General features: G+C 39.4%; 1 protein-coding gene across 1 annotated transcript; it reads right to left on the bottom strand.

The window, feature by feature from the left end:
* Positions 1-22922: 22922 nt before the first annotated feature.
* Positions 22923-68372, bottom strand: LOC138741927 (claspin). The gene is made up of 26 exons (XM_069896144.1): positions 68225-68372; positions 64795-64906; positions 57655-58103; positions 57352-57516; positions 56317-56391; positions 52775-52859; positions 50827-50935; positions 48966-49579; positions 47965-48156; positions 44283-44452; positions 42817-42895; positions 42078-42177; positions 40946-41016; positions 40067-40284; positions 39568-39719; positions 39113-39330; positions 38213-38330; positions 38019-38085; positions 37782-37867; positions 37286-37444; positions 34533-34654; positions 29085-29212; positions 27734-27824; positions 26375-26451; positions 24928-25092; positions 22923-23161 (listed from the first exon to the last, which is right to left on the bottom strand). The coding sequence occupies exons 1-26, from the start codon at positions 68237-68239 to the stop codon at positions 23048-23050; spliced, it is 3951 nt and encodes a 1316-aa protein (XP_069752245.1). The 5' UTR covers positions 68240-68372; the 3' UTR covers positions 22923-23047.
* Positions 68373-72089: the final 3717 nt, after the last annotated feature.

The raw sequence follows: 72089 nt of genomic DNA, 5'->3' as shown, positions 1-72089 counted from the left end.
AAAATCAATTTAAAATAAATAAAATTTATTGTCTGAGAAGAGCCACATAATTATTAAAGCAAAGATAGGCCATTTTGCTGTAAAACCAATAATTTCCAAATAATCGTGCATATATTGTGAAATGTGCTGAATATTTCACAATGCAGTTGGGGAAGAAATAACATCTCCCCAGTCTATAAAAGTTCAGAGGGCAAAGCTATCATGAACCACTACCCATACCAATAGTGTGGATCTCCCAGTGGCCACCCACTTCAAGTCCCCAAACCATTCCCTTGTTGACATGTTTGTCCATCGTCTTATGCACTGCCAGACTGAGACCATTAGCAAATTGAAGGAACAATATCTCATCTTCTAACTGAGCACCCTCCAACCGGATGGCATTAATATCGACTTCTCTGGCTTTCATTAAATGACCTCCTCCCTCCTCTTCTTCTGCCAGCTCCGTCTCTCCCCTTTTCCGTCTTCTTTTTCTCACTCCTCAGATCATATCCAATTAACATTTTGTTTATCTGGACTCCTCCCCCAGCCAGCACTGTCTCTATTCTGAGATTTCATGTTTTTTGCTTATTCCTTGAAGAAGGGCTCAGGCCCGAAACATCAGCTACATATCTTTATCTCCCATGGATGCTGCCAGATCAGCTGAGTTCCTCCAGCATTTCAGTATGTTTTTTTACTACCGGTAATATCACATCTGCAGAATTTTGGAATTCACACTGGCACTTTAACCCAGTAATTAATTGCCAATCCTACTGGTTATTATGCCAACATGAATGCTCGCAAACCAGCACACAGTCATCAGATCACCCTGGGGATTAGCTGCCTAGGGAGGGTGTATCCTCGCTGATTCTTTTTGAAAGGGACAGGGGATACGCAGGATATCACCACTGGAGGATAGACATCCCTTTGCTCTGGGATGCTGGATGGTGAGTGTGAAAGGGCACAGAGAACTGGTTAACATTGGTCCAGTGTGAACGGCAAAAAACTCTATTTTGAACCGGTTCGTTGCACTGCCAATTTACCATTTAGCCAATGTGAAAAGGCCTACTCATTTTCCCTCCAATATTCAATGTATCTTTTGAATATGGCAATGTGAAAATTGGTGTCACATTTGAGGTTGTGTATCAAAATGAATATATAATCCTCGTGTTCAATATCTCTTTCAGTCTACTCCGTGTTCTATACCAATTAATTTTTTTTAAAAAAGGAATTAAATAGAGTAATTTGGTTGTTTTTATGGAAGAGTAAATTGTTGAGAGTTTCCCTGCAGAAGTTGACATAGAGGTATGATTTAGGTGGACTTCAATTACCACATTTTCAGAATTATTAGGTTGCAGTACAATTAAAATTTATCAATAGGATGTTTGATATTGATCAACCCCCAATATGGATGAAGGTGGAGCTGGTTCAGATATCTGAGAATAGTGTGCACAATTTTATATATAAATGGAATTCTTCTCTTTTGCAAAAGTATAAATTGCCAGTATTAAGACATTTACTGGATATTTGGTACAAATGGAACCAAATTATATGAACTAAAAGGTAAAATTTTAGTTAAGACACCATTACATCAGAATAAAATAATTACTTTTTCCTCTTAATAATCCCGATTTTAAAGATTGGGAAATTAAAGATGTGAAGTTGCTGGAGGATTGTTTTGAAGCAGGTATATTTCTTTCTTTTATAAGACTTAAAGAATTCGACGATATCCCAAATTTCACTCTATTTGCTTATTATCAAGTTCGAGATTTATTGTTAGAAAACTTTGGACGAGATTTGGTGTTACCTGGTCAAACTAAATTTGAGGTATTAATTGCTGATAAAGGAAAGAAAGGGTTTATTTCTGAAATGTATCCATTACTACAAGATGACTAAGGTTGATGTGTATAAAATGAAGGACAAATGGGTGAAGAATTTATCTATTACATTATCCTTGGAGGAATGGTCAAATATGTGTGTTGACAGTGTTATGAAATTAATTAATGTGAGATATAGTTTGGTTAATTATAACTTTTTACATCAGTTGTATTTAACTCCTGAGAAGTTGAAAAAATATGGTTTTACTTCTTCGGATTTGTGCTTTCAATGTGGAGAACAGACAGGTACTTTCTTACATTCAGTATGGGCATGTACAAAAGTTAGACCTTTTTGGGCAAAAATTATTAAGTTTTTGGAAGATTTATTTAAGATGGATATGCAACTTGATCCGTTAGTGTGCTTGATGGGTTATACTAATACATTAACAACAGGTCTGCAATTGAATAAATCTCAAATTGCATTTATACGTTTAGGGCTGGCGGTGGCTAAAAAATGTATAGCTGTTACGTAGAAGAATGATGTTGAATTGAATATACAATGATAGCACAATTAATTATAATCGTGCCTTTATTTAGAGAAGATAACTCACAATTTGTGAAATAATTATCCTTTTTTTGTTAAAATGTGGACATTATATTTGAAGTGTATGGGTTTGGATATAAACATTTTTTTTGGGATGTAAATGGTTGGCACACCAAGCAGGAACACTTAACTACCCAGTAGAAGTTTTTTTTGCTCCGACAAGGGGGTGGTTTGTAGGGGGTGGTTTGTAGGGGGTGGTTTGTAGGGGGTGGTTTGTAGGGGGTGGTTTGTAGGGGGTGGTTTGTAGGGGGTGGTTTGTCGGGGGTGGGGAGGATGTAGGGATTTAGTTTTTGTTTCGTTTTCTCTAATTTGCAAAACAAATAAAATTTGCAAAAAAAAAGGTTGCGGCTTGAGCGAGTCCTTGTGGCACATTAGTAACTGTAGCCAGTACATGAGAGTTGACCACTGTTGCCAGTTTGGTGAGGCCTTGGATTTGGACTCCCGGCCATAATGTCCCTTCTTGGCACATTTATAACAAGTATCCTCGTGTGCTGGACAGTTATCCTGTGAATGGTAAAAGAAACCACAGAAGAAAAATTTCTATTTTGTATAAAGTGGCAGCCACAGCTGTTTTCTCAAGAGCAACTGGAAGGTTATCAGGCAGCCCTGCTAAAGAATCCTTCTCACATACCTGCGGTACCTGTTATGGTTCAGGGTTCACTACTGCTGTTGTATGGGCTGTCAGGGTAGCATATGCATCATTATTGCATTGAGTCACATCTAACACAGAAGCTTGGTTATAAGCAGTCTCAGTCCAGTATTTTGTTTTACAAGAGATGATGGCATATTATAGGTGAGGCAATGCCAATGATGAATGTGTCACACATTGCCTCGTTACCACACTGCTCCACATTATGATCTTGAAAATTAGTTTGTTTTTAATTTTTCCAACTCGCTGAGGAAATTATCTAATGATTCTCCTGGCTTCTGCAGTCTGGTAGTCTTTACATGTCTGGCAAAAACCTCATTGGGAGTCTTCACATACTTCTATGTATTCAAAAATATTGCAGCTCACACAGCTTCATAGTGTTTTTTTTTGTTATCTTGTCCCTATAGTTATCAATATAGTTCATGAAAATCGTACGTTAGTGTTGCCACTCCTTGGCAGCTGTTGGTGAGCTGGGATTGATGTCCAAGTACTTGGGCCTCCAGACCAGCTCCATGCTTGATAACTAAATTGAGTAAATTGTTGTGAGAATGAATAACTTGGTGGCTGCTTTCCAAGTTTTTTTCAACTTAATTGTATAGCTACAGTCTAAAAATGAGAAATAAAAACTGCTAGGTCATACAACACATTCCACATAAGTGGATTTGAACTAATTCATCTATGCCATATACAATCCAAACAGTATGAAAATAAAGTTAATAGTACAGCAGCTGGTTGAATTTAAAGAGACGAGGCAGTAGTAGCTATAGTCTGATTGGAGGAAGAAGCTGATTGGAGCAAGAGAGGTCAGATGTCCTGTGGAGTGGGATCTGCCAGGATCAACTAAATAAGAAACACAACCAGGATCAATTAACAGTTAAAGAATAACTTTGTAATATTAGTGGCTTGGTTTGGCATTGCACAAGACCATGGTCAGACATGTCGTCTTGGGAGTAGGGTGTAGAATTGAAATAGCTGGCCACTGAGATATCCCTGCTATTGCAGTGGACAGAGAGAAGGTACAATGGTAACATTTAAAAGAAATTTAAATTGACAGGAAAGGTTTATAGTGTTATAAGCTAAACAAGAGACAACTTGGCCACCATGAACAAATGAAGCCAAAGGGCCTGTTTCTGTGCTGAAATATTCAGCGACTCTGCATTTTCTTTATTTCACTTTATTCTCTTCTCTTCTTTGGCTTGGCTTCGCGGACGAAGATTTATGGAGGGGGTAAAATGTCCACGTCAGCTGCAGGCTCGTTGGTGGCTGACTAGTCCGATGCGGGACAGGCAGACACGGTTGCAGCGGCTGCAGGGGAAAATTGGTGGGTTGGGGTTGGGTGTTGGGTTTTTCCTCCTTTGCCTTTTGTCAGTGAGGTGGGCTCTGCAGTCTTCTTCAAAGGAGGTTGCTGCCCGCCAAACTGTGAGGCGCCAAGATGCACGGTTTGAGGCGAGATCAGCCCACTGGCGGTGGTCAATGTGGCAGGCACCAAGAGATTTCTTTAGGCAGTCCTTGTACCTTTTCTTTGGTGCACCTCTGTCACGGTGGCCAGTGGAGAGCTCACCATATAACACAATCTTGGGAAGGCGATGATCCTCCATTCTGGAGACGTGACCCACCCAGCGCAGCTGGATCTTCAGCAGCGTGGACTCGATGCTGTCGACCTCTGCCATCTCGAGTACTTCGACGTTAGGGATGAAAGCGCTCCAATGAATGTTGAGGATGGAGCGGAGACAACGCTGGTGGAAGCGTTCTAGGAGCCGTAGGTGATGCCGGTAGAGGACCCATGATTCGGAGCCGAACAGGAGTGTAGGTATGACAACGGCTCTGTATACGCTTATCTTTGTGAGGTTTTTCAGTTGGTTGTTTTTCCAGTAAACAGTAAACTGTAAAACTATTAATAGGTTAAAACATGAATATATATTCTGAATTAATTTCAAAATAATATCTTAATTGTCTAATTTAACTGCACTTAAGTGTCAGCATTTCAATATATTCAAAAAGTTAAAGTACCTTATACTATAACTGTCAAAAACCATCAAGGCATTGCAGGGGATGGAGCCTCTGCTTGACATAGTATAATGAACTAACAACCTTTTTAATTTTGTTTGGGATGAAAAGGACTTTGTTAGCACTGGAATAGAATGGAAAATTCTAGAATGGTAAACTCAAAATAATAGTTTTATTAAACTATTAATAACATAACATTTCTTACTTATCTCTAAACTTAACTGTAAATTTATGCACAAATGCAAATGTGTGTGTGTAATTAATGTTCCACTCTGAAAAGTCAATTTTAAAACTTCAGCATCATTTTAGTCTTGCTTGAAGGTTTAAATTTTCAGTTCAGAAAAAATTATAAAGTACTCTTAAACATCAGGCCTCTTTAAACTCAATTCTTTCGATGAGTTGTCCTTGATAGATATTCTTCAAGCAGAAGTGACCATCTTCTGGGCCACAAATGCATCTCCTATGAAATGAATAATACAACTCCCATCTTTCCAGAAGGTCAAATCTTCTTTTGAATGAAGACTTTGGGATCTATTTTCAAAATGATGAAACTGTCCTCTTTATCTTAAAGAGAGTCAGAAGTAGGCTTCTCTTGAAATCTACTTATTCTGTGTCCTCCATTTCTTACAAGTAACACATAACAGCACCTATTCTGGTTACTGTAATTCAACCCTGTCTTCCACTAGGTTTCAACTCCTGTGTGTGTCACAGGGTCTTGAATTCTGTAAACTGATTCAAAAATGCCTGAATTTGATAATATATTTCTCCAAAATCATGTGACATGACATAATCAATGAGATCAGTCCTAATTCTTGGAAATCACATGACCACACACTGGAATCCTTAACCGTTTTAGTTTAATTTCTGCAAAACTTCTTGTCTTTTCCAAAACCACTCCATATCCATAACTTCTGACCACATCTCTGTTTCAAGATGCTTTGGTGGTTTTTTTTATGACATTGAGGTCTAATGACCATAAGTCAACACCTGTGTTTATTTACACAGATGACCTCCCCCAGCAGTTTTGCTTGAGTACTTTCATACTTACATTTTTAATAAAGCAAACATTTCTTTGTTCTTGAATCAACTTCACTTCCATTAGCTCAGTCTTACTAGATGCTGTGACTCCGAGAATGAACTCTCTTCTCTGAGTAAAATTTTTCTCTGTAAATGTACTGTGACCTGTGTGTGTAACCCTGTAACCAACCCACAACTAATCTAAGACATGTTTAAAGAAATATAGCTCAACATTAACCCAAATATTAATATTAACACAGATCCATTACACTAGATATTTACAGCATCCTCTGTCTGGCCAAAGGGCCACAGGGTGTGGGGTTCTTATGCAAAGCCTCCTGTGATTGTGGATGAGAGCAGTTGCGGGATGCAGGTCAGACTCAGTGCCATGAAGTCCAATACATCGCTGCAACTTTACATTATTCTGTTTTAACTGGTTGAATTTTACAGCTGAAACATCCTGTTCTGTTTGAGAAAATATGCTAATCCCCTTCATAACCTTTTCCTCCATTCCACGTAGAGGCAGACTGCATAAGAATGTCAAACAAAAGTAAAAAGTTTTTGAAGGAGCTGACTTGTACCTTTTTACACATCTCCAGGCTATAAGCTCACATCAACATATTTGTACTTGTGACCTCTGGTTGTGAGATCACAGATAAAGTTAATGATATATTTACATCTACTTTACTTAATGCCTCTCAGCATTAAATAGAAACCTTGATAATTCCTACTCTCAATCTTTCTAGGATAAATATAGCCAAGAAATTATTGTTACCTGATTTAGCAGACAATGTTTAATATGTTTGCCATTTTAGCTGGGATATTAATCCATTTAAGAAAGCTCTCAATCCTAACAAAGTATATTCTTGGATGCAATAAACGATAATCTTACCAACAGTAACTATGATTTAATACTTTTAGATTGTCTCTTTGTAACGTAGTTTAAATCAGTCCCACTTCTGTAAATCCTTTAAAAATGGAGTAGAACTTTCAGTAGGAACCTCTCATGAAAATTTTAGTGAAGGACTGCCGTAAAAACTAGAATTATATAAACAGTCACCAATTCCATTGCCTCAAAAATCGTAGAGCTGCTTCGAATTTTACAGTATGCAAACTGACATGCAATGGAATTAAATAAAGTCTGCAGACGGTGTGTTTATAGCACAATACACAAAAGTGCTGAAGAAACTCCAAGGGTCACACATGGCAGCCCTAATGTGTCAATGCTGATGCTTTCACTCAACTCAAGCCTGACCCTACCTTACTTTATCTCAACTCCAACTCCTACCTTCCCATTAACATCACTTCCAATTCATTCCTCCTTCATCTGTGGCTGATGTATGGAAGAATTGGTTCTCAAAGCTTGCAGCAGCATCTAGACCAGCTGGAAAATTGTGCTGCAAAATGGAGCATTAAATGAGAATTTACTGGTTCAAAGTTTGATGATTATTATTTGAGTGATGGAAGTGGTGAGATAATATGAGATCCCATTTGCGCATGTGCAGTCAATCTTTGAATCTCGAAAAAGATGACCACTGGTATAATTCTGTCAAAAGAGCATTTTATTGTGAGGCACACAAGCAACACTAGAAACTACTTTAACAACATTACGGGAGGGCAAGGAAGACCTGGTAAGTTCTCGTTTAATGCTCCATTATTTTTTGTAATGCTCGTTGGTTCGCTAACATGAGATTTCAAAGCTCAGTGGTCTCTTTTTTGCAAGGCCCGAAAGACCATAGGGTAGATCAATAGACCTTCCGAATGTGGCACAATTCATTCGGCAGCCTGCAAAATTGCTGCAGTGAAATTTTGCCCCTCTGTCCTCAGAGGTTTATTGTAAAACCTGCTAAACGCTCTTTCATTTGAGCATCCTGCCTGACTTTCACTCTACTAACAGTAGACGTAGCTGCTGCTCTGGCTGAGTGAGCCCAAAACCGAGTAGTATCCACTCCAGCCAATGTCATGGTCCTCTTTAGCCATCTGGCCTAGTTCTGAGAGGATTCCCACTAATGCGGTTTCCTGTAACATACAAACAAGAATCTCTCTTCCTCTCTAATATCGCAAGTACATTCAATACTCAGATACACACCACACATAATTTTTCATCCTTTTGATAAGCATACAATTTAAACTTTCTTCCCACACTACCAGGTTTATTATGTTTCAACAAGTCATGAACATGAAATTCAACAAAATCATTTTCCCAAATGATGTAGTCCAAGTGTAAACAAGTTAAGGTCTGTATTCTTTTGGCTGAAGTCAAGGCCACAAACATGAACAATTTCCATAATAAAAGTCCAAAGTGTATGCTGGGGACAAATGTTGCAACAAATCCAACACAACTTGGGGCGTGATAACCTGGCGTAGACGGACGAAAGTGAAAGACTCCCCTCATGAATCTTGAAATCAGGGGATGATTCCCAACAGAGTGTTCACTGTCTCATAGTCGGCCAAAGCACTCTTGGCCATATCGATAGCACTATAACTGGCTACGTGAACCTAAAATAAATCATTGAGGAAATGCAAAACATCTGAAACTTAACATTTAAACTCTCATTTAAACAAAACAGTTGCCATTTGTTAACAAAGTGGCATATTGCTTCTGAGTTGACTTTTTCCATGAAGCACAAAAAATGTCCACCCTTTTCAGCTGCAATCCTTTTACGCTGAACTTTTCATGCTATTCCTACAACATAAGAGATTGAGATGAGTGAGAGGATAGTTGAACTAGCAGTTCCTTGCTCATTCATAATGGTAAAGGTTGTTCTAGTAGCATCCAATTCAGCATTGGGAACTAGGACTGGGAAGGCCAATTTGGCATCACCAGGAATCCAGTGGCCCCATCCTCCTGAACTTTGTACAGGCATTTAGCTACTAACGAGAAAGGGGGGAAAAGCATAGAAATTCAGTCTGCCCAATCAATCGTAAAAGCATCTATGGCGTCTGCCTGGGGGTCTGGCAACCAGGGTACACATCTCGGTACTTGGGTATTTAAATGAGATGCAAACAAATCGATCTATGGCAACCCAAAATTCTGTACTATCAGATTAAAACTCTATTCCCCCAACATCCATTCCGTTCTATCATTGAACTTTCTAGTAATCTGAGGGTGATTGCACCCATACGTGGCTACAATCCATATATTTCTTTCGATACACCAACTCCATGTCTGTATTGCGAGCCAGTTACACGATGGGGATTTCAAACCTCCAATTTTATTCAGGTATGCTACTACTGAGATGTTGCTTACCTCATCAACTCGTGTATACCCTTTTTCTCTGCACAGAAGGACTTCAGTGCCAACTGAGCTGCCAACCATTTCTAGAAAGTTAATGCCAGATGCTAATGCCAGACTAATCTTTTGAATAGTCCATCTGTCACTGGAAGAGATAGTTAAGTCTGTGACGCCCCATCCTTCACCACTAGCATCTGATCGGATTTCGATATCAAACTTGCTAATCTCTATCATGGCATAAGCCTGAGATACATTTGTCATCCACCATGTAAGTTCTGCTCTAGCATCTTGCGATAAGCTCATAGGGTCTATCAAAATTACCCCTGGTGGTCTTTAAGTCTTGTACTTTACTTCTTTCCAGGAATCTATATTTTAGCGGATGATACTGAACGGCTGGGAAAGCAGCCACCAATTTCCCAATCACTTTTGCTACTTTCCGTACAGATGGACGTGATTCTGCAATCAAAGCACGACAAGCCTGTGGAATTTCCACCTTTTTATTTTCTGTCAGGGTTATTTTCATAGATTCTATATTTAAGAGGAACCTGAGGAATTTAATTTCTCTGGTTGGGCTGAGAACTGATTTTACTGGGTGTATAATAAATCCCAGCTCCTGCAGCAGTGCCGTAGTGGTGTTCACTGCTCCCTGTGTTTTGCCCAAGGACCTGCCAATCATGATGGTGTAATCCAAGTAACCCATCACCATTATGTCCTTCCTTTCTGAACCAGGAGAAAACCGGTTTCAGCAATTTGGTAAATATTCTAGGCACAGAACTAAGTCCATTAGGTAGTGCCTTATATTGCCACAATTTCCCTTCCAAATAAACTTCAGGTACTCTCTAGAGAGCGGATGTGTAGTGTTACGAGCCCAAAGGACCCCAAAACCCAGCAGCAATAGACATTCACCAAGACAAGTAGTTATTTAAACAAAAATTGTTTTTAATCAACTTTAAACATGAAAACAGAATCAAACTTTAACTTATCTCTATACTTAACTAACCCAAAATAACCCCCTTCTAATTCTAAGCGCACATGTATGATGTGTGTATAAATTTAAGAAAAGTTCTATGGTTCATTGTTTAATCTCACTTCTACTTCTTCCAAGATCTCTGGATGCAGGCTATTCTTATACTGTGCATAGATCGTGCTCGAAAGGTAAATGTTCACTGTTCAGGAAGGTTCTTGTAGGGTTTGCAGAGAGAGAGATTTGTTGTTCCAGGATTTCCACAACTGAGGTACCACCATTAGTCACCTCAAAGTCTCGCTGATGAAACTTGCCCCATCAGGGCTCTCCAAATGGTAACCTCTTTCTTTCAGACCACCACAGAGCTCCTTTCTGTTCTACTTATTCCAAGAGAAACATCAGACAGATAGCACTTCCAGCCATCTGCCTCTGTGGAGCTTTCTGTTTCCAACCAGCTTTTCCTGGCTTGTTTCAGCCGTGACTCTTCAGTCTCTTTCAGTGTTTCACACACACTAGCTGAGAGAGCTTATTGAACTTGTCTTCTCTCTCTCTCTCCCCAAGTGCCAGAAAGCCCATGTGACTCTCTCACTTGCAAAAACCCACACCTTCTTCAACAAACCACAGGAGTTCTCCTCTCTTGGTCAAGCTGTTGTCTTAAGGCACTTTCAGGTGGCCAATTGCCCCGCTTGTAAAGCCGCATATTTTGGCAAAATGCAGCTGTGGGAAGGCCACATGAATGTGCAGGAGGCGCCTGCAAGCCGACCTTGGTAACCCTCCTCCAAAAGGGATAATCCCCGGAGCACAGTGGCGGCTTTTAGGCGGCTGCATTCAGATGACAGTCAGCTGCCCAGCGCCTGACAGCTCCTCTCGCAGTCCCCATAATGTCGGGCAGCTGGCGTGGGCTGTAAGCGCGGGGCATCCCCACACTAATCCCGCTGCCCCGCTCTCTCCCCACTCACGAAATCAGTCCTCACACTGTCAGGTGGCCGGCGTGGGCTGTCCCCACACTGTGGAGACTGATTCCGGGAGTGGGGAGAAGGGGGCTGGAGCGGCTGGTGGGAGAGGAGGCTGGAGCAGCCGGCAGGTGAGAAGGGGGCTGGCCAAAACAATGGCGGTACCTGACTCAAGCACCTCCTTCTCCCCCGCAGGCCACTCCAGCCCCCATACTCACCCGCTGGTGCTCCAGCCTCCTTCTCCCCCACCGGCCGCTCCAGCCCCCGTACACCCCCCAAACCCACCCCCGCCGGCTGATCCAGCTTCCTCCCCTGCCAGCCACTCCAGCCCCGTGAGTGGGGAGAGAGTGGGCCAATGGGATCAGTGTGGGGACATGCCCGTGTTGACCGCCCCACAGTGTGGGGACAGCCCGCACCAGCTGACCAACAGTGTGGGGACAGCCCGCACCAGCTGACCAACAGTGTGGGGACTGATTTCGTGAGTGGGGAGAGAGCGGGGCAGTGGGATTAATGTGGGGACATGCCCACGCTGGCTGTCCCAGCTGACAGTCAACCATCCTGACTTGACAGTTCAAGGGATAGGAGCCGGAAGGCGCTCAGGTGTGCATCCCGGCGCAGCTGTCCTTTCAGGTGGCCAGTGCTGTGCTTTCAACGCTGCCATCTGAACAGCAATTTAAAGGTCCGCTTCTGTTTCTTCAGGCGCATTCTTAGTGGAAAAAGGCTTTAGGTAAACCAAACCCAGGAGTGACCTTTATGTGAGCACCCTGTAGGTACTTGCAAACAGCCAGTTTGTCTCCTCCAAAACAATGGCTATTCATTTCATGATGTCATTTCAATTAGCACCTACTTGTGAAATGTGCATAAAATTCTCCAGAATTTCTGCAATGTTACTGAACATGAATTCTTCAATATTTCAAATAAGATCGATTTTAAAAGGTGTGTATGTATGTAACCTACTCTAATTTTACCAAAATTGATGGATGCCATAAAATAGTCCTTATGTAATAATGAATCATGTCCATTTTAAAATGTTGGTATAAGATGTACTCGTTTAGGTCAGATAAATCTAAGATAACTCTCGTTCCCCAGCTTCTCTTAGGTTTCGTGAATATGTAAGAGACAAACTCATTCTCTTCCCAGCAGCAGTGTTCTATTACGTTTTTGCATTCTAAAGCCATAACCTCTTTCTGTGCAGCTTCCTTGAGCTAGGGGGCTGCATAAATAATTGTACAAACCCTTTCTCCAAACCAGAGGGAATTTCTGTGAGTCAAACTCAATTTGATACCCAGACACTGTATACCATACATAAGCATCAGTAGTAATATACCATTGGCTAAAGAACATTGTTAATCGACTGCCCACAATCTTATCTTAATAATTAGAAAATGCATTCAGCTGTCGCGTTTGGCCGGCGCGGCTGTGCAATCTGGCTCGACTTCTGCGAAGAGCTTTGGGCAGGAAAATTCTGCTGCCGCTGTCTCCACAGAGGGTGTTGCCCTAAAAAATGCCTTGCAAGGTGGTGCCGTTTGAGAGGGATATCCTCTCAAAGTCCCCCGCGTACCTGCAATAGGGATGAAACATAGCAATTACTCTTGTCTGAACTCTCGAGCCTCTAACCACTCCAGCCACTGCCTTCTGCTGCTCATTCAGGTCCTTCACCTGTTAACCCCCTCTCCCCCCTCTTAACCCTCTTCTCTGGAAAAGAACAAATGTCCCACACAACTGACAAGGACAGGCAAATCTGGGAAATTTAGTGACAGGATTAGTGGGTTTACATAAATGAGCATACCGAACATTTAGATCAGGCTTTATCAGCTACTTCCAGAAGGCATTAAGTTAATAATTGGCATGGGAGAGCAAACCCAGCGCATCTTGTTGCGTCTGTTATATCTGACAACAGTGTCTGGCCAAATGCTGTGATACCTTTAACCAGAGAGCCCTGTAATCTTTGTCATTTCATGTCCTTGGCTCTCGTGGGGACATTCAAATTGTCCCAAGTTGCAGGGTTTACTAATGGCACATCCAGCAATTGGCTGGGCAGGGGTATTTTTAAATCGAGTTCTCTAGTACCATCTCTTCGAACACATTAGATACAAGATATGATATGGACTCCACAATTTCTTCATCGAGGGGTTGCCCAATACCCCTTGGTACTGCAAATTTTGCTGCGATTGTTGGAATTTTTCTCTCATCTCAATCAACGGGGGTAGAGTATTGGGGGTTAGGGGACTCGATTTCCACATTTGGCCCATCGGGCTCTCCCTCGTCCCATTCATATTGGAAATAAGAACCTTCCCCTTGCTTAGAAGGAGTTTGTGGTTTACTCACGATTGCTGATATCATGCCTTCCAACTTGTCCAGTCTTAGCAAGATCTCCTCATTGGTTGTGGACTCTGCACTCCGGCAGGCTTTTGTGATGGACCCCGATCGAGTGGGTGCCCGTGGATCAGAGACACTTACGTTGTCTTTCCTCAGGCTTTTTGTGTGGCTGGTGGTCATCCTCATCCATCAAGCGAGCAGATTAACTACGCCCGATGAGCAGGTCATAGGGTGGCCAGGCCTTGTCTTACTAAGTGAAGGCACCTCCTCTTCACTGCCGCTAGAACTGAAGAGACATGCCCTCATTGAGCTCGCCTCCTGTGGCGGCATTTCTGTATCACTGCCAGACACATCGGACCCCAATTTCAGCGAAGCTAGGTCAGTGCAGCCAGACTTGGGCCCCACCCTCAACGAGGGTAGGCTGCTGTCACTTGATCCCACCCCCAACAGAGGTAGGTCAGCATTGCTGCTTCTCAGTAGGTTGACTGTTCCCCGGCAGTCCCGCTGGTTCTTCTGTGCTTTGATCGCACTGTAGGAGCTCTGTGAGTGAGAGGTATTTTTGCTGCGCTCCTCCCCCACCTCAGGGTCTGGGAACCACCCACCGGCTGACCTGGATCACTTTTTGCTCACCTCCTTTGAGGGAGAGCCTTCAAGGGGTTTGCGCTCAGCCTCCGTACATTGGTTGGATCACCTTAAGCACGATTTACCAACTTTTTTCAAACTTTTGTTAGCGCTCAAAATGGTGCCCGAGCTGCAAGTCAAAGAGATGAATTGGCTGCACATGCACAGATGGGATTTCATATCAGCGAACCAACGAGCATTACAAAAAATAATGGCAGATGGAATTAATGCAGACACATGTGAGGTGTTGCAGTTTGGGAGGACAAACCACAGCCGGATTTGCACGATAAATGGGAGGGCTCTCCTGGTTGTGATAGAATAGAGGGGTCTGGGAATACAGATGCATAAATCCTTGAATGTGGTTTCGCAGAAAGATAGGGTCAAAGGGAGCTTTTGGCACATTGGCCTTCATAAATCAGAGTAATGAGTACAGGAGTTGGGATGTTATGTGGACGCTGGATAATTTAGCTGAATCAGGTAAACCAATGCTGGCTGAGGATGGAGCCAGCAGTGTAACTAAAACAAGGGTAGATTAATTGATACATTCAGCGTATATATGGCCAATTATATCTTGGCACCTTTTGGATGATGCAAACATTTGATGGAAAAAAAACAGCTGATCCATGCAAACACAACCACGACAGAAAGGGCCCAGTTGAATTTTGAGGATGGGATGATTCACTTTGGAAAACTATGTGACTATATTCCACTGCAGGAGCATCAATTGTCATATAGAGCAGTGTGACTGAACTTCTAAACAAACAAGGCAGATTGCCAAGAAGTAAAATCAACACGAGTTGAAACAAATTAATTGGAAACAAAATGAGAGTCAGAATCTAAAAACAGAAAATGTTGGAAATATTCAAAAACTGAATCAACTGAAAGAAACTAAAATAATATTTGGTTAAAGGTATCACAGCGTTTGACCCTTTAAATCCTACACGGGGCAAGTTAAAAGGGATCTCTGTGGAAAAGTATAAAAGTTCATAAACCAGCTGGAAAAAATTGTTTACAGCACTTTAATAACTGCTTGAGAAAATAATGAAATCAATTGTTGTGACTCAAATTCAGGATTATCACCACAATATACTGTAACAATGGCAAGAAATTGATGCGTCCGTCTAATTTAACTACATTTAAATGAGATGCCTCTTCTGATCGAAGGAGCCAAGAAGGTTCCTTCATGATTGCTAGTTGGCGTAGGCATTGAGCCTTCAGTGACTATCCTTCCATACAAAAGTACTGAAGAAGTTCTAATTGTGGGATTAAAATACTTGAGATAGTGGCAGGAATCAAAAAGGGATACAAAAAGAGGTGGTTTTTTTAAAAAAAAGGCCAACATCACAAAATACAAGAGTTATGATGTCGCAGATTTAACAGTGAACAATGCTTTGATGTAATGAGTGAAGACACCATAGGGTGGTCTGGAAATGAGAGGGTTGACAAGTTATAAGGGGTTAGAAAATATCATTAAAGCAATTCGTTCCTTTCACTTTCAGTCTAAGCTTGCAGTGGTGAAGATAATTTTGCAGTTACTGCTTTTTACGAAGGATATTGTGCTATTGCCTTTGACGTGTGGAAATCGTTGACTGAACAAATCTCTAATTTCATGTTGTCCCGCCTGCATTATTAAGTACTGTAAACCTTCAAATCAAACTGTGCAATCAACAGCTCCTTCCCTAGGGCACCCCTCAGACCCTAACTGATTGTTGGCCCAGATTAAACGTGGTAATTGGAGTTAAGATGGAGTGCTGCAGATTGCAGGGACCTTGCCCTGGGCTCTGGGATGTTACTGCTGTAAAATGTGCAGAGGCTACTTGCAGTTTTTCCCTGAACTTGAGCACCAAAATAGAGTACACAGACTGAACTGCAATACAACCAGTCACATTTAATAACTCTTCTCTCGGATCCCGAGCCCGCAGCTAACATGGTGATTTCTCAGAAACCTAATCTCTGATCTTTAAAAAATATAATTATCCCAACAATACTAAAAAAAAAATCAATGGTGAAACCAGTTTTCTTCATTTCCGACGCACATTTTATAATTTGCTGCATCAGTCTGTTAAATTCTCCAAAATCAGTTCTCAATTTATTTGTGCTTGAAATGAGGAACTCATAATCCTAATTTCTCATCTGGATTTATTCAGCAGGCTACAATATTTCTCAGAAAAACAACGGTGGTGGATTTAGAATTAAAAATTACAAGGAACGTGAATTGAAACAAAGAAAATGACTTCAGGCAACAATGCACTCCTGAGGAAAACTAATAAAATAGCTAAAAAGATTGCCATAGAAAATTTGCAAAAGGTTAATAAAGATTCAACTCAAGTGCGAAGGTTATTCGCAGGCATATCTACTTAAGTGTGGGTATGGATGGTAGATTGTTGTACTAAATTCCAACTGATTTGTGACTTCCTGAAACAGGTGAATACATAGTGCCCAACATTAAACTTATTGGAGACATGGTAAAATTAATTACTTTGAGGTCACATAATGCATGCCGAGATCTTGACTCACATTCCATTGGGATGACCTTCTGCAGACTTTCATTGAGACGACTGCCTCTTTCTTCTCTCCAGCAGAAAAATCAGCACTTTTGGCCCATTGTGTCTGTTGCAGCCATGTAGGTGCCACTCCATATTAGTTCCATTCCCCAGCTCTCAGCCTTCAATGGTTCTTGGCAGTTGCGGGTTCAAATCTGGCTCTGGCTGCAATGAGTTTATACGTTCACTCCGTGACCTCCATGGATTTTCTCCTGGTGCTCCGAATACCTCCCATCTTTCAAAAATGTAGGTTGGTTGGGTGTAATCAGGAGGCACAGGTTTCAAATATTCAGAATTGGCTTCTGAGTTGTAAATAAATTTGCGTGTTTTGATACCACATACCTTCACCGCACCCCCAATAAGTGCAGTCCACATTTTAAGGTGCTTCAAGTCCCCTCTCAATCTCCAACCCCTAACCATAAAACTAAGTACATTGGTCATAGAAATCTCTACCATTTTTCACCATCTCCCATTACTATATGCATAGAATTCTGTATAATTCTATCATGTCATCTTCACCTGCAATTTCCTCTGCACGATATTAAGCCATCTTATTTCTCCTCGTAACTGAAATACTCCATCCCACAAAACTTTTTGCTCTGCAGATGAAAGTTATGAAGGAATCACATAACCATAAAGTCCTCACAAAAGTTAGTTAAAATTAATGGCATATCAAAAAGCAGCAACAACTGAGTGTAGCTCTGAGCAGCACATCCGACCACGGTGCTTACAAGCCAAACAAATGCCTGCATTTCTGGAATGTATCAGGACCCAAATTTTGAAATTTATCTTGGAGGGACTAATTTCTAAATTTGGCTTGAAAAAAATATATTGTAGAATATAACTTGTGTCATTCAAGGATAGGAAAACAACCACATTTAAGAGTGTGGAGAATTAAAATTTGTTATCGTCACTTCATCAATCTTTGCTTTTTTTTCCTTGTTTTGATCTCAAAAAATTAAAAGCACCAGAGGCTTAACGAACAGCAGGTGATACCTTTATTCTAGGAAAACCTACCAGGGTTGTAGGTTAATTGGGTAGCACAGGTTTAAGGGCCGAAAAGGCCTGTTCCAGTGCTGTATTTAAATCTAGTCATTCTTTTCGTCGTCTTCTCAGCAATCATTGAAATGGCAACATGGCTTTTATGGCATCTTAGCCTCTTCCCTAACTCCACCCCCTTCTCGCATGTATCTAATCCTTTTCCAGCCATCCAGCTCTTGAAATCCATTTCTACCTCCAACCTCATTCTAGGTTTCTCCTCGATCTCACTTATCTGTGAGGATCCTCAATTATATTGATTCTTGGTTATTTCCATTTATGCCTCCCTTTTCTTGATTTCATCCCTCCCTGCAAACTTTCCATTGCTGGTTTCTGATGGCCCTTTTAACTTTGCCTGTTCTAATGCGCTCTTTGTTTTCCTGGTCCTATCAAGATCATTCCAAACATTTCCCCGTATGCCTCATGAACCATGATCCCACCTCATTCCAATCGCATCCTGGATTTGGTAATCTCCTCTGGGTAAGGAGAGCTGCTCATCCACCATTTAATTTGATAACACTCTGAAGCCATTCCAAGTGATTATTCTTCTCTGTGGGAAATTTTCGAAATATATATAATAAAATAACATTTAATGTCACTGTTTTATAGATTTCTAGATTAACCATTTTCATACCATCTACTTTCATCTATGCTGCTATAAGATCACTCTTTAGATGGCTCGTTTCAACGCTACAAGTCCAATCCTCTTGTCGTTCCTCAACATTTTTGATGTTTTTGGTGGGGCCTGAGCAAGATGGAATCTGAGAGACAAGGAGAATGCGTGATAAATCAAGATAAAATTGAACGTCAGAACCATTCATCAAAGCATTGATCTGGAATAGGTCAGTTAAAGACAATGTAAAATTTCTGAGATCTCAGATGTCAAAAACAATGAATACAGCAAGCACTAAAGATTCGTACTGGACTCATGAGACTGAAGAGCAAGATTTTGTTCTTTAGTCTCAAACAAATGAGATGATTTTAAAAATTACCCCCTTCTCCCAAACTGAAGCATAGTCTCAACTCAGTATAAACCATCACATTGAAATATTGTTAAAATTCAGGCCAGGAAAAAATGTAACACAAGTCAGTATTCTTTTAACAGACACAGCAAGTGGGCATTACCTATTAATATTAGTGCTGCGTACACAGAGCGAGTCTAACGAGTTGTCTTAATCTGCCCCGATTTAATGATGTGCTCAGCATTTAAAACACAGTTAAATTCAGTTTAATGAATCTTCTTGCTAACAAGCAGCAGGTATATTTGATGACATCTTTCAGCCCATTAATCGCATTAATAACCACCTTTTTACTGTGTCCATTAGCATACTTCTAGTCATAATTCCATCACTGTTGGAATAATAATTTTCTTCAGACTGCTGCACAGAAAATAATCTGACATTTCACTTAATGAGGAAAAGTGTAATTGATCCAAATTACTTCTTCCAGTCTAATGTAATGCATATCAAAATTTACCATGGATGTTATTATTTATTTTTGGTTGTAATCAGGGAGAAAAATTTATTTTTCACATAATCTTGCCAAGTACAAACTTCTCGGCATCTGTAAAATTACACAAGGTTTCCCTCTAGTGTTCAAATCTACTAATTTGCCTGTTTCAACTTCACTTAAGGGAACATTAAACATGTTCAGTTTAGCCTCCTGCCATAACAGCTGGTAAAACAAAGCTGAACAGTGGCACATGCCAACTTGTGAATGTTGGCTATGAAAAAAATATTAGGGGACAACTTCCAGTGAACATTACTCTTCAATATAATTGGGACTGGTCACGGAGAGAAATAATTGAATCTCTTGCTGAAAACATGTCTACTTTTATCAGGCCTGTCAACATCTTACTCTGAAGATTAATGTGACTGAACAAACATATCTATTCCATCTAATTTTTAAAAATTAAGCCCACACTTTCATTTAACAATCTTCCAATTGTTTTCAATGAAGCACCAGGATCCACACAGGCAGCACAAATCAGTCAGGAGACCCACGTGGCAATATGGACACTGGCTCGTGGGATTCAAGAGTGCTGAAGGCAAGCAGTGTTCCTGAAGGGCCTAGGGCGCTGAAGGCCTCCTGATCATGTTGGGGGTTTGGAACTGGGACTCAAACTGCTGATAAATCGAACTGAACTCTGTGCAGCTGCGGGAGGACTGGAGGAGAATCCACAGACGCTCTGTCTTCTTTTTGATTCTTTTTCTCTCATAAGGGGCGCCAGGCAACACTAATGGCGACTTTTTTTCTGTCCTCCAGCAGGGAATAGTTAAAGTACATCATGTATGTTACAAGTTTAATGTATAATTACACAACAATAAAAGGAACTTTGAATGTGCATTATATATTTTTTTTAAAACTCCAGTTTTCATAAGTTCCCAGGTGAAATGTTAATCTCACAATCCAATGAGGTACTCTTCTCTTTGGCTTGGCTTCGCGGACGAAGATTTATGGAGGGGGTAAAAGTCCACGTCAGCTGCAGGCTCGTTTGTGGCTGACAAGTCCGATGCGGGACAGGCAGACACGGTTGCAGCGGCTGCAGGGGAAAATTGGTTGGTTGTTGGGTTTTTCCTCCTTTGCCTTTTGTCAGTGAGGTGGGCTCTGCGGTCTTCTTCAAAGGAGGTTGCTGCCCGCCAAACTGTGAGGCGCCAAGATGCACGATTTGAGGCGATATCAGCCCACTGGCGGTGGTCAATGTGGCAGGCACCAAGAGATTTCTTTAGGCAGTCCTTGTACCTTTTTTTTGGTGCACCTCTGTCACGGTGGCCAGTGGAGAGCTCGCCATATAACACGATCTGTGGAGACGTGACCACCCATGAGGTACTACTCAAGGTTAAAAACAAATTGAGCCAAGTTAGATTTAAATAACTATCCTGGAAAAAAAATATTTTAACACCTTTTTATTTTCTATTGTGGTCAAATGGTTCCTCAGGATAGGAAGCAGGAAGCTGGGAATCATACAGATGCCAAAGAGGGAAGGACAAAAAAAGGGGGGGGATGTTAAGTGGAGGAAAACAAGTCCAACGGGATGAAGCTGGAGACAGTTGATGGAAGATGGTTTGGAAATTGTTGGGAATTTTGTTGGTAAAATGTGCGGAGAAAATGAAATCAGAAGAATTGGGATGAGAATGGGTGCAAAACTCGAGGGAGAGGGATGGGAAATAGGAAGAACTGCAGTGAATCAGGAGACAACACTTTTAATTTGTTGCTCCGACACCACAACCGATAGCTGTAAGTGTTTTAACCGGTTCTGCATATTCTAAAAGGAGAACGAAGACATGAGACTGCAGATGCTGGAATCTAGAGCAAAATATTTGTTGGAGGGGGTTGAGTATAGCAGGAGAAAGAATTGTTAATGTTTCAGGTCAAAATCCTTCAAGACTGGGAGTGCAATCAGAAAATTAAACATGCAGACCATCAGGCTGTCGACTACCAAGGCAGATCAACTGCTCGTCTCCCAACTCAATAGTTTCCCCTCTTCTATCATCCTTCACCTCTCCAGGACACTTGGTTGCACACACATAATACACAGCACATAACAATCACATATGTACATTAAGAAATAATTTTAAATATAAATTTTGGAATGATTTACAGCAGCCATTCTCAATGGAGGTTATACGTCACCCCCTCCCCCCACATCCCGGGGGTGGGAGCACATTTAAGGGAGAGGGTCATGGATTGAAATTAATTTTTTAATATAATCAGTAGAAGTATGGAAGAAACTAAACCTTGACTGTTTCACAGAGAAGGGGGCCCATAAACCTTTAGCAGAGTCATAAAGGAGCCATAGCCAAAAATGTTGAGAATGGCTAATTTAGATGGTTTGGATATACGGTTTGCATGTATTGGATTCATCATCATCATAGCTTTGTGGATGAAGATTTAGGAAGGATTGTAGACGAGAGCATGCCCTTTGAGCCTGCACAACGGATTTTTTTTTGGTGGAGTGCAGTGTGTTCAGTACACCCTTTACCCTTTACACCCAGGGTTTATCTGCCATGGCCAAGCAAGCCTGGATGGTGACAGCCAGGTCCTTGGGTCATCGGTGTTAGGTCGGGAGTGTACTTCTAGATGGATGGCCTGACAAGCCCCTCCTGCCTGGGTTTGAAATCAGTTTTCCTTCTCTGAGGCTGGCTGTCAACCAAGGCTATCGAGCTCAGCCTGCCCATCTAGTTATACCACTGGCAAGCCAGACAGCGGCCACGTGGTGATCACACCGTGAAAGAAGAGGCAAAGTATTAAGCGTGCACTTTCTTTGGGTGAGCAAGAAATCAGGCCCAGATTAAAGGTATTTATAATACATATACAGTGATTCCATTTGGTAGGAGAAAGGATGGTATACGTTCCTTGGTAATAAAAAAAAACCAAATGGAATAGAAATGCAAATTTTGAAACACAGATTGTGTGTTAACAAGATTCTTTGGAGGATTGGTTTTCTAAATTCATATCGATTCCTGGATAGTCCACATAATTTATACACTACTCAAATGATGATTTGCAACATTTTCCAAATTTCACATGAAGTTTGGAAATATTAAGCTTGATAACATCTCACCTCTGGAAGAGAAGACTTAAGAAATTTGATAGTCTTTGAGAGATTTCAATTAAGTACATGCGAAAAATTACCTTTTTATAAATTGTAAACATGCTATCTCCACCAGATTATCAGTAATTTTTAAATTTGGCAGGATCATACTTAATTCAGAGAAATTAAACTTGGAAGTCATTTAAAGAAAGGCTTGATTGAAGTGGGAAAATTTGAGGGATCAAGAAATTACCAAAGGGACCCAACATGTTCACCTATTCCCTGAAATTAGTACATACAGATCTGTCACTGGGTCCAGATAGGCCGGGGCGAGAGAGTGAGGCTGACGACCTGCGCAATTCCTCCTCACGTTAATCCAAGACAAGCGCAAGTCATGACTTCTATAAAGAACAAATTGGCTTCAGTTTTACAATTATGAATTGATAGAATTGAATCTATTCTGATTCTTCTACCTGCAGACGTGAAATTAATTTTTCATTGTTCCACTGAAAATCCGATATTTAGATGATACATTTAGATTACAATACAGAAGTACAAATACCTCTCTGGGAATGAGTACTGCAAGTATTTTTAAATCAAAAAACATCAAATATGTCATTTGGTGAATATGAAATCTCCATAGAATTATAAAAATGGTATTTATTTCTTTGATAAAACAATCTAGCAAGAGCATTTATAATCATGTACAAGCACAACACACCTAATTTACAAAAACAACACCAAGTGAAGCTATATTTTGATTACAATAATTATTTCTCTAAATATCGAAATATACTAGTATGAGTGCCGGTCACTGATGTCTGCTCAATTCGTGAACGCTTTGTTAATGAAGTGATTGGAGTAGCAGTTGTCTTTCTTTTTGTCTGCAAAACAAAACAGATATTTTCAGAATAAGAATTTATTGTCATGAACAAGTCAGAAAATTTGTTTTTCGGCTAGCATTACAGTGCAAATATTGCTACAAAATTTCATTTCAATAAATAAATCACTGCAAAATTAAGAGAAAGTGAGGTGGTGTATGTAGTCCATTATCTAATGGCAGAAGGGAAGAAGCTGTCCTTAGACCACTGGGTGTTTGTCTTCAGGCTCCTGTACCTCCTTCCCGATAGCAGCAGTGTGAAGAGATCATAGACGGTAGTGAGGGCTCTTGAGGATAGAAGTTGCTTTCTTAAGACACTGCCTCTTGTAGATGTCCTCAATGGAGTGGAGACTGGTGCCCATGATGGTAACTGGCAGAATTTATAACTCTGTAGGACTTTTTTCCTCGTCCTGTGCATTGGCACCTCCATACCAGATAGTGATGCAACCAGTCAGAATGCTCTTCACAGTACACTTGTAGAAATTTGCAAGAGCCTTCTCATATCTACTCACGAAGTGTAGCCACTGGTAGGCCTTCTTCATGATTGCATCGACGTGGAGGTCCTCAGAGATGTTGACACTGAAGAACTTGAAGTTCTTAATGCTTTTCACTTTCCATTCCCCATCATCACCTCCATCTTTTAAGTAGTTATGAATCTATATCTTTGCTATACTACATAAAGTACGCTGTGTGACCTGCTAAGTTTCTCCAGCATTGTGTTTTTACTCCAATCACTGCATGTGCAGACTTTATCACTTCCATCTAATATCCAGTGTTAGACAATTAGAAATTTACTCCAAGTTCCATTCTCTAGCTGACAATTTCATTCACTTGTCTGGTTGAGATCATGAGTCTCTTGAATTCTCTACTCTTAAAGGCCATTGAGGTTCCATAACTGAGAATATTCAAATAGAAATTGCTGAAATTATTAAATACAAGGGAATCAAAGGATTTGGACCAACCCAGGTAAGTGGCACTGACCCGAAAGACAAAGCAGAGCAGGCATGAGATGCCATATGGGCTTCTCCCGCTTCTTTTGTACCCATTTCTATTTACATCCTGGGATATTTTATTCAGATTCAGCAAGTTTAACCATTGTCAAAGATGCTACATCTATTAATGCCTCCTTTTATCATCTCATCTAGTATTTTAAGCTTCTTTGCTTTACATCAGCATCATTGAGTTCTTTTGTGAAAATAGAAAATATGAAGAATATCTCTCATATAGATTATCTTGATGGTCTCTTTAAAGTTATTATATTGCCCCTTTTGTGTTAACAAAACCATTTTACTCTTTCTTGCCAATATTCATAACCAGTTTGGTTTCATAATTTGCACTTCCTATATTCTTCAATACTTCTTTGGTGTTTGATACCAGCTTGACTGCATCTTGTCCAGGAGCATAGATTTGGCAATCTAACCTCTCACTTTGTGATATATGCTGATCACAAATCCATTGAAAGTTTTTGTTAAATGCCTCCAAGTGCTTTGACATTAACATCAAGAAGCTATTTCCAGGCTACTTTTGCTCAGTCACTTCTATCAAATAAAGATAGTGTTGGCCCAATTTACTCCTATTTTGTAATTATGTAAGACTTGGCAAATACAGTACTATTAGCTTAAACCCTCAATACTCCTTGCAACCGCTGAGCTTTCCCCAAGACTAAAATAATAATTGGGCTCTGCCTATTTGGAGATTTTCCTAAATGTTTGACATAGTTGCATCATTCTAATGGCATCTACTCTGTTCATCTCTCTTTTTTAGTCTTACCTGTGGTTTTAATTCTATTCTTTTCACATCATTCTTTTCTGGAGATAGTGTATGGAAGACAAAATTCCGGGAGTTAGCACGAGGAGCATTTAGATTCACGTCTGATATTGCCGCCAGCTTCTGTAGTACTTCTCGAGGTTGGTTTAGCAGGGATCCATTCTTCCTCTATTAAGAGATTTAAATAAAGAATAATAACTCGATGTAACTTCCCTAGCCTTTACCAGACATTTCATTCTCAAGATATGAACCAATTCAAAATACAAATGTGCCTTTGTACATGTACGCAATATTGTAATGGACCTGACAGGTGCTACATCTTGGAGTCATTGTTCGAAATGACTTAAAATGGCCTCTTATGACCAATTATATAACAAATAGGATGTGCATTTAAACATTTCCATAATTAAAAGTTCATGACTTAAAATTTGATAGAAATTGTTCAACCTTAAATTTATTGTGCTATTGGGACCAGTGAGTCGACTTGCTATCCAGAAAATAAAGATTTAATTGTAATCATAATTTTATTTGATTACATGACTCATCTATGTACAAAGCATACAATTAAGACTTTACTAAAAACCCAAAGACACAATTTAATGGGATAATTATACAAAGTTTTGCAAGAGTTAAGCAACTGAAGCAAGCCTTTTCCAATTCTCTGCTAAATTTATTATCACCTATCTATCCATTCCCAACAGTATCTTCCCCACTTTTCCTAACTCATCCCAGGGAATATCCATCCCTGTTGTCAATACATTTACCATTCCTTCAACTAAAATCCTGGAGATCTTGGGGAACTCGCTTTCAGTTGAAGTTCAAAAATATACTGTATGAATAATCTAGCACTATATATAGTAAAAACAAATTGGCACCATCTCCTCCATTTAATTGCTTCTTCAATGTGTCAGGTATGAAATTTAACAAAAACATTATAAAACGGGGGAAAAGATTCAGTTTAGATAAGGATATACAGCTACAATCCAATGGTGTTCAAGGATGGTCAAAAACACTTCGTCCTCATGCCCGAGGACGGTCGCAAAATAACATTTAAATCAAAGACAGACACTTGATTTAATTTACGATGCTCAAGCAGTTATCCAAAATCCTTGTTATCCAAAATTCAAACCAGCAAAAAAAATTGCAAAAAATAAATAGGTAAAAAATACAGAAGTTTAAAATTGACATTCTTCACTGTTAGTTTGTCAATCACACAACCTCAAGCAACTGGAAAATTCCCTTATCCAGCATCTACCCAGCCCCATAGGAGTTTTATTGTATATTCAAAAATCTTCATTCATCTAATCAAGACAAGTACAATAACAGCACTGTGAAGATGCCATAACATTTCAAAGTAAATATAAAGATTTTTTAAAAATAATTCACATTAACTTTATCTCTTTTCTGGAATTGCGATCTGGAACGTATTTAATTAAACTTGATTACATACGCAAAAAAATGATTTCAGAGGCTTGGATCCCATTGATTCCGGTTGTTTTTTTTCAGGAACCACTTCCACAGAACCACCTGCAAATCCAGATATGGTAAATATTAGTTTGAGCTACTTTTAAGAATTTTATTTCATACATCTTGGTGATTTATAGCTGAATACAATTTTTTTTCTTTAAAACAATCAAATCTTATTCAAAAACAATTTTCCAGCTGGTTTTCCCACTGTCATGTTTGATAAATCTATAATATTGCTGTTAAACTGAAAAACTATAAGAACTTCTCCACAATTTCCATCAGTACCGGACAGCATTGAGCTGTGCTTTTAGCCCCTGCTCTATCCACTTTACACCTATGATTGTTTGGCTTGTACGATAATAACACCATCTACAAATTTGCCGATGATACGACGGTAGCGGGCTGTATAAAGAAAGATGAGTCAGCACACAGGATGGAGATTGAAAACTTGGCACCAACAATAACCTTGCACTCAATGTCACCAAAATTAAGGAGCTGATTGTTGACTTCAGGAAAGGAAAGCAAGAGGTATACAATCCAGTGATCAGTGGGGGATCAGAGGTGGAGAGGGCGAGCAAATTTAAGTTCTTGGGAGTCACTATCTCAGAGATCTTTCCTGAAGAAAGCACGTCAGCGCCTTTACTTCCTCAGGAGTTTACAGACATTTGGTATGACATCAGAAACCTTGGCAAATTTCTGCAGATACGTGGTGTACTGACCGGCTGCATCATGGTCCGGTATGGAAACACCAATACCCTTGAGTGCAAAGCCCTCCAAAACAGCCTTTTGGAGGGCTTTGCACTCAAGGGTATTGGTGTTTCCATACCGGACCGTGATGCAGCAATCATCAAAGACCCACACCACCCAGCACACACACTGTTCTCGCTGCTGCCATCAGGAAAGAGGTATAGGTGCCATAAGACTCGCATCACCAGGTGCTACCCTTCCATCATCAGACTCCTCAATGACAAACTCAACCAGAGACTCAATTAAGGACTCTTGTTCACTTTATTGGTTTTCTTTTTGTTCTCTCTGTATTGTACCATCAGTTTGTTTACATTTGTTAACGGTTTATAGTGCTTTATTTACATATTTACGCTGTGTACAGTTTATTTTTTGCAATACTAAATTGTGATAATTCTGCTGTGTCCACAGGAAAAAGGAATCTCAGATTTATCGGTAATATTATTTATGTATTTTGACAATAAATTTTAAATCTGAAATATTCAAGAGGAGAACTAAAATTGGTTTAATTTATAATGTGTTATTTACATTCTACTCAATTTTTTTATTTTATATTTCTGAACAAGATATGAATATTGATTGGAACAGATGCACCTACTTTTATGTAAAGCTTTGATGGTAATTTTCTTCGCCAGTTTCATGAAATGGCTTTCATCACCAACATCTTCCTCGCTATCTGCTTCCTGTGACTGAAGGGAGACCACAAAGTACACATTTCTACCAAATGAAATCCACGAAATTTGACAAAAATCTATCAAGTTTTTATTTGCTCCCAAGTGTACAAAAGTTGAGCTTACAAAAACCTTCAACTTCAGAGCCTTTTACTACGACTTCTATCCAAGTGGATGCCAAAAGAAATATCCAGTAATACTTGAATTAAAATATCCTGCAGTAAGGTCCACACTTTTTAAATCTGATTTTCTCCCTCTTTATCCACATTATTGGGAAAAAAGACGAGCTTACTTTCTTATCATGCATAAGGAGGACCATCTTTTTATGCCATGGATGTTGCCATGGCAGCATTTGATTATCACTGATTCTTCTTGAATTAGATCACTGGACAGGCTTTTGCAGCTTCTTGGGATAGAACTCCTGCCTGGGAAACAAGTCCAGAGGCACTGAATATGGTCAGTGATATCAGTATACACAAGGAATACTTTAACTTGTTGTGTCAAATAGAGCAAATCCTACATTAGGAATCTAACACATCTTTTACAGACACTCCATAAGAGCACTGATGGTGACTGCTGTAATATTTGGTGGGTAAGGTAGCTTAAAAAAAAATTGGGGCGTTTTGGTTGATTTGATAAGATGCTTTTGAGTCTGCAGAATTGAATCAAGTACTCTCTTGGGACACTGCTAAGTACTCTCATGGGACACTGCTATGCATCTGATATATTTATATGAGAAAATAAAATTTGCACATTCTTTCCCTCTACCTCTCAACAAATTGATGTGAAATCTACAAGGCACACTGGTTATTAAATGACAACTTTAACTCGACCAAATATAGATGTCTCAGGAGACAAAATTTTAAAAATGTTCTTACAATGAGAAAACACAAATCTAGCCTTTAGCTTGCAATATTTGCACTGAACACAATGTCCATTTAAACTAAATCACTTCTGCCTGCACACTCCTGACAGCCTGCTCCAGGCATCTACCATGGTGTAAAAAAAACGTGCCCCACACATCTCCCTTGAACCTCTCCCCCATCTTAAAAGCATGCCCTCTAGTAATTGAGATTTTTATCCTGGGAGAAAGATTCTGGCCACCTATCCTTTCAATGTTCTCATAAATTTATAAAGGTTTATTCTGTTTCCCTTTGACTTCTGCCACTCCAGATAAAACAACCTAAGGGTCTAAACTCTCCCTGTAGCTCATACCCTCTAATCCAGGCAGCATCCTGCTAATTCTCTTCTGTAATAAAAACAATGAATAAAAAGCACCTTCTCCCGAAGCCACTGCTCTCGTTCAAACCGATCCCTTCTCCATTTTACTTCTGCTTCATCTGCTTCCTCTTCATTTGTTTCATCTTCTGAATCTCCATGAAACTGGTCAATATTTAAGGAATCATCTGAAACGATACATTTATAAATATTCAGACTGGAATTTAGATGTGATTGCTTTTCTGTCAAAATGGGTTGTAGCCAGTCATGTTCATGGAGATACAGCAGGCTTGCATGCTGAACAGATGCATAGCACATCTGGATGCAACAACATTAGAGACACAAAGTGACGGACAAGATAGAATTGTCTGAAACATTCATTTCCGAAACGGCTGTCGCATGCATCAGAAACATTTGTGTACTATAGGCGGGTTGTTGTCCATAACTCTCCATTGCAAAACTTTCTTCAAAGGCATCTGTCCTCAAGATTGCTTTTTGAGTAGTTCTCCTTGGTTTTAAAATCTGCTATTTAATTTGGATGCATCAAGTAGTTACATTTTCTTTTTTCAAATCTCAAAATTCCCTCAACACTTTTCAAGCCATCACCAAAGCCAAGCTCTGCTTAATACATTCCACTTAACTTTATTGATTGCTTTCCCAGCCTGAAAAATATATATTAATTGGATTGTAGTGATAATTCTGCACCAATCAATCAATCAATCTTTAATCTTATTCAAAAATGACAAACAAAAATTCAGATTGAAATAATAAAAAAAAACTAATGCTGCTGGGAGACCAAGTTAGGGAACTGGAGCTGGATGAACTCCAGATCATTCCAGAGGCAGAGACAGTGGTAGAGAGAAGCTTCAGGGAGATAGACACCCTCAAAAGTCAGGAGGCAGATAACTGAGAATAGGTAGACGGAGAAGCCATTCCACTCAGCAATAAGTATATCGATTTGGATACTGTTGGGGTGGGGGGGGGGGGGGGGGGATGATCTACCAGGGACAAGTTGTAGTGCTCATGCCTCTGTTGGAGAGACTGGCCCCTCAGCTCAGAAGGGAAGCTGGGAGAAGAGGAAAGCTACAGTGATTTGGGACTCGTTGGTTAGGCGAACAGATAGGAAGTCCTGTGATAAGAGCTCTCGTAAGGAAAGTTGCCTTCCAGGTTCCAGGGTCAGGGACATCTCTGTTGGAGTTTGCAGCATCCTGGAGTGGGAAGATGAGCAGCCAGATGTCATGTTCCACATGGGGACCAATGACGTAGACAGTAATAGGGATAAGGGTCTGAAGAAGGAATATAGGAAGTTAGGAAAGTTAAAAAGCAGATAATCTTTGGATTGCTGCCTGTGCCACACGCCAGAGGGTAGGAACAAGAAGTTGTGGCAGATGAAAGTGTGGCTGAAGAGTTGGAGTAGGGGGGTTCAGATTTGTGGATCATGGGATCTCTTCTGGTGAAGGTCTGACCTATACAAAAAGGATAGGCTGTAGAGCTGATACTCAATTCTTTACAATCTATTTGCTGGTGACCATGTTTAGTCGGAGAGTTTAGATTAGTATGGGCATTTTTTTCTCCTTTCTCTCTTTTCTTTTGCTCTTATTTTTGCTTTCTTTTTTACAACTAGTAGAGATTGGTCTATTTAGAAAATCACAATGTATAACTCATTTTTAAGGATTTTTCATTTTTGAGAATTACCGTATATTTTGGCCAATGTCAAGTCGTGAAACCCAAAAAATGGGGGCCAACTTGTATGCCGGATATACTTTTGAGATCTTAATTCAGCTCAATATCCTGGCAGGCAAGAGCTGTTGGGTAGGATTTAAGCTAGTTTGGCAGGGGTGAGGGTGTCTGTGTGTGATGGGAACCAGAATGTGAGTGCAGAGAAGAAAGCATGATGCTTCATGTTCTGAGTTTGTAAGGAAGGACAGGCAGAGGGACAAAACCTAAATGTACAGGTGCTCCCCTACTTACGATGATCTGACTTATGATTTTTTTGAAGTTACAATGGTTCGAATCTGAACTTTCAATTTCGATCTGTTCCCACACATGCGATATGAGGCACACAACTCTCTTACGACGCTGGGTGATGGCAGCATTGCGCAAGAGTAGTGTACAGCATACGCTCTCGTGATGCTGACTCAACCATGCTCATAGTCTGTCGGGATCACCCCTTTAAAAAGTGTCGATGACGCAGTGTTGTCCTCACTCATCAGTAGAAGAGAGTAAGATTGATGACCCTGTTGCTTTAGCATCCCTATCATCGAGCAATTAATTTTAGTTCAATGTTTCAAACATTCTTCATGCCCAATGGGCTTTTAGCTGTGTACATTAATGGTTTTTTCAGTACAAAATAAAGGTATTCAAAATTTAATTATTAAATAATGGTAGGTACAGTATTCTTTTTCGACTTAAATTTTTTTTGACTTATGATGGGGTTGCTGGAATGCAACCTTGTCATAAGTTGAGGAGCACCTGTAGTCATTTGGAGGATTTGAAATGTGTCTATTTCAACGTTAGGAGTATTAGGATTAACAGGATGAATTTAGAGCATGGATCAGTATGTGGAACTGCAATGTTGTGGTTGTTAGAGACTTGGCTGGAGGAAGGGCAGGAATGGCTGAGGCAGGTACCTGGGTTTAGCTGTTTTAAAAGGAATAGGATGGGAAGCAAGAGAGGGGAAGGGGAGTAGCATAATAGGTCAGAGCTGCTGAGGGAGTGTCTACTGAGACTGTTTTGGGAGGAAGTCAGATTTAAGAAGGGAGCAATCACTGTCTATTTGCCTCCAAATAGCCTTCATGACACCAAGGAGCAGATATTTGAAATGATGCAGGAAATACAGGATTGTTTTGGGAGACTTTAATTTCTCTAATATTGACTGGGACTTCTTGACTGCAAGAGGAATAGTTGGGAGTGAATTTGTCAGGTGTGGTCAAGAAGGATTCCTGATACAATATGTGGACCAACTGATGAGAGGAGAGGCCATACTGGATCTAATTCTGGTTAATGAACCTGATCAGGTGGTGGACCTCTCAGTAGGTGAGCATTTTAGTGAGAGAGACCACAACTCGCTGAGCTTTAGCATAGGCAAGGGTAAAAGAAGACAAAATGGGGAAAACTAGCAAGAGTAAATTGAAACACATGTTCAAAAGTGCAGGGTTCAGGATAGGTTTGTCCCCCTGGGACAAGGAAAATATGGTTGGGAAAATATAGTTGACGAAACAGGCGAGGAAGCTAGTCAAGAGAAAGAAAGAAGCAAACATTAGATATAGGAATCAGAAAACAGGAAGGGCTCATGAGAAGTATATGAGCCAGGAAAGAGCATAAGAAAGGACTTGGGACAGCTCAAAGAGGGCATGAGAAAGCCTTGGCATGTAGGATTAAAGAGAACCCAAAGGCGTTCTCTGCGTATGTAATGAACAGAAGATGACGAGAACAAAGGTGGGACCGCTAAAGAACAAAGGAGGCAACATGTGCCTGGAGGCAGAGGAGGTTGGGGAAGTCCTAAATAAATATTTTGCTTCAGTATTCACAAGAGAAAAAGACCTGGAATGGAGATAGGTCAGAATTGAACAGGCTTGTGCAATGGAAAATGTTGAGATTAAGGAAGAGAAAGTGTTGGATTTAAAAAAAAACATTAAGATTGATAAGTCCCCAGAGCCAGGCGTGATTTACCCTAGATTGCCATGGCAAATGAGGGAAGAGATAGCTGGGGTAGTGGCGATGATTTTTGAGTCCTTTTTGGCCACAGGGGGAGGTGTCAGAGGATTGGCAAAAAGCAAGTGTGGTCCCCTTGTTTAAAAAAGGTAATAGGAAGAATCCTGGGAATTATGGATCCTGAGTCTTACGTCAGTGGTGTGCAACTATTAGAGAGAATTCTTAAGGATAGGATCTAGGTGCATTTAGAGTACAGTCCACTCAAGGATAGTCAACATGGCTTTATAAAGGGAAGGTTGAGCCTTACGAGCTTAATTTAGTTATTTGAGGAACAAAGGAAATTGATGAGGATAAAGGTGGTAGATGTGGTCTGTATGGACTTTCAAGGTCCACCATGAGAGACTTGTTCAGAAAGTCATGATGCATAGGATCTATGGAATCTTGGCTGTGTGAATACAAAAAGTTGGTTTGCATGTAGAAAGCAGAGAGTAGCAGTAGAAGGAAAGTATTCTGCCTGGAGGTTGGTGACAAGTGCAGTTCAACAAGGTTCGGTTCTGGAACCTCCTGCTCTTTGTGATCTTTATAAATGATTTAAAGAGGCAGAAGGATGGGTAAGTTTGCAGATGATATGAAGGTTGGAGGTGTTGTGAATGGTGTTGAAAGTTGTCATTGGTTATAAAAGGATATAGACAGGATGCAGAGTTGGGTGGAAAAGTGACAGATGGAAGGACAAACTAAAAGGCTGAGTAAAAGGTTAATGGTCAGTTACTTAATAGAGTGGATGAACAGAGGGACCTTGGCGTCCAAATCCATACATCCCTTAAGGTTGATAGGATAATAAGGAAGGCCTATGGGATGCTAAGCTTCATTTTAATAGAGGGATTGAGTTCAAGAGCAGAGAGGTTATGTTGCAACTCTACAAATCTCTGGTGAGACCATGCTTAGAGTATTCTGGTCACCTCAATGTAGGAAGGATGTGGAAGCTATGGAGAGGGGGCTGAGGAGGTTTACCTGGACTGGAAAATAAGTCTTATGAGGCAAGGTTAGCAGAGCTGGGACTTTTCACTTTGGATCACAAAAGGATGAGAGGAGACTTAATAGAGGTCAACAAGATTATGAGAGCTAAAGACAGGGTGGTCAGCCAGTGCCTAGTTCCCAGGGCAGGAATAGCAAACACCAAAGGATGTATGTACAAAGTGAAGGGATGGGATTTAAAAAAAAAACGAGTTGTGGGTGCCTGGAATGCCTTACCAGGGATGGTGGTGAAACATTAGGGCCATTTTACAGATTCTTAGACAGGCACATGGATGGAATAAAAATAGAGGGTGATGGAGTAGGGAAAATTTAGCACCAGAGTATATTGGTCTGCACAACATCGAAGGCTGAAGGGCCTGTATGGTGCTGTAGTGTTCTATGTTTGTATTACTGGGGCATTTATCATAATGGATATCACAGACCAGTAAATAATGTCTCTGACAAGCAATGCTGCCCATAGATTAATTTCTTCCCCATGGAGGAGGGAAAAATAAACCTTAACCAATATTGTAATCAATATTTATTAAAACTATAGCTTACTGAAGTCAACCAATTTTTGACTTGTACGAAGCAAATTGCATTGGATTTATGGAAATAGCTCTATTGCACCACACACACATCAGCATTTCTTGAACTCATAAATTAATGACATAAAAAGTTAATTTTTTTATATAATCATCGTAATTCAGCTCCCTGTTCTTCAGAGGATTTTATGATCAAGGTCAACAGAAAATAATACAAAAAATGCATATAGTTTTGATGCCCCACTTAAAAGAAAAAATATCAAGACTAAAAATTTTAAAAAACTTTGAAACCCACCAATATTTTTCCAACGGAATTTCCGCACACGCCCTGGTCCATCATTGTACAGATCCCCGTCGGCCAAGTACTGTTCCTGATAAAGACGCAACTGTCGCTTATCATCATCCATCAATACCTTCCTGCAACAGGTTATGGGTAGTGTGGTACAGGAAGGAAAGGAATAGTACTTTGAATGCAAAAGACAAGAAATCATTCAAACTGCATACCCAATCTTATTTGAGCAGCAGAGTGCTGAGTGTAGAAAAACTGGCATTTTTCTTCTGTCTCTTATCTTCTGTATCCATCTTAGAACTGACTATGGAATTTAACACCATCACAAGCCTTGCCTTTGACATTTTGGAACAAATGTCAGGAATTTTCTTTTGAGTGTACTATTTTAAACTACAACTAAAAATTGAACTCGTTAGATTGTCAGTCATACAATTCTCCCACGAACAGCTATGCAATTAAAATACTAACATAACATAATAACATAACAATTACAGCACGGAAACAGGCCATTAGGCCCTTCTAGTCCGCACCGAACCAAACACCCCTTTCTAGTCCCACCTCCCTGCACAATGCCTATAACCCTCCATCTTCTTCTCATCCATATACCTGTCCAACCTTTTCTTAAATAATACAATTGACTCCGCCGCCACTATTTCTCCCGGAAGATCATTCCACTCGGCTACCACTCTCTGAGTAAAGAAGTTCCCCCTCATGTTACCTCTAAACCTCTGCCCCTTAATTCTTAACTCATGTCCTCTTGTTTTAATCTTTCCTCCTCTTAACGGAAATAGTCTATCCACATCCACTCTGTCTATCCCTTTCATAATCTTAAATACTTCTATCAAATCCCCTCTCAACCTTCTACGCTCCAAAGAATAAAGACCCAATCTGTCCAATCTCTCCCCATACTCCAGATGCTTAAACCCAGGCAACATTCTGGTCAACCTTCTCTGCACTCTCTCCGCTCTGTTTATATCCTTCCTATAATTAGGCGACCAGAACTGCACACAGAACTCCAAATGAGGCCGCACCAACGTCTTATACAATCTCAACATCACCTCCCAACTCCTATATTCCATGCAATGATTGATAAAGGCCAGCATACTAAAAGCCTTCTTCACCACCCTATTCACGTGAGTTTCTACCTTCAGGGAACGATGTACCGTCACTCCTAAATCTTTCTGCTCTTCTGTATTCCTCAATGCTCTCCCATTTACCACGTATGTCCTATTCTGATTCTTCTTACCAAAATGAAGCACCTCACACTTATCAGCATTAAATTCCATCTGCCATTTTTCAGCCCACTTTTCTAAGCAGCCCAAATCCCTCTGCAATCCTTGAAAACCTTCTTCATTATCCACTATTCCACCTATCTTAGTATCGTCTGCATATTTACTAATCCAATTCACCACCCCATCATCTAGATCATTAATGTATATCACGAACAACAATGGGCCCAATACAGATCCTTGAGGCACACCACTGGTCACCGGCCTCCAACCTGACCAATTTTCCACTACCACTCTCTGGCCTCTCCCTTTCAGCCAATGTTCAATCCATTTGACTATCTCAAAATAGTTTGCAGCAATGAAAGCCAACATCCCATTTAGCTTCTTGATTATCTGCTGCACCTGTGAACTAACATTTTACGATGCACCAGGACTCTTAGGCTCCAGGCAAAGTTTCAAAGAAAAAAATATATGATTTCCAACACTAATCAGCGATTTGAAAAATGTAACTTCAGATTTATGAAATATTTTTAGGACAACAGAATTGCTTGGCAACAACTATCATGGCATTAAAATTGAACCAACTCTTGAACATCATTCCAAACTTATCATTATCATTAGGAAGACTAGATGCTCGATACGACAATTTCATCTAATTGCACTAATTTTTGTGTACGACCTTTGGCAAAGTTAAGTACACCTCGACCTCTGAAAGTTTAGCAGAGACAACAAAATCTAAATTTTCACAACTCGTGAGGCATTACATGGAGTCAGAGTCAAACAGCATAGAAATGGGAACCAATCATTCTGACCATTTTTCCCATATCAGGTCTGTATCCATTTAAGGGCCCATATGAATTTCTTTATTAAATAGTGTTTGCATCAGATTCTACCACCTCTTCTGGCAGTGAGTTACAGATATTAAATAGAAAGGTTCCTCCTCAAATCCCCTTTAAACCTCCTGACACTCACCTTAAACCCATGTACTCTTGATTTTGATATCCCTACTAAGGCCTCCTACTATTGTACATCTCTTCCAGGTCACTGCTCGGCCTCCTTTGCTCCAAAGCAAACACACCTAGTCTAGTCAGTCTTTACCCATTATGAAAGTCTTATAATCTAAGCTACATTCTGGTGAATCTTCTCTGCACTCTCTCCAGAAGAACCATATCCTTCCTCTAGACAGTAGAATTGCACATGGCACTTTTTGTGGTTTTTTAACATTTTATGCCCCAACCTAGAAAGGTGTGCAGGCCATATACCTGCTTCACTACCCATCTTCTACAATCTGCAGAGAAAGACCAAGTCCTGATAGATTTACTTCATAGCCACACAAAAATCAACCCAATCTTCTTCCATTAAATGCAAGTAATTCTAAGGAATTATTCGTGAACCAATGGTAATTGAAATTTGATATTAAGAAAGCAATTATTCAACAAAAGTTTTTATGCATTTTTAAGTCAGTGCATAAATACCTGAAACACATCAAGAGATAAAACAAGCAATTTTACTTGTTCAGCAAAGACTCACATGTGAATTTTGTTCACTTGCTCCTGCAATTCTTCATCAGATGGCAGATCTTCATCAATTTCATCTTCATACTCATCAGATTCTGCATCATAATCCTCATCACTTGCTGCATCGCTGCCAGAGAGTTCAGCTTCATCTTCTACAAAGTCTCCAAGTGTCCTGATTAAAAAATTCAGTTTAAAGTCAGGCTTGGGTTGTGGTAACTAGAATAGCAAGTAAACAATTGCAGATTTCCATATGAACACTAGATAACACAAGCAGACAAGACCACATCTTCTTCAGGATTAATAAAAATAATTTGAAAATGCTGAACAAGATGAGGAAGAATGCAGTAGATTAGTATGAACAGGCATTTCTACCCCCTCCGGAAAAAAAATGAATGGACACTGGAATAGTTAATTTAAAAAAGGTGTATTGTGGAAATACATAGGAAAATTATGATAAAAAGGGACAAGATGCAACTTAGCAGGAAAAATTAAACCAGGGACATGCTCACAATTTCTTTCTCTTTTGAACTTTTCGAGCCAACTGCTCCTCTTCATCTTCCTCGCCATCTTCATGGTCATCTTCACTTTTATCATCCTAATGAAAGAAATCTGACATCCTCATCTTTTCTTCTACAATGATCATTTTTGATACATAGCGTACATGATACATTTCAAAAGCATTTGAACTCGACACATTAAATATTTCTATCCAACATTATTGCTTCTAGTTTCATACATTCTCTCACCTCATTCTCAAAAACCTCATCATCAGTTAGCAACTGAAATTGGTCGTCTTCATTTTCATCATCTTCCCTGGAAGGATAGAAATGATAACAGATTACAAAAAGTACTTTTCACTCTTAAAACATTTCAAAATGTATATTGCAACAGTAAAATGTAAACTCATCCACACAACACTATGCAGAATTGAAAATATTACCTGTCTGTTGGAAAAGAGCCTGAGCAAAGTGCAAGAACTTCAGCCATAGGATCATCACTTGCTGTGGTCGTTACTTTTTGCTGCTTTGCAGCAGAAGTGATGGATGACAATGAATCGACTGCAAGGAGAAAGAAACACTGCTGCAAATAAATTCCAGTGATGCAATTCCTCGCTTTAAACATTTCTGCTGGAACGTTATTGAGTTTCTGAACTTTCAATTTATAAAGCTATTTTTTTCATTTTACAAATAATCCATCACCTCTCCACACAGCAGTAAATATTAAAATGTCCATGACATATCTCAGCATTTTGATTTACATTTTACCTCAAAACTTTTTCCAAGAAACATATCTCAGCATTTTGATTTACATTTTACCTCAAAACTTTTTCCAAGAAACATATCTCAGCATTTTGATTTACATTTTACCTCAAAACTTTTTCCAAGAAACATATCTCAGCATTTTGATTTACATTTAACCTCAAAACTTTTTCCAAGAATATATCCCTTCTATGAATTCAGTCAAATTGCATGGAAATAGGCCAATTGTCCCACTGTGCCTACACCTGCTGTCAATTACCTATATATACTAATCCCATCTGCTAGTACTTGATCCGTGCCCTTACTTGTCACAGTACATCAACTGATCATTAAATACTTGTTATCCTACCTCCTTGATGCTCTCAGGCAGTGCAGTCCCAATATTACAAACCCCTACTGGATGAAAATCTTCTTCCTCAAAATCTCCTACCCCTCAAGGAATAATGGCACTAGATTATTTTTATTTCAAATTCACACCTGCCCAAATAAGTTCTGCAACAACAAGCAGATAACACATCCATAGTACATTCACCAATCCCTTCTCAAAGCATTTGGAATTAAGTTAAACTGAAAGAGTGTACCTGGAGAAATGAATTTCCCAGAGCAGAGACCCAGCAGCTCATCGACATTTTCTTTTCTCTCCTTTAGTGGGTCGATATTTTGAGATTTGAAATCTCCTGTACAAAGGCCCAACAACTCCCCCATGTTAGCATCCATTGCATTTTCATCCATGCTATCCAAGATTAGCTGGCGCTTTAATGGCTGCCACTTGTTGCTGCGATGACCCACATTCAGAAACCTAGTCCAAAAAATTAATTTCAGAGGTTGTACAATTCCAGTATTTTAGAAAACAATGCAAGTGGTAAGTAATAAAATCCTCCAAATTAAAGATTGTTGATTAAGTGGCTTTAATCAATAAATCTACATCTTAATAATCTTGGACACAATTCTAAGCCCCAAACAAAAATAAATTGTTAACTTGGTAAAAGATCTTATTTGCACAAATCTGGCCATTTTAAAGCATACATCAACTTACCCATCCGCATCAAGTAACTGACTTTGTGTGTCATCTTCGAGAGAGAACCTAAACTGAGATTCACCAGTTGAGTTTTTGGGTTCTGGAGATGCATTGTACAAATCCTGTGAATCTTCTACTGGCATGGAGGGTTCGGATAGCTTCCCAGAACTCTGATGACATTAAAATGCATTAATATTTTTATTTTGTGGTTTGTACAGTATTTTCTCTCTCATCATGTATTCTTTACCCCATGACAAAACATTAATTTTTCTTTTTTTTGTACTTGCTCATTAAAATTTAGTTTGATACAATGCCAAGACAAAAGAATAATTGCAACATGTTTTTCCCAAAGTAACAATTTTATTGGCAATATTTTAGTTGGCCTTCCAAAAAAAATGTACTGTATTACTTATTCATCTGTGGAATAGCTAATGCTGGGGTTATGCCACAATCCTGCAATCCAAGACACCAATAACTGAAATCCATATAAATTTTAAATTTAACATCTTAAGCTTACCTTAGATGCTGAACTAATGAAGCTTGTTTTAAACTGACTGTTTGGGTTAAAGAGGTTAGGTGATGGTGATCGGAATCCTCCATGCATAGCAATTCCAAATCTGCCAGGATGCTTGCTAATTGGTTGATATGAAGGAATCATTGAACCAATTAGCTCAAAGCTGCTGTTGTGGCTATTGTCCTTTGTTGTGGATGTCTGTGAGGTGGAATCATCCTCATCTGAATGTATTAATATACATTTAAAAAAAAAACATTTTATTCAAAAAAAGTTATCAATACTGATTTAAGACTCTCTGTGTCACATTAGAAATCTGTCTTATTCAGAAGTATGGATTTGAGATAGCTTTGAGTCTGCTTTCTCAAGTTTCAAAAAGAACATTTCTGACCAAAGCACATTTAGGAAATAGATGGTACTTTTTGAAATACTTCAATTTATGATGAGAATACAGATTTACAAAATTAATAAATTCAAATAAATCAATTTGGCAATTAAGATATTGGGACTGAGGCAGAATATGCAAGGAAGCAAAACGTATTTATGTAAAAAATGTCCTAATTACAATTTAGCAAATTGTATAAAAGTGAAAAGAGGGAAGGATTAGATGCTGCTGTATTAGGTTCTCCCAGAAACTGCAATCTGGGTAATCACTACTTACATAAGATTCAACAGAAATAAAGAAATCAAATTGAATTTACCAGGTCAGGCACCAAGAATCAAAAGGCTGCCTTTCTTGCTTTGCATTTCATACCTTGCTTTTTGATTAATCAAAAGGAAGATATGAAGATAAGAAATATGAGAATATTGAATCTCTTAAATTTAACATTGTATTTCTTTTTAGCAAATAATGAGATGCAAGACAAAAAAAACAACATCTTTTACCAAGTTTGCTGTCCCCTTTGGGTGGGGTTTGTTGAAGTTGCAGTCTTAATCTATTGCCAGGAGTCTGCTCACTGGAAAAGAAAACATACAATTGTCAACATTATATGTTATGCATACCATTTAATAATGCTCTCCAAAAAAAAAAAAGCAAGATCTTCAACAATGAATCAATTGAAAATTTTGTGCCACAAATGTGGCACTACTTCATCACCAAATAATACAGGCATAGAAAGGGTAGATTTTTTTTTTGTATATCACAAATGTCTGTGGCAATTTTAAAGTGTGTGGAAAGATTGGCACCTCATGCGAGTCCAGTCATCAAGGATACACACACACAACCATAATTATTTCATCCAGAAAATATTTTTCTTCAGCAAATTTGACCAACAAATCTAATACCTGTACATCTCATCATGAACCAAAACCTTTCCACACAACTGGAAAAATACTTCTGATGAGATTAGATTGAATAATGAAGTTCCAATTTTAAATACCTAGGTACTAGAAAAACATTAAATAATACAGACAGGCGGTGCACAAAAAAGATTTGTTAGGATAGCCCTAGCTGTAGCAAAAAAATGTATTATGTCAGCCTGGAAATTAGAAGATAACTTAAGAATACAACAATGGTATATAGAAATGAATAAATGTATTCCATTAGAAAAAAATAACATATAATTTAAGAAATAATATTACAATATTTGAACAAATATGGGAGCCATACATGAAACACAATAGAGAAAACCTACTGGGGACATCTACCACCTAAAATGACAGAAGGAGAAGAAAATGAAAAGAATTGACTCAGTGGAATTTCTTGTTTATTTTTATTGAGTGACAACATTGTTTGATGGGTTTAATGTATCTTAGATTCTGAACTTTAAATGAATGGGAGGGGAGGTAGGGAGGGTGGGATGGGAAGAGGGAGGGGGGGATAAAACGACACTGTATATATTTGAAAAGGAAAATGTATGTATCTTGATCAATGTGGTTTATAGTGTGAAAAATAAAAAATTAAAAAAAAATAATACAGACAGGCAAGAAAAATAAAAAGGAAGGAAATCAAGTTACAATTAACTGCCCATTGAAAACAAACAAACTGCACAAAATGGTACAAATATCTAAAAATTACCTAGTTTTAGAAGACGAATCTGTACCAGAATTTAAGGACTGTAAAAAATCTGACTTGATAGGTATTGGTGTAGATTCCTTCTGGGTGACTGGGTCTTGATCTGAAATAATACATTAAATAAAATTAGTGCCATGTGTTGTTCCATGCAAAAATAGAGGCCTATAACTGAACTGTTGCCTAAACACACAATCAAGCTGAGCAAGTTTAACAGCCCTTTAAAAAAAGTACACATCAAACATTGAGGGACATCCACTTACCAGAATACAAATCTTCAGTTTGTTCCAAGTCATCACAGGAAATGTATATTTCGACATGTAAATTCACAAAATAAACTAGGCTTGACAATTATTTTTGAGAAATTGGTTTAAGCCAGCTGTTCACAAACTTTGACCACTTGTAAAGTCTGTCAGATAATTAGAAACGTTGATAACAGAGATTGCACTAAAAAATTTCCCTCAGTAAATGTGGCTTCAGTGACTTTGAGAAAAGGTCATTTTGTGAACATTTCCAAATCAAAATACTGAACTAAATAAACAGGCCAAACAAAATCTTACTATGGTATATTCAACCACAGAGAAATTAGGAAAATTCCACATTTAATGTAGAATATGAAAATTTTTCGACATACAAGAAAACTTCTTAAATGTCAAATGATTTGTTGTACATCACACAGAAAAGAGGAAAGAGAAAGGGAGATTGAGTCAAATGGGGAAGTGACTTTTAATTGGGTTTCACCTACTCTGTGCTGCATCAGTAGACTGGGAGTCATAACCTGCTTCCACCACTGGGTCCTCTCCATCACCAAGTAATTCTGCAGTCTAAAACAAATACATATTCACTGCTATTAATGCAAGAAAAAAAATTAATTGACAAATTCAAAGATCGCTGCCACAAGTACTTGGATATCAAAATACGCGAGAAGGGTGTTTGTTTGAATATGCCAAAACTGAACCAAAAGTAAAAATAATAAAATCAGGCTCTTAGAACATCCTATCCTTATGCAAAACAATAGCAGGTTATAGAACTCCAAATGTTCAATCAGAATACTTCAATGTACAGTGTTATCCTCACCAATATTTCAGATTGAGTGAACAATTCCTAGTCAATGAACAAAAACATTTAGTTAATTTTTATCCTTCTAAAATTACCTTAAATGCATGCTCCCCAGTTTTTGATCTCTTAAGGGAACTGGGATCTTCTTGTGCGGACTCCCAATTTTATAGATCCCACTTAAATGCCTCTGCCCATTCTTTGTCCCAAAGAAAACAATTCCAATTTCGCCACATAACTGGAACTGGAGCCCGAGCAATGTTTTCATAAAATTCTTGTACTGCAACACACCGAAGTGTTGACCCAGGTATATCCCGCTTTACGAAAGTAGAGCGTTCCTATGAAACTTTTCATAAGCGGAAATGATGTAAAGTGAAGACCCATTCACTACTATTGGATAGCGAACACAGGTTTCTGCGTAAAGTGAGTATTTGTAAATTGGGGTATAGTGTATATACATTTTTCTTAACTAGTTTTACACAGATCCAGCATGACCTCCCTACTTAAGTTACAATGTTACAATAATTTTCTTATCTACTGGTCTTGCCATCTTCAGGGATCTGTCAACCTGCACCAAGGTTTCTCCATTCTTCTACTATTTTCAGTATCCCACCATTTATTAAGCAATCAATGGTCTATTTTATCCTCCCATAAACCAGTATCATATTATATTGGAACAAATATTATTGGCCACTTGTGTGCTTACCAACTTAAACCACAAAGAACACCACAGCCTAAAGCTTTCTTTCTCATGAACTAAACTGCCAAATGTTAGTATGTTTCATGATTTTGATGCCAATATTCAGGGAAAATATTTTAAATATAGAAATATTTTTGAGCATTTCTAGTTTCCATACTAAAATAAATTTCCTTCATCTTCATAAATGTATTTTGATTAACTGAGTTCAAGTAATCAAGATTTATATTTTTATCTGAACCAGCAATACAAAGGATAGAGCAGGTTATAGAATGAATGTGAACCTGTCTGCCACCTGTCCCTCCCTTTCCTCTGCACATCATCACAGTATACATCAACAGAATGGTCGAAGTGGAGAAAATAATTTTTAGCATAGATTGGGAATACTTGTATAATAATTGTTTTCTTGGCCTTTTTTTCTGTTGTCAAGTTTTTAAAAAATCTAAGATTGAATGTACCTCAGATTCCTCTGCTTCAGATTCTGTCAGCTCTTCTTCTTCATCCTCTTCATCCTCAAAACCCTGCTCATTATCAAGTTTGTACAGTTCTTGTCGTTTCTGGCGTTCTTCTAACCGCCGTACTTTCATGGCTTCCTGAAGTTTGGCTTTCAAAACTTGAAGTTTCTCCCCTGCATCGCGCAACAAAGAACAAGGCATTAATTAAAGCTCCAAAATATATAACCAGAAAAACCCTTCTGCCATTTCCTGCAAAACTAATTTACAGAGTACTTGTCAAAGCTTTTAATTCAATGGCCTTCAGTCAAAGAAATGAGATATATAGGAGCTGCATTAAGAATATTCTGATTCGGGGGGTGTGGCAAGATGGCGTAGGGAACAGACGTGCCTTCCAGACCTCTCCTGACTATGATTTATTGTTTTGTCTTTAAGTGCCCATTAAAGTTCTTTTAAAAGTTTATAAATAATAAGTGGTGTTGGATTAGTGCCTGATGGTTTATATGCAAAAAAAGAGGTAAAAGAAAACATCAACAGATGTAAAAAACTACATTTTCCGAAATTGTTTACAAGAAGCCAGGACTCAGCGTAGAATGGATCCAGAGGAGGACGTGCAGAATTCGGCATTGAAGCTCCGTTTTAAGCCGGTGAGGCTCTTTGAAGGTCGCATTCAACAGCTTTCGGACCAAGGAGCTGGACGGGTGCCAGTATTTCACACAACGGCCACTGTGGGTGCTGTTGCTGAGGCTTTGACAGTTGAATCAGCTGGGGCGCCACCAGCTGGAGAGTTAAAGAGTTGTCATTCGACTGCTACAGTGGTGGCGCTGCAAAATGCATCTTCAATTACAACGGTTTTTCCAGACATCGATTCAGTGAAGATGATTAAAGAGATTTGGCTTAAAGATAACCCTGATCTTCAGTCTCCTGGCATTGCGACTTTGAGAGGGATTTTTATACGAAGTCAAACTGCTAGAAAAGATACTAAATTAAGGGAAGGGACAGAAGATCCCGTGGTCTCCAAGGAACAGCAAGACCCCATTATGCCTGAATCTACTTCTGTTGAAATGTCTGTTAAGGATCTTGAAGATAAGATATATTCTGTATCGAGTCACTTCGCTAATTTTGTGAACCTGTTTATTTCCAAGATTAATGCGATGGCGGAAGTCATTAATGGAGCTTTTAAGCTTGAAACCATTGAAAGATTTGAAATGTGTGATCAAGGTTTAGTCGATGCACAGGATCAACTGCAAGATGAAAATAGAATAATTGAAACATTGCAGATCCAAAATAAAAATTTAGCAAAAAAGGTTGATTATTTGGAGAATCAATCTAGACGGAACAACGTGAAAATTGTTGGTTTGCCAGAAGGCATAGAAGGACCAGATCCAAGAAAATTTTTTACTGAATGGATTCCACGAGTGTTAGGACAGGATAAATTCCCTGAAGGTTTAATACTGGAACGTGCTTATAGAGTTTTAAGAAGAAAATTTTTTTCAGGACAGAATCCAAGATCTGTTTTGATCCGTTGTTTAAACTATTGTGACAGAGAGACAATTTTACGTACAGTTACTAGAAATGCCCAGCAAAATAGATCTCCTTTGATGGTTCAGAATAATCCTGTTTTCTTCTATCAAGATTTGAGTCAAGAAATTATGTTTCAACGACGCAAATTTAATTCTGTAAAAGAACGGTTGTGGAAAAAAAGACATAAGGCAACATTCAGGCATTCTACGGTACTGAAGATTTTTTAGGATGGAAATTAGCCAAAGTTCTTTGACAATCCTAAAGAGGTTATGGACTTTGCTCAGTCTCTACCAATCATGCAGTTTCAGGAACGATGTAGTCCTTCAAGGTCTCCAAAGAGAGTAGAGATGTAAGGTGGGATCCAGATTTTTAAAAGAAATGGAAGCAATGGTGACCGAAGTGGTAATGTTGATTTTAAAAAATAAATCTTTTATCTTTTTTTTGAGAAGAGTTTAAATAATGATGATAGTTTAATGAAATGGGAGTTGGGAGAGGGAACTGGGTGGGCACTAGTTTCCAGAAGTCATCAGCTACCTGTGAGTTATCTCACACCCAATATTTTGGGGGAGTTACCGCTTTGTGTGGTTTAAACAGGAGGAGGTAGTTGTGACCTCCGACCTGATTTTTTTCTTTTTAATTTTTGGGTTAAGAAGTGAAGGTTTTTTTTAAATTATTATTTTAAAATAAATATATATATATTTTTTAACTCTTTTTGTTTTCTGATTGGAATTAGGAGGTTTTTTTCTCTCCTTTTTTTTCTCTTTTTTTGGGGGGGGTGGTTTTTTCTCTTTCTTTTTTAAGAGGATGATGTCACAGAAGATAATAAGTCAAAAATTGAGGATGTTGAATTAGATGAAGAGGAAGATGAGGGGAAAGGTGATAAGAAGAAGAAGAAAATTAAGTACAAATACATTGAGGGAGAAGAGTTTAATAAAATTAAGTTAATTTCGATAGAGAATTTTGAAGATGTTATAAATGAAGAATATGGAGAATTTTATAAGAGTTTGAACTTTTTTTTCTTTTTTATATAAGGGGAGGGGAAGGGAATAAAAAGTTTATCTGATTGTTTTTCTAAGGGATGTTTTTGTTCTCTCGATGAATTATAAAGGAAACGGTATTAATGGAAATTCTGTATTTACGTATTATTAATTATGATTTTTTGTATAACAGATATGTGGTTGATATATGATTTTAATATTTGAATTTAGTTTTAAAGTGGATTTCATTTGTTAAATACATGAATTATGTTTGATTTAAATATATGTTTAAGGGTATTATTTTAGTATTGATATTTTTTTGTTGTTAGTAATTTTTTTGTTAAGTTTTATCCTTTTTTTGTAAGCGGGTTTTTTTCTATTTTATTTACAACATTGTTAATTAATTCTTCACTCTTTATTTTGGGGGGAGGGTTGGATTAATTTTAAATTAGATGATTAATGTTGTGTTATAATTATGGGGGGGGTTAATTTGTGTAGTTTAATGATGTAGTATTCTAATTTTTATCATCTTATTTTTTATTATTTCTTTAAACGTAATTTTTATTTTATTCATGTCATAAAATTTTAAATAAAGTTTAAAAAATATATATATATTCTGATTGCATTTACATTTACAGATTTACCTGGGGAAAAAAGAACAAAGCCAAAATATTGGCAATGAAAGAGGAGTACAATATATTGTTTCATGCACAATGAAACCAACTTTGAAATGTTATCAGCTTTATGAGATTGGCAATATGTTTTGCTTTCGACCTTCATTTATTCTACTTCATTCACTTTCCATTTCTCAAACTACTTCATAACACAGTAAACAGATTTGACAAGGTGATTGATTGTTTTCAACTCCTTTCCATTTTCTAAACAAATAGATTTGAAAATTGGTTGAAAAGTGTGATCAACATAAATTTAGAATAAATCTACAATAACAAACAAGCAAATATGGTTTAGTGGGAACAGATTGCACGTGAATGTCAGAACTAAAGGCAAATCCCATACTGTAAATAGTGCCAAAGCAGTCACTGAACCCCATTCATTTTAAAAGCTGTACTGAATATATGCATAGACCTTTGGCCAGAGAAGGGATTGATTATGGTGCAGGATCTACATTCAACCTTAAGCTGAAAACTAAAGATCAATTTGATCAACAATCTGTATTTATTACTTGCCTGGTTTTGTTGGCACATATTCTTCCATTTCGTTCTTGCCCAAGATCACAGTTACAGAATCTGCTTTGAGCTCCTCCTTCCCCTCAGCAGTGGTAGTTTTACGAATAATGTTAAGTTCAACATGGTGCTCTTGACTCTGCTTAACAGATTTGATGCCATGCTTGAGGAAACGCTCCTTTAATGCTTGAAGCTCTGAGTACAAAACAAATTCATGAAAATGCTTGTCAAAGATTGTGTGATGAATAGAAAGAAATCTCTATTGAATTCAATTCTGTTCAATTGAAATTTACTTGATTCATTAAAAAGTACAATTACACCCATAACATGCATGGAAACATACAAACTTTAATGAAATTGAAAGCTTCCTCAAAAATACAACCAAGCCAGAGTTCAGTTTACTCCAAAAAGAGGTGGAGTTTATTTATCTCTCAAATGCAATACCTAAAAGGACCATGGAAACATTAAATAACTGGGAATTAGATAACTAAATGAAGAACGAGTATCTAAAGTAAGGGGCTCATTAAATTGGTATGGATTTTTTTTTCAAAGGCTTGCACAGTATCATTCTTTGATATTCACAATTATTGTAATCATAGAATTGGCAAGCTGAATAATTTGACTGAACTTCAGGATCAAACAATGCCAAAAAACTTTCTAAAAATTCAATGATTCTGTCTTAAATAAAAATCATGATACATGTTCTAATATAGTTTGCCTACTGGATCCACCCTCCAACAATGAAGTTAAATAATGCTTAAGGGTGACCAGAGGTGCACTTTTATGAAATATCTTCTTTCTGAAGGTAAATAAACGGTCACCTTTCACTATTTGGCCCTACAGAAATTCATCTGAAGTGGCACTTTGTACCTTATCATTTTTTTAGATGCTCCAACCTGATGTGGCATTGTGATAAATTCAGCAGACCAGAAGTTAATTTCTCATAAATGACCCTCAAGAAAAATGTCACTTAATTTCTAAATACAACGGATGAAAAAGATAACCTTTGTTTACTTTTGGCTCCTCCAGGTTAACAAATGCACCATCATTAGCACAAAGGCGAGGTTTGAATGTTAGATCCACTCCCAGCACCCGTAATTTTTCCAATTTTGATTTTCTTTGCTTGTTCATTGAAGCAGCCTCCAACTGCTGCTTCTCTTCTTGTGCAACTCTCGAGACATCACTGGAGAGCCCAACCACACTCTCAAGAACTATTTTATCTGTGTGAGAATCCTTGGGCATAATTGTAAGATTTTCACTTGACCCAGTTTCCTCAATTGGCTTCAAAGAGAAAGAATGATGGTCAGATTCTGTGTGATGCTCGAGATTCAGGTAATCTTTTGTTCTGCTTTCCATGTCAGTGGAAATATTCAAATGTTTAACCATTTCTTGTTGTCGTTCTTCATTCTTTTCAATGTGAATTTCACTCCCGGAGCAGTCAGGGTAAATATTTTCTTTATTATGCAAATTGTTTAAAAGGGATTCTTCCATTTCCGGAATCAGTGCTGAAGCAGAGATTTTGCTTGCCCCATCATCTTGAGGGATGTCTTTTAACGATTCAACATCTGTTGTGTAATCAGAGGTTTCCAGCTGTAAGCAAGGTTGATACTTAGCTGATCTGAAAGAAAATTGTGCATTGTTCAGCCACAAATCCAGGAATAATCTTTAACCACAAATGATATAATCAAAATGCTCAAAGTACTTATTTCAGATCAAAGACCTTTAATCAAAACTGAGGAAAGGAAGAAATCAAGCCCATTTCAAATTGCAGGCAAGGTGAAGGGGTGAAGAAAACAAATGGAAAACTGACAAGAAAATCTGAACAAGCAAGAGAAATGTCAGCTTTGAGCAGGTGTAAAAAAAAAGATACAGATAAAACTAGAGATTGGCAAGCTGTTATTTTTATCCCTTTTCAGTCCACCACCCTCATATTTTTCCTCCAGATCTGGAGCCACTGCAATTAGCTTTTCGTCACAATCACTCCACAGCTCCGCTCTGGATCACCTCGAAAACAGAAATTCATACATACGGCTGCTCTTCATCGTCAACAGCTTGGCCTTCAATACCATTATTTCCTCAATGCTGGTCAAGAAGCTACAAACTCTGTCAATGTATCCTTGATTTTCTCAGAAGGTCACAGTCAGTACAAACTGGAAACAATGTCTGCTCACTGACTATCAATACAGGTGCACCCCAAGGATCTGTGGTTAGACCTCCACTCATTATTCACCCATGACTGTGTGGCCAGGCACGATTCCAATGCCATCTACAAGTTTGCCGATGACACCACAATTGGTGGCAGAATCACAAACGGCAATGAGGACGTGTACAGGAGGGTGATGGATCAGCTCGTTGAATGGTGTAATGACAACAACCTTGCGCTCAACATCAGCAAAACCAAAGAGATGATTGTGACCTTCAGGTGGAAGTCAGGGGAACACGACCCAGTCCTCATCAAGAGTCTCACTCTGCTTTACAACATCAGTTCTGATGAAAGGGCATTGGCTTGAAAAGGTAATTTTATTCCTTTACACAAACGCTGCTTGATCCAAAATATCAACGTTTCCTTCCCTGCCACCCCCAAACACAATGTTCCTTTTTTTTGCCCCAGATTCCAACACCTGGCAACTAGCTGAATCACTGTCTAAAAGAAGCCAATGTTAAAAAAAAAGTTGCAGCACGGAATGCAGCGATTCTCTCCATTGCAACCATGAGGTTTTCTGGAGTAGTAAGTACAAAATAAACTAAATTATTGCATTCACACTACGAGGAATAGAAAGTGTTTCATAATCAAGAAATGCACCATGCAGTAGGCAATGCTTTGGACATACAAGTTATTGCTTCTCCATAACAATACACACTTACTTGAGCAATGACATGACACTTCCCTGGCAGACTGGGCGATGGCGCTTCTTGAAGAAATCATGAATGGTTTTTGGTTCTGGCAGGTGATAGGGCAAAGATAAATTTGCCTCTGAGAAAACAAGATAACTGTATTAGTAATATTTTGTTGTTCTCAACTTTGTCGTCAAGCACAGGCTTTCCAAGCTACAAGCTAGAACTAGTCAAGGACAATAGCAGAGTCTTTCCTCTCCACACTTCTTCCCAAAAACGACCCCCCCCACCCCCAAAAGAACCTGAATGATCAATTGCGATGGTTGACAATATTGATGATATTCTCATCGATTGCTTTTTTTCCTTTAGTTACAGCATTGATCACACAATAAAATGATGCTATACCCTTGTCCCTTTACTCCGTCCTGACCCACCTGGAGAACGATGCCTCATACACCAGGCTGATGTTCACTGACTTCAGCTCGATGTTTAATACAATCATTCCCCAGAGGCTGGTAGAGACTCTATCCTCACTGAAATTTAACACCCCTCTCTGTGACTGGATTCTGGACTTCCTAATGGAAAGACCACAATTTGTCCAGGTTGGTAGAAGAACATTGAGCACTGTCACACCTCAAGGCTGTGTGTTCAGTCTGCTCCTGTTCATGTTACTGACCCATGAGATCCAGCTCCAATAGTGTAATCAAATTTGCAGATAACACAACAATAGTTGACCTAATCAGCAGATAAGAGGTGGAAAATCTTATGATATGGTACAAGAGTAACAACCTAAGTCTCAATGTAAACAAGATAAAGGAGATGATCATGGACTTCAGGAGGACAAGGAACAACAATCCTGCACTACACATCAGCAACTCTGTAGTGGAGAGCACCAAGTTCCTTGGAGTTCACTTAACTAATGACCTGTCATGGAGACACATCTCCTCACTTGTCAGGAATGTGCCACAGTGACTGCATTTCCTGAGAAGGCTGAAGTGGGCAAGGCCATCATGTTAACCTTCTACAGGGGCTCTATCGAGAGCGCCCTGGCCAGCTGCATCACAGTTTGGTATTGTTGCTGCAGAAAAATGGATTAGAGGTCAATCCACAGGACTACAAGAATGGCAGAGAGGAGCACAGGAATTTCCCTCCCCTCAATCGACACGATTGACTGGGGTCATTGTCCGAAGAGGGCATGCAAAATTGTTGAGGACCCCTTCCACCCTGTACACAGCATCTTTCAGCTGCTCGCATAAGAGAAAGAGATCCAGGAGGATCAGAGCCAGCACCATCAGGCTGAGGAACCGTTTCTTCCCATGGGCAGTGAGAATGCTGAACGACCAAAGGAGCTGCTTACACTAACCATCTGAGACTCTCGCATTCATACACAATATTTATTAATTTGTATATGCATGTGTACTATTTGTTTGTAAACTCATTATGTCTTGTTGTGCATCTGCGTGTTTTGCGCCAAGGACTGGAAAACTTGTTTCGTCAGGTTGTACATGTGCAATCGGGTGACAATAAACTTGGCTTGATAATCAAGGAATGAATTTTACCAACCAGTTTTTTTTAATATAAATCACGCAATTACAACACTTCTCGGATTATAAATTAGTGTATCAGGTACAAAAAAAACCTCAAAAAGCAAATGTAATGGGAAAAAAAATATTGCCAAATATCCTTAAACAATCCTAATACCAGAGGGAGAGTGAGAATGAGAAAATTCCAAACAGGCTTTCTCTAAGAGAGAGAGAGAGAGAGAGAGAGAGAGAGAGAACTGATTTCTGCAGAATTATTTAAAAACCCCATTTTGAAGACGGGTTGTGAGTTCTGAATTCAGCCTGTTCAAAATCCTTGTGGTCCATACAAGAGGAAATAGCTCCAGAAGATTTTGGAAAATTCAATGAAACACATCTCTGAAAAAATACCAAAAAACTAGAAGAAATACAAATGCCTGTAAATTCTTCAAGATCACCTCGCAACAATCGTTGAGTTTCACTGTGAATCTGACGCATTGCCTCCTTACTCATTTTGGCTGCCTTCCTCTCTGTACGTACCTTCTGAAGAAGAGAAACAATAATGATAGAGGGACTCAAAATAATCATCTGAATCAAAATAAACCAAAAGATTATTTTTTCAAGGAATCAATGCCAGATGCATCTTGCATTGGATATATCTAATTATCCCTTAATCTTGTCCTCAATAATCCTTATATCTGTGTTCATCTTATAAATTTTAGATGAGGTTATAACTTCATTTTGAACAAAGCAGAAAATACATTGCCTAAAGTAAAAACACTACAGATAAGCTTCCATTACAAAAATATTCTTCAAACATTATCTATTACACAGTCATTAACGTAAACTGAGCACAATCTGCAGATTAGCTGGCAGCTGAATTTGTCAAGACCATTTGATAATAATTATGTTCCAAATGTTTACATTAACGCTTGTGATTTTTCCACAGAGGTAAAGATGTGAATTTTGAATATCTCAAAGAGGAGGTGGTCCTAAGTAATTCAAGACCAGGAAATGCATCTGGCCATCACTCAGATTTGCCTATTCTTTCTGTATTATACAAGAACATGTCAAGATGCCATGCAAAATGTTTCTGTTATGTATTCAAAACAAAATACTCATCCCATGGTAGATGATGGCCAAGATTTAATACCCTTAGTCAGCTAAGTGTTAATGTATATCCTGTGCTTCCTTCCCAACTCAAAATACTTAATTTTACCAACAACAGACACTGCTATAACACCTATTGCTAATTAAATAAGTAACTGTTCATTGAAATCATAACTTATGGTGTTTGTTTAACATAAAGAAACATTTTAGGACTGGTGACAAAAAGATTGATAGAAACAAAAAGTCATCAAACACAAGGTTATGATAAATTGAAGCTGGATTGAAAAATACCATTTTGGAGCAGAATAGTTTATTCTTTTACTACCCATTGACAAGCAAGCAAATAATCACACATGCATAGTTGGTAAACCAAATCCACGCTTCTACCAATCTCTGAAAAAATATTGACATATGTCTGCATGTAAGAACTCAAACAATAAAGAGCAAAGGTCTAAATTGAGTCAAAAAGCTAATTGGAGGATACAAAGTCTGCAGAGAGATATAGACAATGAGTGGTGGAAAGATCTAGCAGATGAGGACTGTGATGGATTATATATTTTATTTAATGCCTAGATATGTTTTTGGAAAAGTTAGATTGGGGTTTTAGTGTAGGTCCCAAACAAACAATTCACAAAACAGATCTCATGTAAAATGCAAGAGCTCTGTTCAAACTACACACTCCAGGCCCAGTGCCTTTGAAAAAACAACGAAAACTGCTTTGCTGAAGGAATTCACGAGTAGGTGTTAAATGAACATGGTATGGAATAATGGATTATTGTTTTGAAAGCAAAAGATGAATAGCGCTGCAATCTGTCTGGTTGCAGTTTGCTGTTCCAAGATCATGTGGTTTTGAAAGGGGAGGGAGAGTGAGAATGAGAAAATTCCAAACAGGCTTTCTCTAAGAGAGAGAGAGAGAGAGAGAGAACTGATTTCTGCAGAATTATTTAAAAACCCCATTTTGAAGACGGGTTGTGAGTTCTGAATTCAGCCTGTTCAAAATCCTTGTGGTCCATACAAGAGGAAATAGCTGGCTAGAGTGTTTCACCTGAAATAAGGGAAACAAAAAGGAATTCTGTGGTGACCTGCAGAAGAAAAGATTATCATTTGGAAAACCCTGATGGGACAAGTTTCTTCGGCAAGAAACTGAAGTGGCTGATTGGAGGGAATCAGTTTGTGTATCCAAATCTCTCTGAAACCAACGAGAACCTTCCTGAGCGGTAACCAATTACTTTTAAACACCAAAACTTGGTGAAAATTAATAAATGTTAAATTCTGAGCATAGTATAAGAACTGCCTGATACCGGTGAACTTGAAGGAGTGAGAAGTGAGATTGGACTATGAATTAAAGAACTTTTCTGAACTTACACACATTACATACATGTGCACTTAGAATTAGCAGGGGGTTGTTAGGTTAAGCTAAGTGTAATAAGTTAAAGTTTGATCTTTTTAGTGTTTAAAGAGAATTAAAAACTACTTTTGTCTAAGTAACCATTTGTCTTGGTGAATTTCTATTGCTGCTGGGTTTTGTGGTCCTCTGGGTTCATAACAGTAGAACATTGGTAAATGTGAGGTTATCCACTTTGGAAAGAAAAATCATGAGCTTTGACTTATTTAAATATGATGAAATATTGCAAAGTTAAAATTTGATCTTTTTTTATATTTAAAGAAAATTAAAAATTATTTTTGTTTAAGTAACCATTTGTCTTGGTGAATTTCCATTGCTCAGGAGTTTGCAGAGGTTAAGTATGATATTTGAAACCCCAGCAAATTTCTACAGAGATGTGGTGGAAAGTGTGATGACCGGCTGCATCACAGTCTGCTATCGGGACACCAATACCCCTGAGCATAAAGCCTTGCAAAAGGTAGTGGACACAGCCCAGGACATCACAAGAAAAACCCTCCCCACCATCAAGAGCATCTCCAGAGAACACTGCCATTGGGAGAGCAGCAGTAATCATCAAAGATCCACACCAGCCAGCACATGCTCGGTTCTCACTGCTGCCATCAGGAAAGAGGTATAGCTGCCACATGACTCGTACCTCCAAGTTCAGGAACAGCTGCTACCCCTCCACCATCGGACTCCTCAACAATAAACTCCACCAGGGACTCATTTAAGGATTCTTACTTTTGCACTTTATGTTTTACCCCATCGATTGCATGGTTGTTTTACATTTATATATTTGTTTACATGTGTTCGTTGTGCATTTTTGTTGCACTACCAATAAAAATTCTGCCTCACCCGCAGGAAAAAGAATCTCAGGGCTTTATGTGATGTTCTATACACACGCACACACACACACATATACACACACACACATATATATATATAAAATGCACACACTGTCAATAAATCTTAATTCTGAGGAGATTTTATTTTATATTGACCACTGATATACCATACAACTCTGATTATCCGAACTGGTTGGGACCAGTCCGATTTCGGATAAACTTTTTTTTTGGAGAACTGGTCATTTTTAAAAAACAGCCCAGTAGCAACAGCAAATCATTTGTAACAGTATTTAAATAACAACAAACAACAAGGTATGGCTTTTTAAGCATTAAAATAATGTTTAATTCTCCCCCCCACCCCAAAAAAAATGCTGGCCACCACCAATCACTGACACTTCCCCACCAAGGTCCTGCTCCCGCCGGGAGCCCGAGATCCGCTGGTGCTGCCAGCACCAGACCCAGAGGTCCTAGTCTGTTCGGCTCCAAAATATTTTTGGATAAATGAGGATTTTTGATCTGTTTCGGATGTCCTAATTTATCTGAAAAATTTTAAAAACGGAGTTGACCTGTAATTTTAGATAAGTTTTTTTCTGAAATTGCAGATGGGATGCAAGAGAACATGTTAACCAATGACATAATTAAGGTTCATATGTGCGCTCACCTTTTTTCCATCTTTTTGTACTTGCTCCTCACGCTCCTCATCATGGAGATTATCAGAAGGACCACATTTCCAGCTCTAGAATTGAAACAACAAACTAAGAAATACATTCCATGATTAAATGTGTGATCAAATTGTGGTCCATCTGTACTGAAGAAATCCTCATTAAAATGGAATATAAGTGCTCTCGACAAACTTGACTAAATAACTCAATTTGAGAGGTGGCAGGGAACAGAAAATCTGAATCCATGTGGAGTCCTTATTCATCTTAATTTTAGAAGAATACTTTCATACATAAGTTCTGACCAAGGCAAATTAGAAGTTATTGAAGTGCGAACAGATATAATTTAATTTCAGTTCAAACTTAACCAAATTTCTATCAGCAGAACTACAGATGGCCGAAATTTCTCAGTGTTCAGACTACTGAAATTAATGGTCAGGTCGTGTGCCAGGTCAGAAATACAGATCCATGCTCACATCTGTTTCAAGATGAATTGGAAAGCCATGGTATTCCTTTCTCAAAATTGTTTGAGTTTAATAATGATTTTAATTTAACTTCAGATGTTTAGCTACCTTTCATTTTACAAATATATTATCAAATTATTTATTAAGGTCAATGTCAAAGATAAATGATTTTACCTTCTTAATTAACATGAAAACTGCTACCTCCAGTGCCCCTTTAACTAGTGATTACCAGAGCAATTTGGGTGGATGGGGGGGAAAAACACATCTCTAGTTTCTTCAGCACTTTTGTTCATTGCGCTCAATACTTTTGACGTTTCTACTTACCATCTTGAACTTAGGCCATCTCATGTAATTATCAACCTGCTGAATAAATCTTTCCTTACCTACCTCTGTTCTACAGAAAATAATACCAAATTTATCTGTCGGATTTCATAACTAACATTGTTGAGACCTAGAATAACGTGTTAAAAATAAAACAAGACAGTTTAAAGATGGTGCTATTCTTCAACTACAGTTAACATGGTGATACTAAATTTGCAAATGAGCATCTTTTTTTTTAAAAAAAACACTTACTTTGGGTTGGTTCACTTTCTTTTTCACTGCTGCTCGTATGGCATCTAACGAAAACTCTTCATTTTTATTGACTTCATACTCATCATCCATTTCGGTCTCAAATAGATCACTGTTGTTCAGCAGACAGCCACTCTCATCTGCTGTCTTCAACTCTGTCGACACTTCCTTGAGTTAAAATAGATCAGAGAATCTAATATGATTAATCTAATTAATCACTTCAACAAGATAAAAACCTTCTTTAAAAAATAATCTATATACAACTTTTAAATGCCTTTCATCAATATTGAAAATTGATTTTTATACCTGTTTTTTTTGTTTCTTTTGCAGCTTCTCAACTACCTCCAATTGTTTCTGCTTTTTGTCTCGTGATCTCGAAGATTTGATCCTTTGATTTGCTTGTCCTTCATAATGCACTGAACTTTTACTAATCTGAACTTCTGAAGAACCATCAAAACTACAACTTCTATGCGGCATGTCTTTCCCGGATAATTCCTCATCTTCATCTCTTATAGAACTGGATTTTATTATTCTTGGTTGGCATTGACTGTCAACATCGGAGTCACTCTCATCACTGTTCATTATCATCCTCCTGCTTTTAACTGTACAATTACGAATCAAGTTTTTAACCTCATTATCAGTCGCAATATTCAACTTGGAGTTACCAACTTCTTCGCTGTTGCTCAAATCCTCATCACTATCTTGTCGAGGTTTCCGCTTCATTTTTTTGCAGGTAAGTACTTCCTCATCCGAATCTGGAACAATACGAAATTAGTAAAATGAGAGAAGTTCAATAAATCTTTTAGCAGCATTAGTTTTGTTACATTCTCTATCAATTTGTTAGTCAACTTTGTCATCAACCTTTCATTCAATTTAAACACTAATATCAATACTTTATATTTGTTTTTCGTATCTTTGCTTTTATTATTAAAAGGGTTAAAAAGATAGAAAAGCAGTAACTGAAACTAAAATGTGTTAATTTTGCTGTGTTAATTTTGCTGTGCTAATTTTGCTGTGCTAATTTTGCTGTGCTAATTTTGCTCTGTTAATTTTGCTGTGTTAATTACTGTGTTAAAATGTATTGATTGCTGTGTTAATTTAATAATTCACTTTGAATATTAACATTCCTTAAAAGAGCCAATTGATCACAATAGAAACAAAAATTGCAAAACTGAGATTACAAATTTATTGCCAGCTTCCAATCTCAGTTGCTTGCCAGTAAGAAGTGTGACATATTTGCAGTTACAACTTTTACTCCTAATAGGAATTTCAAACTTTTGAACAAATTAGTTGATGAACCTTATACCATGATCTGTAAAAAAGCTGATTACCAGGTGAATTGGAGATCTGGTGAAAATACCCGACAACTGTGGCAGGGCCTAAATACCATAACCGGTTACAAACCAAACCAGGTGAAGTAGCAGATGGCAAAACTTCAATAAAGTAAACCACAAAGCTAGCGCAGTTTTGATGCACTCTCTGAGAGAACAAAATGTCAGAAACCACACTAGTGTTTTTTTCTTTTTTTTTTAGGGTCAGTATTCTTCCTTTGATTCGATCATTAGTTTTATTACATTTTTCAAATCTAAGACATAATATTGATTAATCTGTTTCAGGGAGCTTGTGCTGTTGTATATTCCAAATGAGTGGACCAAACAAGCAAAGGTTCTTGAATATTCAGTGGAATTCTTGAAGTTTGGGTTTATACCTGCCTATTATGCCAACAGACTTTGACAAATCAATCAATGAAAGCAGGCCGTCTTGAAGTTCATTTGAGAGTAAAACATCCTAATCATGTCAATTCAAAATTGGAATATTTTAAATCACCGAAAGAGAAGTTGGAAACTAGATCAAAAATCACTTCATTATTCTCTGCGCACACTACAGCCCTGAATCCGTACCCTTGAAGCTCGCTATGAAATTTCTCTGCTGATAGCAAAACATGGGAAGACCATACGACTGGGGAGGAACTGATTAAACCCGAAATATCATTGTTTCTCAAAACAGTTCTGCAAAAGGATGACAAAGATGCCCGAGCAATGCCAGTGAGTAATAGTACTGTCTGCGACAGAAGCGATTACATGGGGCAAGATGTTGAAAAACAGCTTATTGAAAAGTTGAAATCACGAAAGTTCTCAATACAACTGGATGAATCTACCATACGGGACAGTGAAGCTCTGTTATTGGCATACGTGAGATACATTGATCAGGAAGAGTTTCAAGAAGAGATGTTGTCTTGTGGATCATTAGAAACAACCACGACTGCAGTTGAATCTACAGCAAGCTCAAAAATTATTTGGATGAAAAAGGAAACATTGTATTTTATGCTGTAGATGGTACACCTGCTATGATGAGTAAAAAAAACCAGAATGTTTAAAATTAATGAAGGATGAAAATCCAAACATGTTGGTTGTGCATTGTTTTATCCACCGAGAAAACTTAGGTTGCCAAGGTTTCCCTTGTTCTACACGAGATACTGCATTCTGTGATCAAGTGTATCACTGCCATCAAAGCTAATGTCAAATGTGAATGTCTGTTTAAGCAGTTTTGTGTTGATAAAAATGCAGAACATGAGTTTATTGCTTCACACTGAAGTAAGGTGGTTGTCAAAGGGAAATTGCTTCAAAAGGTTTATAGAACTGTTTGATCTCCTCAATGAGTTTTTGCTAACCTGAAATGAAGTTCTTGCTAACAACAGATGGCAAAGCCAATGGATTTCCCCTCATGATTAACTCAGCCATTGCTCGTGGACTTATCTGAAGTTCCAGTGCAATACTAAGAGGAGCTATCTGAGTTTCAACAGGATGAATTTGTGAAAACTTTGTTCAAAGTGAAAGGAACCATGATTTGGCTATCTAACGAGATCAAAAAGAAATAACCAAACTCGACTACTTTAGTGAGAGAACTATTGATACATTTTCCATCATCTTATTCAGTAGAATGTGGCTTCAGTGCAGTTATTGATCTGCTACAAGCTCAGAGAAATCAACTGGAAATTACAAAATATGGAGATTTAAGGTTGAAACTAACAAAATTAGTCCCTCAAATAACAAAAATCTGCAGCCAGCATCAGGCGGAAAGTTCCCACTGAAGTGACGACAATTGTTGAACGTGTGTTTGAGATGGTTGACATATTGAAGTGGTAATTGAATATGAAATATGTTCCAATGTATTCCTAACCTTAATTGCATTGAAATACACTTGCAGCAAATGATTTAATTAAAACCTCTTTTGAATATATAACCTTTTCCTGCTAATAATGGGGCATGTTTTTTTTAAAAATTAAAGTGGAGCCTAAGGAAAAAAATGTTGAACCTCTGTTTTAAGTAATTCTTTATTTGTTAAAGCCTTTTTGATTGATAAAATAGGTCAGAGTTTGACTTTACCTAGTGAGAGTGAACTGGAATTATTGATTCAGTGTCAATAAGTTTATCTCTGTGATGTATAATTTACTTTAAAAGGCAGCCCCTAAAATAGGGTGCATAAGATTAAGGTGGGAAGTTGATTTAAATATTCAGATAGATGAGAATGAATGCAAAGAAAATATGACTCAAGTTATTAATGTCAGATATAGGTTTCAATATTATTTTTGCATGTCATATTTAACAACTCAAAAATTAAAAGAATCGAACCCTATATTGTCAGATACCTGCTTTAGATGTGGAAGTCAGATCATTTCTGCATTCTACTTGAAGTGTACTAAAGTTAAACATTTCTGGTTGGAATTTGGAAATTCTTTGAAACAAATACTAGGGGTTAAATTCCCACAGGATCCGATGTTATTTTTGTTGGTACCAGAGAACTACAGGACTGCATTCTTAGGCCCCTGCTCTACTCACTTTACACGACTGACTGTGTGGTTCAGTATGACAATACTGACGACGCCGCAGTAGTGGGCTGTATAAAAGGAAGGCAATGAGTCAGCTCACAGGAGGGAACTTGAAAACTTGGCCGAATGGTACAACAATGCATTCAATGTCACCAAAATGAAGGAGCTGATTGGTGACTTAAGGAAGGGAAAGCCAGAGGTAGACAATCCAGTGATCATTGGGAACATCTCAGAGGTGGAGAGGGTAAACAAAGTTAAGTTCTTGGGAGTCACTATCTCGGAGGATCTTTCCTGGGCCTAAAACACTAATGGTATCGTCAGTGCCTCAGAACCTTGTGGAAGTTTGGTATGACATTTCTTCAAGTGCGGTGGAAAGTGTACTGACTGGCTGCATCACGGTCTGGTATGGGGACACCAATAACCATGAGCAGAAAGCCCTCCAAAAAGTCGCAGACACAGCCCAAGACATCAAAGCAAAACCCTTCCCACTATCAAGAACATCAAAAGGGAACGCTGACATCGGATAGCAGCAGCAATCGTCAAGGATCCTCACCATCCAGCACATCCTTTGTTCTCGATGCCGCCATCAGGAAAGAGGTACAGGTGCCACAAAGCTCAGGAACAGCTGCTATCCTTCCACCACAACTCCACTACAAACTCATTTAAGGACTCTTGTGTACTTTATTAATTTAAAAAAAATCTCTGTATTGCAGCCTGTTTACATTCATTATCTGGTTACAGTTCTTTATTCACATGTATTCATTGTGTTAACTTTATTGCACTACCAACAAGTAGTAATTCTGCCTTGCCCGGAGGAAAAATAATCTCAGGGTTTTATATCATGGACTGTATGCACTCTGACAATAAATCTTAAATCTGTTAAACCTTGTGCAAAAGCCAGACAGCCTCCACCAGTTCTATTAAAAAGCAACAAATTATAGAAAAAGAGAATTAAAAACTTGAATTTAAATAGCACTTCATAACATAAAAATCTTCTACAACACTTCACAACCAACTGAGCAGCTTCAAAGATAGTTTGGTTATGCCAGTAATGTGGGTGGCAATTTGAGCACATTAAAGAGCAATGTGAACACACAAACTAATTAATGTTGCTTATTGAAAGTTGTATTAAATCCATTGTGTCTACCCTTCAATGAAAGTAATGCATTCCAAGCCTTAACTTGTACGAACAAATTCTCGATTAATTTTAATTATTTTACAGTTGTTTCCTTCAAGCATCAGAGCTTCTCATATAAATTAAATGTAATTTTTTTTTGATGCACAGCGTGGTACGGGCCTTTTTGGCCCACGAACCCATGCCGTCTAATTACACCCAATTAACCTACAACCCTGTATGTTTTGAAGGGTGGGTGGAAACCAAAACACCCAGAGGAAACCCATACAGACATGGGAGAACATACAAATTCCTGAGACTGTGCCAGATTCAAACCCCTTATACATTACTTCAGACTTCTGCTGTCTATTTGTACAGATCATCTGCATATTCACTCTAAAGCCTTCATCCATACTGACAGTCACACTCATATTTTTGAATCTTTTACAAATTCCTTATGTCTTCTAAACCCAAATCTTAGACACCAATTATCCCAGAAAGCAGGTTTCTGAGTAAAGAGTTCTGTGAAACCCATTTATTTCCCAATCACAAAACCTCCTGTCAACCACTACTCTTTGTTCCTAATACCAAGACAATTCTGGAGACTACTTATTCAGATCTATTCTTATTTAGATTTCAAATTATTTTAATTTTTGACCCAGCTACACAAGACACAATAAAGTCCCCGAAGAATACACCAAATGCATTGCCCTCGCTCATTGTTGCCACCTTAAAAAAATTCAATGAAAGAAAATTACATCAGACACATTTCCAATTCCATACTGGTAATTTGACTAATTCTGATGACTCCATGCCTTCCTCAATGAAGGTTTATCTTGACCCTTAGAAAAGATTACAATAATTTTCCCATTACCAATATTAAACTGACTTGTAATTACTTGGTTTATCCCTTCCTCTCTCCTTGAGCAACAGTACATCATGAATGTTCCTCCAAACATTGACAAAGCAATTAGCCAAGCACATGGGATTGAGGGCTTCAAAAACAGATCACAGAATACAAAAGGAGGCTGTTTACAATAGCTGAAAAATCACAACTGGAAACTTTCATCAAATTCTGGTCACTGCAATTTAAGATTCAAGATTCAATTTATTATCACAGTAATAAAACAGTGTCACGTCACATGAAATTTCTTTCTGCCTGCTGCAAGGTAGACAGATTCGCCACTGGCAGGAATTGCCTCAGTGCCTCTTAAAGTCAGACTTAGTTATTGAGAGAGATGCAAATTTGCCTCCAGCACTTTCGCAACCACAGAGTTCAGTCCAAATTATTGGCAACGCGAACTCCAGATTAGAACCATGGTCATGGACCCTCCTGCACCCTCGGCACCTCCTTGCATCCCGGTTCAGATACCTGGTATCCCCTCCAACCAGTTCGAGCCGGTCTCCAGCAGTCCGCTGCCCAGTCGGAGTCTCCCAACAGCCCACAGCTTCTTCGCCTCGTGTCACCAGTAGCCTGCCACGTACATTGGTCCCTCAGCTGCAGAGCCCACTCACTAGATCACCACCTTGGTCACCATCCCCGCGAGTCATCTCTTCTGTTTCTCCCTCTCAGACGGTGCGTGATTTTCCTGTCCTCTGGTATCCTGCTCCAGTCATCCGCTTCCCCAGAATCTGCAGTGCCTAGTGGACGTTGCTGATTAATAGGGGCCGCCATCTTGGATGCAGACCTGCAGTCACAGCATTTCAACTAAAACCACTGTCAGCTCCCTCAACGGGCCATCCAAAGCAGACAACTGCCAAAGGCAGTCGACTAGGTGGCTGGACCCTGCGGAAGAGCTGCTACTCCTCTCTCTCACTCTCTGTGGGTCTGCACCTGCAGTAGCTCTGCCGCTACCATGGCTCTGGCAGCGCCATCATCTTCATTTAGGAAGGACATGATGGTGCAAGAGAAACTACAGGAAAAAATTATCACACTGGTTCTAGGAAAAATGAATTTTGGTTTGAAGGATAAGCTGGAGTTGATTCTTCCTGAAGCAAAATGCACTGAAGTAATTTGATAAAGTGCATACAATTATGACAGCCTTCTGAAACATGTTAAAGAGAAGTCAATCCCACTTCTGATTGCAGAGGTGACAGGAAAAGTCCATCAGGACTACAAATGGTAATGAGATAACCACGAGATGAAAAATAGCTTGCAGGGCTACATGGAAAGAGTAGGACTACGGGGCTGACTAAGTTAGCCTACAAAGAGCCAAATGAACCAAATGGCTACCTCCTGTACAGCAGCCATTCAAATCTATAGATAATGGATAACATCTTCTTTTAAAAGAAAAATCAATATTAGATTTGATCAATGGTTCTCAACCATTTTCTTTCCACTCACATACCACTTCAAGTAATCCCTCACTAACCACAGCAAAGATGGCATCCTGTGCCATCAGGATTACCTAAGGTGCTACAAGAGTAGAAAAAAGGCTGAGAACTATAGGATTAGATAAAAATACTGATACTTAACTCATATTGTAGAAAAACAACCACAAACCTTCATTAAAGTGACTCAATTCTTTGTTGCAATGCAGGGAGTCCATTCCACAACTTTCTTTGCCACTGCCAAAATCACTGTCATTTGATTTCTCCTCATCTCCAAGATTCAGCTGGAATGAAATACAAATTCAGGACAGTTATTCATGCATTAATCACGTGAAAAACAGCACCTGATTTGTGAAATTGTGTGGGATTTATAATGATTAAAAAGCAAAAAATGGCGATGCTGCCAGAGCTGCTGGAAAGGCAGTGCAGCCGCTGGCGCAGACCTGCAGGGAGCGATACAGCACTCCCACGAGGTCCAACCACCCAGTCAAATGCCATCAGCCCCGCACAGGCTTCGAACAACATGGTTTTATTTAAAATCCTGCGACCACAGGATCAGCAACAGCCATGAGGGATTGCAGACTCCAGGGAGGAGAGGACTGCCCCAGAGCACCAGAAAATGGAGAAACCACCCCCCATCTGAGAAGGAGAAGCAGAGATGACCCACAGTCTGGTGACTGCAGCAGCGGACCAGTGAGGAGGCTCTGTGGCTGAAGGACCCACGCATGCTGGTGACTCGAGGCGAGGAACCTAAGGAGGCTGGGGGTTGCTGGAGACTGCTGTCAGGAGATTCGCGCTGGGTTGTGGACTTGCCGGAGACTGGCTCGAAACTGGCTGAAGGGATACCAGGTATCAGAACTGGGATGCAAGGGGGGTGTCGAAGGCACTGAAGGGTTCCTGACTCTGTTGGAGGTTTGGATCTGGAGGTCAGGTTGCTAATGGTTTGGACTGGACTGGATGGTAGCAGAGGCACTGGAGGCAAATCTATGGACACCGTGATTCCGGGGGGGGGGGGGGGGGGAGAGACTCTCCTTTGCTTCTCTTTTTCTGACTGTAAGAAGAGCTTCAGACAATTTCTGCCAATGGTGAATCTGTCTGCCTTATGGCAGACATAAGTAATTTGATATTTGACACTGCTTTATTATAATGACAATAAATTGAATCTTGAATAACAGTATTCCACTAAAGTTGCAAACATACCATCAAAATATTTTTTGTACTCATTCACAAGATGTGGACATCATTGGTAGTTACAATGCATTTTCACTCCATGCCCAATTGCCTCGAAAACAGTCTGGCTTTCCAGATGTTACAGAGCTTTTTGCTGCTTTGTGAGTGAATTGCACATTCTAATCAGGATTGTCATATTTCCTTCATGGAAAAATGAGTGTCATCAGAAGTATCACCATTAATCCTAGGTGCTTTTATTCCAAATTTAAATGAACACAGCTTTTGACATACAAATCCAGGAAATTTGACCACCATGTATGGGGTTGTACCTCGCTTAAAGTTAATTATTAAACTGTAAAAGTTTTAATATTTTAACTGGAGATGGAATTGCTTTGAGGTTTGTTGTGCACAATGATTACTTGAAGTTTTGCAAAATTTTACTAGAAAGCTGAATGTCAAAGAAAATGATTTAAAAAGCCAACAGAACTTATCACATCCACTAGATGTTGACTTTACAAGGACAGATTTCATTTCCCCAACTGCAAGTAAAATACATCAGTCTAAATTAAAAATTAATAAAGTCGCTGAAAATCAAAAACAGAGCAAATCATGAACTCTCAACCAATCATGGAATAGCTGCAGAAAGAGCCACAGTTATGTTTTCAGCCAAATACTACAAGGCAGGGTACTTGGTTCAGTGGGACTTGGTTATATTCAGTGGGACTAAGAGGGTGGGGATTTGTTCTGGCATGGACTAGTAGGGCCAAACTGGCCTGTTCTGTGCTGTATATGGTTATAAATCTGGGATATCACAAACCTGACTATGGATATTACACAAATTATTTTTGTTCGATGAGATACAATAAGGACAAAATTAAAAACATTGAGCTTTCTTGACATTTCAATGGTTAAAAATCATTTGAATCTCTGTGCAATCACAAGGATTGACTAGATTAGAAGTAGCAACAATGAGAGAGAAATCCTCGTATTGATTTGGAGATCAGGTGGAGACGTAACTGGTTTAAATATGATTCCTCCTCGATTCCACACCCATAGAACCGTATACAGCACAGAACAGGCCAGTATAGCCCTACTAGTCCATGCTGGAACAAATCCCCACCCTCCTCGTCCCACTGACCAGCACCTGGTCCACACCCGCTCGCGGTTTAGAGAAGAATGACCCCCCCCACTCCGCATGAAGTGATTGCTACCACGTTGCACGTACAATTCTAAACCTCGGGTACCCGTTATATACCGCCCCCCAAATCATTGCTCAAGATGTAATTTATGACCTCTCCAGCACTTGGGACCACGCCAGTTGTTTGCAATGTGCTGATATAAATAAGCAAAACTAAAAGGGTGAAGTAATCATCTGTTGAACAAGCAACGTGGGTTGGAACATGCAATAGGAACAGGAGAAGGCCAAAAATGGCCCATCGAGCCTGCTCCGCCATTCAATACGATCATGGCTGATCTAATTTATGACCTAACTCCACCTACCTGCCTTCTCCCCATATCCCCTAATTCCTCTTATCATGTAGAAATTGATCTAACCGAATTTTAAATATGTTTAATGAGGCAGCCTCAACCACTTCCCTGGTTAGAGAATTCCAAACATTCACTACTCTCTGGGAAAAACTATTTTTCCTCATCTCTGTCCTAAATCTACTCCCTCGAATCTTGAGACTGTGTCCTCTTGTTTTAGTTCCCCCGGCCAACACAAAATCCTACATCTATCCTATCCATACCCTTCATAATCCTATATGTTTCTATAAGATCTCCTGTCATTCTTCTGAACTCGAGCGAATACAATCCTCGACGATTTAATCTTTCATCACAAGTCAACCCCTTCATCCCCGGATCAATGGACCGTCTCCAAAGCCAGTGTATCCTTCCTCAAATCCTTTCTTGCCACTGACTTAAAGGTCTCCCGAGTCCCATTTTATCTTGGGACCTTTGAAGACGAAGCACTTGACTTGAGGACCTTTGAAAATTAAATGTTCTCAACATCTCGTCACCGGGGGTTAGACAAAAAAAAGGCGTCTGCGGCGCTCTATTGTTCACAAAAACCCGCCCAATCCCGCCACGGATAATCGAATCTGCCGCCAATTTTTTTTAAAAACTCGGATTTAGCATTAATCCTACAAAGCTTTGCCATACGGGAAAGCAGCCAATCTGTATGTAGTCACTGGGTTTAAAATAGGACTGCAGCCCATCTCAACGCAGTGGAAACCCCCGCCGGTCCAGGGCAGGTCTGTGCAGGGTCGCAGTTCACTTCAAAAAAGTTTCCGCTAAAGTCGAAAAAGTTTCCGCTAAAGTCGAAAAAGTTTCCGTCTAAAGTCAGGGAGCGGAGAACAGGACCTGGCCCGGCGGCGGGAGGCCGGGAGCGGGCCCACTCGCTGCCGCCCGGCTCCATCTGGCTGCCCGCTCACCTCCACCGCGGACATTTCGGGCGAAGTCCCTCGAGCCGCGCCTCAGGTCCGAAGCCTCGTCCCGGGTCCAACAGCGGGAAAAAACAAGAGAGGCCGGCGACCCAGTCGGCGATTCAAATCGACTTCCCGCGTAGCCCGAGGGCGCAGGCGCCTGGGACAGGCCCCGCCCCCTCCCTCCGCCGCTTTTTGATTGGCCCGCTCGGACAAGGGCCCCACCCTCTCCCCTGCCATAAACGGCATCCGAGCGCCCGCCTCCTCCTCCCGGGAAAAGGATGAAACCCAGCAATTTATTGGCATGAACAAGTCACCAAGTTCATTGTTTTGTGGCCAACCTTTCGATCAACCACCTTACAGTGCAGAGGGGAAGCTGTCCTTGACAGGCCCCTCTACCTTTAGAGGGGAGCATGACCTGGGCTGAGTGGTCCTAGAGCAGGGGTCTCAAGCTTGCGGCCCGCGGGCCAACTGCGGCCCTCGGGACCATAGTTTGTGGCCCCGCCTTAATATGAAAGTTTAATGTTAGTGCGGCCCGCGAGTTTGATACGATTGGCACTTCTCAGTGTTGTGTGCGGAGCTGAACGAACCTACCAATCACGGTGGGGTATATTGCTCTCGGGGGGGGGGCGGGACATCGGCTGGGCTTATTGCGAATATAAGCAGATTTGAGTGCATTTTCTATTTGTCATTATATGTACGCGGTACATGCGCAATTTCCCGCTTCACGCGCTTCGGCGCATGAACCTCAATAAGTCCAAGTCCAGACTTACCGACGAGCATCTTCAAACCCTACTGAGGGTCTCAACTGCCTCCTCCCTTAAGCCAAACGTGGCTCGGCTATGCGAGAGGAAGCGCTGCCAGATCTCTAGCAGTAAGAAGTAGGCAGAAGAAGACATGTTCATAACAGTTTATGTTCAATGTTCCATTCATGTTCAGAAAGTTAAAGGTTAAAGAACTGTTAATACAGACATTTGAATCTGAATCATAATAATTACATTTCTCCAGTCAGCAACTATATGTGGTTTCTTCAGACTTCTCTATCTGCTGTATTTTTATTATTTTCATTTTATTTATTTATTACTGATTGATTTAATTTTTTTTCCTATGAATTGTTAATTTATTTATTTTTTCATCTTATTTTGTTTTAAAAAATAAAAATAAAGACATTTGATAACATTGGAATGTATTTGTAAGAGCTTTTCTTGTGGAAAATCTGATGCAGCCCAGCCTCACCCAGACTCTACCTCCAGCGGCCCCCGGGTAAATTGAGTTTGAGACCCCTGTCCTAGAGGATAGAGGCTGCTTTGTTAAAACATCACTTCTTATAAATGTCCTCCATGGAGTGAATGCTGTTGCCAGTGAAGTTGCAGGCCGAGTCAACAACCCCCTGGGGGTTTTTTTTTCCTGTCCTGAATGTTGGCATGCCACAGTGAAGCAACCAGACAGAACACTCTCCATAGTGCACCTGCAGAAGTTTGAGTCTTTGCTGACATATCTGAATCTCCTCAAAATATCACAGCCAGAGAGCCCTCTTCATTGGCATGGAGGCTCCAGGACAATCAGGAATTTGAAATTCTTGAATCCACTACCAACCCCTTGATAAGGACTGGTTCATATTCTCCTGATTTCCCTTTCCTGTAGTCCACAATCAATTCCTTAGTTTTGCTAACATTGAGTGCAATGTTGTAGTTGTGTCACTACTCAACTAGCTGATCCATCTCGCTCCTGTATGCTTCCTCGATGCTGTCTGTGAATCTGCTGACAAGTGATGAGTTATCCAGCAAATTTGTAGATACCATTTAAATTGTACCTTCCCACAGTCATGGGTGTAGAGTAGAGCAGTTGGCCAAGACTACCACCTTGAGATGCCCATGTGGATTGTCAGTCAGGAGATATTGTTTCCAATTCATACTGACTGTGAAGAGAAAGTCAAGAATCCAGCTGCAGTGGGGGATGCAGACACCCAGGGACCAGCACTGAGGGAATAATGGTGTTCAATTCTGAGCTGTAGTCGATGAAGAGCAGCCGTATGTACGAGTTACAGTTTTCCACTTAATCCGGAGCTGAGTAACCCAGTAATGCCAAAGAATAAAGTTATGCAAACTCTTTCCAGGAACTCACCTGTTTGTATCAATAGAGTGCCAACTATAATTTGAATCCTAAACAAAAGTGAACCTCTTGGGGTTAAACGAGAAAATTTGCAGATGCTGGAGTTGAGTGCAATACACAGAAGTCAAGCAGCATCCATGGGAAGTGAAAGGTACCCAACCTTTTGGGCCTGAGCCTATCCTTCTTGACAAACGGGGTCAAGCCCGAAACACTGGATGCTGCATAACCTGCTGTTTCTTCAGCATTTTTGTGAACCTCTTGGGTGTCTTCAGGTGCCACAGTCATTAAGGATGCAGACTTCTGGCAAGGGGCGAAAGCAGCAGATGCTGGAATCTTGAAAATTGCTGGAAGACCACAGCAGGCCAGACTACATCCAAGGGAACGATCAGGCAATGTTTTAGCTAAAGAGTACATACCCGAAAAGTGCAGACCATTTCCACTCATGGATGCTTTCGGGCCTGCTGAGTCTCTCCAGCAATTTAGCTTCTGCTCCAATTGTCCTTCACTTGACAAAATGCCCGATCATGACCAGCGTCATTTTGTCAATACACAGAAATGCTGTAAGAACTCAGCTGGTCTCAAAACATCCAAAGGAGATAGATATATTACTGACATTTCAGGCCTGAACCCTTCTTTGAGGTGTGTGATAATACACAAGCATCTGAATTAAAGGCTTGGCAAAAGAACAGGGAAGAATCTGGGGATTGGTGGGGGGAGGGGGGGTGGTGGTGTGAAGAGTACGAAGACAGAAGGTGTTAAATGGATATGAGGAAAGATGAGAATCGATTTTGGCCCTGCGAAAGGAGACAAAAGGAAAAGGGAGAAACAGAGCTACGGGAAAGGAGACAGAGGGAGATTGGGAGAAAGAGGAAAATTGGGGGTGGGGTTTAAACAGAAACCAGGTAAGTCAATTGGAGGTTGTCCAGATGGAAGATTAGGTACTGTTTCTCCAATCTGCAGGTGGTCTCAGTCTGGCAGTGCCTGAGACCATGGACGAACATGTCAGCAAGGTAATGGGGCGGGGAATTGAAAAGGATGGCCACTGCAAGATCCACGCAATTGCATGGACAGAAAGGAAGTGTTCAGTGAAGCAAAAATCCCAGTGTGTCCACTCTCTCTGATGTAAAGACCACCACTGGATGCAATAAATTATCCCTGCAGATTCACACTTATTTCTTCACTTGGTAGAACTGTTTGTGTCCCCAAATGGTAATGAGGGAGGTGCAGCACTAGAGGGGTAGGTGCCAAGGGAGCTAAAGAAGGGGATGGAGGAGTGGACAATGGTGTCTCAGAAGGAGCGGACCCTACAGAGGGGAAATGTGTCTGGTGGTGGGATCATGTAGTAGGTGGCAGAAATGGTGAAGAAGAATATGTTGGATGTGCAGGCTGGTAGGTGAAAAAAAGGGGAATCCTGTCCTCATTACGCGTTGGTGGGGGGGGGGGGGGGTGGTGGAGGGGTCCAGGGCAGATGTGCGGATTGTGGACGGTATACAGTTAAGGGCTGCATTGATAGTGGTGGTCATTTCCATTGGTCACCTCCGCTCTGTCCTCTGCAATAGCATCGACTTCTCCAGTTAACTATCTCTACCCACCCCCACCCCTCCATTATCTTTAATTCAGACGCTTGTCCATTTTCACTCACGCCTTGAGGAAGGGATCAGGCCCAAAACATCAGTAATGTTCTTAACCTCCCATGGATGCTGAAACAGGCCGAGTTCCTCGAGCATTTGTGTGTTGATCACAATCACAGCATCACTTTGTT

This window comes from Narcine bancroftii, chromosome 8 (assembly GCF_036971445.1).
Source record: "Narcine bancroftii isolate sNarBan1 chromosome 8, sNarBan1.hap1, whole genome shotgun sequence".
In the NCBI taxonomy this organism is placed as follows: Eukaryota; Metazoa; Chordata; class Chondrichthyes; order Torpediniformes; family Narcinidae; genus Narcine; species Narcine bancroftii.
This window is presented reverse-complemented; position numbering and strand designations above follow the sequence as displayed.

Coding starts and splice junctions, on each gene's coding strand:
- LOC138741927 (XM_069896144.1), bottom strand. Junction 42,896..44,282: donor CTGAAGCAGAGGAATCTGAG/GTACATTCAATC, acceptor TATTTGTTTTAG/ACTGCAGAATTACTTGGTGA. Junction 42,178..42,816: donor GTCTACTGATGCAGCACAGA/GTAGGTGAAACC, acceptor GTATTATTTCAG/ATCAAGACCCAGTCACCCAG.